This window comes from Benincasa hispida, chromosome 4 (genome assembly GCF_009727055.1).
Source record: "Benincasa hispida cultivar B227 chromosome 4, ASM972705v1, whole genome shotgun sequence".
Lineage (NCBI taxonomy): Eukaryota > Viridiplantae > Streptophyta > Magnoliopsida > Cucurbitales > Cucurbitaceae > Benincasa > Benincasa hispida.
The window spans coordinates 17,237,939-17,308,256 of NC_052352.1; the positions used below are offsets into that span (position 1 = coordinate 17,237,939).

At 36.0% G+C, this 70,318-nt stretch overlaps 4 protein-coding genes across 7 annotated transcripts in view; 2 read left to right on the plus strand and 2 right to left on the minus strand.

Moving 5' to 3' along the window:
- LOC120075281 (pentatricopeptide repeat-containing protein At1g19720-like) overlaps positions 1-1,584 on the plus strand; it is a 2,759-nt gene extending 1,175 nt beyond the window's left edge. The window contains exon 2 of the mRNA XM_039028501.1: positions 1-1,584. This exon is cut by the window's left edge and continues 939 nt beyond it. Within this exon, the coding sequence (XP_038884429.1) occupies positions 1-1,079 (1,079 nt within the window). The 3' untranslated portion in view covers positions 1,080-1,584.
- An 831-nt stretch (positions 1,585-2,415) lies between these two features.
- On the plus strand, positions 2,416-12,921 carry LOC120075282 (phosphopantothenate--cysteine ligase 2-like). Of its 4 annotated transcripts, none has more exons than XM_039028504.1 (10): positions 2,420-2,771; positions 3,184-3,378; positions 3,644-3,767; positions 3,855-3,899; positions 3,995-4,080; positions 4,798-4,850; positions 4,974-5,033; positions 5,615-5,716; positions 11,351-11,470; positions 12,314-12,921. In XM_039028504.1, the coding sequence occupies exons 2-10, from the start codon at positions 3,234-3,236 to the stop codon at positions 12,575-12,577; spliced, it is 999 nt and encodes a 332-aa protein (XP_038884432.1). In that variant the 5' UTR covers positions 2,420-2,771; positions 3,184-3,233; the 3' UTR covers positions 12,578-12,921. The 4 variants fall into 4 exon arrangements, with proteins under 4 accessions (XP_038884434.1, XP_038884432.1, XP_038884433.1 ...); XM_039028502.1 differs by having other exon boundaries at positions 2,423-2,750; XM_039028506.1 differs by lacking the exon at positions 11,351-11,470 and having other exon boundaries at positions 2,416-2,750.
- A 20,031-nt stretch (positions 12,922-32,952) lies between these two features.
- On the minus strand, positions 32,953-35,351 carry LOC120076648 (ER-phagy receptor 1). The gene is made up of 5 exons (XM_039030528.1): positions 34,957-35,351; positions 34,581-34,655; positions 33,856-33,995; positions 33,566-33,703; positions 32,953-33,364 (listed from the first exon to the last, which is right to left on the minus strand). The coding sequence occupies exons 1-5, from the start codon at positions 35,207-35,209 to the stop codon at positions 33,155-33,157; spliced, it is 816 nt and encodes a 271-aa protein (XP_038886456.1). The 5' UTR covers positions 35,210-35,351; the 3' UTR covers positions 32,953-33,154.
- Positions 35,352-42,094: 6,743 nt separating this feature from the next.
- On the minus strand, positions 42,095-58,990 carry LOC120075574 (3'-5' exonuclease eri1-like). The gene is made up of 5 exons (XM_039029101.1): positions 58,916-58,990; positions 58,721-58,803; positions 44,804-45,399; positions 43,429-43,604; positions 42,095-43,023 (listed from the first exon to the last, which is right to left on the minus strand). The coding sequence occupies exons 2-5, from the start codon at positions 58,740-58,742 to the stop codon at positions 42,570-42,572; spliced, it is 1,248 nt and encodes a 415-aa protein (XP_038885029.1). The 5' UTR covers positions 58,743-58,803; positions 58,916-58,990; the 3' UTR covers positions 42,095-42,569.
- Positions 58,991-70,318: the final 11,328 nt, after the last annotated feature.

Genomic DNA, 70,318 nt, shown 5'->3' on the forward strand with positions numbered 1-70,318 from the left:
ATTTCAAAGATGCTTTGGATGTATTTATTAATATGTTGTTGTTTGCTGAGAATCCAAATTCTGTTACTGTTGCGAGTATACTACCAGCTTGTGCAGGGTTGAGAGATCTAGGTTTAGGCAGGGCTATTCATGCATATGCTCTTAAGTGCGAGCTGTGTACAAACATTTACGTCGAAGGATCATTAGTTGATATGTACTCGAAATGCGGACAAGATGATTACGCTGAAGAAGTTTTTGCCAAAGCAGAGAAGAAAAACATTACATTGTGGAATGAAATTATTGCAACTTACGTGAATCAGGAAAAAACTAGCCAGGCATTAGAATGTTTTAGATCACTGCAGCATCATGGACTAAAACCTGATGTTGTAACCTACAACACACTGCTAGCTGGACATGCAAAAAATGGGCAGAAAGTTGAAGCATATAAGTTGCTATCTGAGATGTTACAGAAAGATTTGGCACCCAATGTTGTATCTTTAAATGTTTTAGTATCTGGATTTCAACAATCTGGGTTAAGTTATGAAGCTCTAGAATTATTCCAGACCATGCTATGCAAGGGTTGCCTTCATAATAAGATGATTACTTTCCCGATCAGACCAGATACCGTCACAATAACTGCTGCTCTGGTGGCTTGCGCTAGCTTGAATTTATTGCACAAAGGGAAGGAAATCCATGGATATATGTTCAGGAATTCTTTTGAAGACAACCACTTCATTTCAAGTGCTCTAATTGACATGTACGCAAAGTGTGAGAATATTGATTTGGCAATTCAAGTATTTAGGAGTATAAAGAACAGGAACGTAGTTTGTTGGAATGCCTTGATTGCTGGTCTTATGAGAATAATGCAGCCTAAAATGGCAGTTGAACTCTTCTGTCAAATGCTAGTAGAAGGCTTAAAACCAAGTTCAGTCACCTTTTCAATACTTCTCCCTGCCTTAGCCGAAAAGGCAGATTTGAAAGCGAGAAGACAGCTACATTCCTATATCATCAAGAGTCGGTACCTTGAATCATGCAATGACCTTGCAAATGTCTTAAGTTCAGACAATTTTGATGGAGGAGTTTTGCTTCATGGAATATAATGCCTATTAGCGTATGACTATAAAGGTCATTCCCTAGAATAGAAAATGATTGGATCCTCTTTTCCCTTGCAGAGAACTATTTGAAAATATTAGATGAAAATTAAGGCAGTGAAGGATAATTCTGTACGATGAAGAGTTCAGTTCAGACATGAGACATCTGACCTGCGTTTGTGGCAATCAGCCAAACTTTGGTTTCAATAGATGGGATTTCAGATGATGAAGCACAGCATCCGATCATCACCACGGTTCAAGGGGAACTTTCTTGCAGGATGGAATGATGTTTGAAATATTCACTTGGTGCTAAGGTGCGTGCTATCTGTTTGCATTGCAAGGAAGGCTTTAATTATCCCTAAGAGGCTGGATTGATCGAGGATTATTATGCGTATATCCTCCTAAGAGGAGTACTCGTCTAGACTATAGGTGATGGGTTTTGAAAATGTATAACTTGGCTGTCTGAACCATTGCAACCAATACTTAGGCTTTCCTATTTCAAGATTACATCAAAGATGCAAATCCATGCCATTATTAGGTTTAGTGAGGAGGTGTGTGCTTACTGAAAATAAGTGAATCCTAAGTTTCTACGTTTTTAATTTTTCACAAAGGAAAGAAGTGGAATGGGAATGTAGATGAAGTTGAAAATCCGAGGACGATACACATACAAGAAAAGGTTTACATATAATTATTCTTTGGACATCATTTTTCAATGCTCAAGAGTCGACGGTAGCATCTCAGGTTTTGAATGGACAAGAGACTGAGATTAATCAATTGAGAGATAGAGAGAGTTGATTTTGGATCGTTATATAAATCTGTACTTGTAGATTCTCTCTCTATGATTGTTGCAATTCTTAGCACCGTCATTAATTAATTGAGAGAGAGTCTGAACTTTTCTTGTGGTCGACGGCTTTCGCTTAATAAAAAAAGAAAATATATATATTGCACTTAAAGCATTTGTGAAGTCATTTCAAACAAGTTCCAAGTCCGTGACCTTCAACACTAACTGCATATGCATAGCATCATTTTCTATGCCAACGAATCAAAAAATGAGGATATTGCCATTGATGGGAATGAATGAATATGCTTAGTAAAAGATCTATTGTTTACAGATTTTTAATCCCTAGATCTAACGACAGCTTTCCCATTAATGTTGTACTTTGATCAACGAGATTCTAACATCTAACCCTGAATTATTTGTCACGAAGTTCAAAGACATTGAATTCGATTACGGGTTGAGTTCAATATTTTCATTAGTTGGGTCGTATTCGTTTGGTGCTTTTGCTCTCAAAGTTTGAACTGTTTAAATGGTCAAATCCATATTTAAGAATAGCAATTAAGGATAGAAATGGCAGAAAGAAAGATAAAACACGATAGAGAGAGTAGTGGGTACTGGGAAAGTCTATAAAATAGACAGACAATTAATGAAGGTGGGAGAATGAAAATACAGTAGGGCCAAGCACACCATTATCATTTTGAAAAGGATTACCTTCAAATTCTAGCGTTCGACAGAGAGTACAATCGGTAACTAGAAGAAGAATCAGAACATTCTGGTCAACATCAAATCGAGCGTTTCCTGACCAACAACAGTTAGCAAGATGCATTTCGATTATTGACGAAGATTCGAATAGAGGGGAAAAAAAACCCTAAGATCTGAACTTCTGAAGCAAATTTCTACCGGTATGAGATTGATGAAAGCATGTAATTAGCTTCTTGAATTCTATTTTCTTACCCATATCTCGGATTTTTGGTTGAACTTCTGTGATTTATGTCATTTTTAAATGAAAACAATAGGCAGGTCCGGCAATCATGAGTGGTCGAAGATAAAACTGAGTTCGTAAAACTTGAGGTCGGTCGGTCTAGTTTTGTGTAGCTCGTAAAATAGATTTGCTGATTAAAGCGAAAATTTCGCTTAAAAGTTCGATATTGTAAATTAATGTTCATCTCGGCTTTATTTTATATATTCATTAATGAGGTATAATATTGATTATGGAGAAATGTGCTTGGCTATTTAACCATGTAGGTTTTATTCCTTGAAGCAACTATTTATTTATTATTTTTTGTTATCACTATATAAATATTTGTGCCTAAATTTTGTTCTATGTGAATTCAGACTTCATAGTGAGGTTTTCCGGTTGTGATTTTCTTTGAAGACATTTCCAAATGGATATAAACGGACTGCAAAAAGCTCAACAGGCCCTAGATGCTGAAATCAAATCATTTTTTGATTCAGCTCCCCCTTTGAGGAATATTGAGGATATCAGCAAAGATTTGAGAGAATTTGTTGAAATGAATTCACCACAAGCTGGCAAGTTCTCTCTTCGTTAATCTCTTAAGCATGTCTTTTTTGTTTTGATTAGTTGTTATTCCATAATATTCTTCTGGGGATTACTCTGCTAGTCTGCTAGCGCCTGTTATTTAACACTTACCTGACATGTTGGAAAGTGTAGGGATCTATTACAAACTTTATTTTGAAGTAAATGGATTAAATAATCCGTCCTAATAAATTAAGGAACTAAGCTTGTAATTTTACCTAATTTGTTTCTATGGATCAATTTTGCTTTCAATTATAGGAAATCAAAGTCCCAGGAAAGTTGTTTGTGTGACATCTGGGGGCACCACAGTTCCTTTAGAGCAAAGATGTGTTCGTTATATAGACAACTTCAGCTCAGGTCACAGAGGTGCAGCATCCACAGAGTAAATGACATTACATTTCAACATATGTTCTACTAGAGATTACACATTGAGTTTGGTTTTTTAAATGATTTTGCTAATTTCTCTTAGGTACTTTCTGAAGGCTGGATATTCGGTTATTTTCTTATATCGAAAGTACACACTTATCTTTGGTAGAACTGCATGGTGTAAGAGTCATTCTAAGTTTAGGCTTGATACTCTCCTGAGCTAATTGGTGGTTCTATGATCAGGGGAACCCGTCAACCATATTGCAGTTTGCTTCCTGATGATCCATTTCTGGAGTGTTTTGAGTTCACCCAGGAGTTGGGCATACAAGGTTTGTGATTTTCTTTATCCTTAACTTTATCCATGCCCTTATCTATTCTTAAAAAAAAAAAAAAAAAATGAAACTTTATCCATGCCCTGCTGGTTCAACGGTAACAGTGTCATATGTTCTCGATGGGTAATTAACTGCCTGTGTATTCTGTGGGATACATAATACTTAAAAAGAGCATTTGCTCATAGGTTACAAGGAAACTTTCCGTTGAGGGTTAACCACTTAATTAATAATTCTTCCAAAGTAGAAAAAAAGAAGAATTATTTTAAATGACAAAACTGCTAAAAATATTTACAACTAATAGCAAAATATCTGTGTCTATCAGATGGACACAGATAGTAGTATATAGCTGTCAATCGCGGTCTATCACAGATAGACGGTGATATTTTGCTATTATTCGTTAATATTTTGGTTCATTTTCCTATATTTAAAAACAGAAAGGAAAAAAAAAGTGCTTAGCTTAAAAGCATTATACTCAAAACTCACCCTTAGACCACTTTGGTACATGATATTGTCACTTATAGTAACATCAATGTTCGTTATCAAACACTCTGAATTGGATATTGATATATTATTCGGTGAACTTTATGGAGGAGTTTTTTGTTATCTGGGGCCCAGGGTTAAGTAACCTTTCTCTTCTAGCACTTCAACTTTCATTTTATTGATTAATTGTTAGCATTCATGGTGCTCATGACTTAAATTCATTTCAACATTCAGTGCGCCAGCCTTATTCGGAAGAAGTTAAGAAGGCAATCAGTGAGCATCATGCTGTATGAACTACTCGATAGTATCATCACTCAATTTCTTAATATTTTCTGTATATTAGCCCATATCTAACATGGTTGGTAATGAAATACCACTGATTAGGAAACTTTCAAATTTGATTATTGCAGGCAATAGCAGATGGCACACTTCTGAAACTTCCTTTTACAACGATTTTTGAGTATCTTCAGGTAGTTTTCCTTTATTTTTTTGCACTACCTGCAGGAGCGATCTGTTATTACAGAACATATGCCTTATATTGGTCAAAACTCAGTGTCTTTAAATCTAAACCTCAAAGTTGCATGCAAGTTTTGTTGAAAGCATTATGGGGTTCAAAAGTAAAAACATCACTCTAAATCCACTAAATTTGAAGCTTATCAAGCTCAAGAGCACAAGGGAAGAAAATAGTTCTCTTGAATCACCTTTCATTAGAAAATAAATAAATAAATAAAGTTGTATGTACTCATATTTACAAAGGAGAGAAAGCCCTTTTATATACTGTCCCACAACACAATAAAAGAGACACGATAGTAATTAATATATTGTTTATAGTAATCAATCTAATTTGTGCATCTAGCTTATACTTGCATCAAGCTTATGTAGAAAACATAAGAAGCGCATAAACATAGGTGGCTAAATATTATTTTCGATCCAGAAAAAAACTTTGCTAATATATGACCTTTACTAGCTCGACAAAATTTAGCCACTTAATGCATTATGGTCGTATGTTTTTTTTCCCCCTTTCTTTCTAATCTTATTATTTATCTTGCAGATGTTGCACATGGTTGCAATATCACTGAGGAGTATTGGACCCTATGCACTCTTTTATCTTGCTGCAGCTGTCTCTGACTTTTACGTTCCATGGGAGAGCATGGTAATGGTTTAGCCCAAAACAGATAAAAACGAGATTTTAGTGTTATTTATTCAACGTCATGACTTTACTTGAACAAGATCTGTTCTATAGGTTGTACAACTGTGTCTTTTAAGTTCCAAAAGAAAAATGTGTATTTATTCAACGTTTTTTAAATCCTTCTTCTCATCTCTGAAGTTCCCAGCTGTTTCACAAATTAATATTAGCATTTAAGTAGCATACGTGTGGTATACATCTGGTGGGTGGGTGTGGTAGCTATAACGGTCATATAGAAGCTTGTATCTGTCCAAAAGATCAATAGACTTGGATTGTTGTACTTTCATGGATGGTAGCATTCGTACTTGCATCTCAAATCTTGTTTTGATCAATAACATAGAATATTGAAGTCTTCATATAATTAAATTTATCGTCCTATTATCTTAAACTTCTGGGTATTTGATAATTGAGAATGCATTAGAATAGGAGGTAGTGTTTAGGTTCTTTTTTCTTTCTTTGGTATATCCCTCTCCCATTTGTGTGTTTTTGCCTCGCTGTGGAAGATGAAAATTCCAAGAAGGTTAAGATTTTTATTTGGAAGGTTAGCCATTTAATCATGAACACATTGGATCGGAAATCAAGAAAGATGCCCAATTTGATTGTGCTTTGTGTTGCATTCTTTATAGGAGGGCGGTGGAGGATCTTCACCATATTGTTTTGGAGTTTTGATCTTGCTTATGAAGTTTGGAGTCAGTTTTTTTAGGAGTTTACCTTGTTTTGGCCAAGAATAGAGATGGTAAAGAGATGATTGACAATCCTTCTCCACCCCCTCTCGATAAGGGTCATTTTTTGTGGCAAGTTGTGGTGTCTGTTGTTTTGTGGGGCCTTATGTGATGAGAGGAACAATAGAGTTTTTAGAGGGGTTGATCATTCTCTGAGCGATATTTGGTCTGACGTTAGATTTAATGTTTCTTTGTGAGTTTCAATGACGAAGTTTGGAAGTCATATATTTGAACTCCTAAAATGTTATCCTCTCTATTAAAAGAGAAAAGAGAAAAAGATGAGACACAAGGTTTACGTGGAAAATCTTAGAACAGGAAGAAAAAACCACGATAGAGAGTCTCCGTTTGATTAATTTTTACATAATGTGAGGGATACACGAGGATTCTTATTTTTAGGCTCCAACAAGCCTAAATACAAAAAAGGAAAGAAAAATAGGGTACAATAAATGACTATAATACCCCCGAGACTATATACAATCAACTAAGTCCCTTATTTCCACATTCCTCAAGTTGGGGTGTAGATATCAATCATACCCAACTTGTTAACACAAAAGTCAAAATTTTACCTGAGTAACCCTTTAGTGAGAACATTTGCAACTTGTTGATTTGATGGAATATACGGAATACAGATACTGCCATTATCCAGTTTCTCTTTTATAAACTGTCTATCAATCTTTATATGTTTCGTTCGATCATGTTGTATTGAATTATTGACAATGCTTACAACATCTTTATTATCACAATAGAGTTTCATAGGTAAGACACCATCTTGATGAAGATCAAACAGTACTTTCTTCAACCAGATTTCTTCACAAATTCCCAAACTCATAGCTCTGTATTCAGCCTCTACACTACTTCTAGCAACTATACTTTGCTTCTTACTTCTCCAAGTAACCAGATTACCCCACACAATGGTATAGTACCCTGAGATAGACTTTTTGTCAGTCACTGATCTTGTCCAGTCAGAGTCGGTATAGGCCTCAATGCATCATAATCCCCAGATTTGTCTGACTTCTCATCTACTTTCCCACCTATAGTAGGATTCTGATCACACGTTTCAGGCGGAGGTAGAATTTCACTCTTGTGTTTCTATTGTAGTCTCATCACTGTCTGCCACCCTGTTATTTTCTGGAACTAACACATCAGTCCTGTTATTCTCAGTTACATCCACAATATCATTCTTAACACACAAATCGTTATTATCAGGGACATACTCAGTAGTACCTTGAGCTTGTGATGGTTCAGATTCATGGATCAAAGCCGGTGGAACAGTAGGGATACCATTTCCTTTCTGAGATTCTTCCTGTGGTATGTTAGCCAAGATACCTGTTTAGTAGGTAGAACAGTATCATGGGATGTTGACCAGTTAGTCTCTTCACTATTACTCTCCCCCTGAAGATGAAGATGACTAATAGGGAAGAAGGGCTTATCCTCAAGAAACGTGACATCCATGGAGATAAAGTATTTTCTGGAAGAAGGATGGAAGCATTTATAACCTCGCTGGTGAAAAGGATATCCAAGGAAGACACATTTCTGAGCACGAGGAGTAAACTTAGTTTGGTTATGGCCACGACCATGGACAAGGACAGAACACCCAAAAACCCCGAGAGGAACATTAGGAATGAGTCGTGTGGTGGGGTATGATTTCTTGAGGCATTCAAGAGGGGTTTGGAGTTGGAGAACATGATAAGACATTCAGTTAATGAGATGAGTTGCAGTAAGAATTGCATCTCCCCACAAATAAGATGGAAGAGAGGTAGATAGTATGAGAGACCGGGCAACCTCGAGGAGGTGGCGACTTTTCCTTTCAGCCACTCCATTCTGTTGAGGTGTATAGGCACATGAACTTTGGTAAACAATGAACTTTGGAAGATAAAAATTCAAGAAGAGTATTATTGAGAAATTCACGACCATTATCACTTCGAAGAATAGCAATTTTAGTATTGAACTTAATCTCAATAGTGGTGTAAAATTGTTGAAATATCGACGAAACCTCTGATTTGTCAGTAAGAAGAAAGACCCATGTAAGATGGGTATGATCATTGATAAATCTCACAAACTAACGTTTTCCTGAAGAGGTGGTAACACTAGAGGAACCCCAAACATCAAATGAATAAGATTAAAGGGTTGAGAAGGTTTGTAAGGTTGAGAGGGAAAGGTGACCCTATGTTGTTTTGCAAGAATGCACACATCACAAAAAAGAGAAGAGACACCAATTTTATGGAATAAATGAGAAAATAAAAATTTCATATATTGAAAACTTAGATGATCAAGGCGAAAATGCCACAACATACAAACTTTTTTTGAAGTTGAAAAATATGAAGATAACAAACTAGTCCTATAGCTGTTCCTAGAAGAAGCATCATCATCAAGAAAGTAGAATCCTCTATTGTGTCGAGCAGTGCCAATCGTCTTCCTCGAGCTGAAGTCCTGAAAGAAACATTATCCGGTGAGAAGACAACTCGACAATTTAGATCTCGGGTTATCTGACTAATAGATAGCAAATTGTAAGATATTTTAGGTACGTGCAAGACATTGTGTAAAGTTAAACCATGGAAGGGAGAAATATGACTCTTGCCCGCAATAGGAGCAAAAGATCCATATGCAATTCTGATCGTTTCATTACCAGCACATGGAAGATACGATAGGAAGTTATCGGATGATCCAGTTAAATGATCTGTAGTCCCTGAATCAAGTCTCCATGGTTTATTGTCATTTATACTTAGGAGACTTAACAGTTGTGATGTACTTGATTGAGCAATTGCCCCAAGTGAAGGGACAGTAGAGTCATTTTGACAATTCACTTGAGATTGTGACTGGAAAGCACTCGCAGATTCACTTACAAGTGTGCATGGCCGGGATTGGACTTGTCATTCGGAGGGCGTCTTCTACCATTCGGTGGTCTATCATGTAATTTCCAACATTGTTCCTTTGTATGCTAGGGTTTTTTGCAATGTTCACACACTGGAGTTTGTTTCCCATTGTGCTTGTCACCATCATTATCGGATAATTTCGTACTAAAAGCAGCAAAATCAGTAGGTGACACAGTAGTGATGTTCATAGCACTAAATTTGTCTTCCTCAAGGCGAACCTTAGAGCACACTTCCATAAGAGGATATAGGTCTCTGTCCCAGTATACGGCCTCGCACTGCATCAAATTTGGAGTTCAAACTAGCTAGGAAATATACCTTATCTACTTCCTCAATTTTGGAATATTGAACACCTCCACATGGACAACCCCAAATAATTTCGCGACACAAGTCCATCTCTTGCCAAATTAGGGGCAATTTATTAAAGTACGAGGTAACATCTATCATCCCCTGTTTGCACTCGTGAACTTGTTTGTGCAGAGTGTAAAGACGAGATGCATTTTGCTTTTTGAAATATAATTTCTGAACAACTTCCCAGATATCTTGAGCAGTGGCAACATATAATAGCGGTTTTCCTATTTGAGGCTCCATACTATTAATCGGTAGTGATCTAGCAAGGAGTCCTCTCCTTTCCAAATACGCTCTCGAGGATCCCCCGGTCTAGGTGTGGGTATCTTGCCAGTCAAATAACCGAACTTGTGATGCCTTCAAAGGCCATTTTAATAGACTGAGACCAGGAGAAATAATTCTAGCCGTTTAACTTTTCTCGTGCAATTAAGCCTGTGAAATTTTCCATAAAACCAGACAAATAATTTGCAATAGTTAAAGTAGGGAAATAGATTATCGAATTCTCTGGATACATCGATAAACCGGAAGGAATATCTGAATTCAATACACTTGAATTTAAGTTTGTGGTTGTGGAAGCACCTAGAGCTGCCCCAAGAGTGACGATTTGTTGTTGAAAACTCGCCTAAAGATCAGCTAATTATTGTTGAACCATTGCTAGAGAAAGACCCATGGACCTGTGGTGTTCATAGCTTGGCAGCGGGGGATGGAGGAGCCTAGCTGACAGCAAGCTGTTATAGGCGGCTGGTGGCACATCATTCCCGATTACGGACTTGCCTCGGTGATGCATGGAAGATTTAGTAGCATCGGCTTCAGATTCTAGCGGTTGGATGAAGTGTCTGGTGGCGACGGTGGCAACATTGGGAGTAAAGTTGGTAGCGCTAGGGTTCCCGATTGGTTGCTGTTGAGGATGTATTTGCAGCATTCGAAGATACCAGTCAACGACGGTTTGAATAGTAGGGGCGGTGGTAGCGTGGGCAGTGGTGGCGGCGGTCGAAGGTTCCATCGGCGGTTGTGGCAGAAGCGATGTTGGTACAACACTAAGGTTATCTTGCATCGGTTGGTTTTTGCCGATGGCGGTTAGGGTTTTTTCACCAAGCTTTGATACCATGTTAAAAGAGAAAAGAGAGAAAGATAAAACACAAGATTTACGTGGAAAACCCTAGAACAGGGAGAAAAGACCACGATAGAGAGTCCATTTTATTAAATTTTACATAATGTGAGAGAGATACAACAGGATTCTTATTTATATGCTCCAACAAGCCTAAATACAGAAAAAGGAAAGAAAAATAGGGTAAAGTAAATAACTATAATATCTCGGGACTATAAACAATCAACTAAGTCCCTAATTTCCAACACTCTCCAATTAATGTCATTTTTCATTTCTTGGGCCTTTGACAAATGTTCATGTCCACAAGTGAGGATTGTTGAAAGTATTAATATATCAAATTTACTATAATCTATCAACTTAAGCATTTGAATTAATTGGCGATTTCACATGGGATGAATTCAAAATTTTCCCTTATTTAAGCAAACAGGGAGTTCGATATTGTATTTGTATGATGGTGGATCTCAATTGTCAAATGTTCAGTTCATTGGTTTAGTCATTCATGAAACGACTTCAATTAGTGCTTTCATCCATATTTTTAGTCTTTCCATTGCAGGCAAAGCACAAGATTCAGTCAGGATCAGGGCCTTTAGACATGCGACTTGTTCAGGTGCCAAAGATGCTGTCAGGGCTGAGGAGTGAGTGGGCTCCAACGGCGTACTGTATATCATTCAAGGTACGTTCTGCTGTTGGAAACTACCACCAAATAATTTTTTTAAAAAGAAGATAATAAATAAAGGAGTTGTACAATGAGGGAATACAGATGAAAGCCCCATCTGAAACTTAAAAAAATACTGTCCATTTTGATTCAGTGAACGAAATGAGGAATCAACATAACTCCCCAACTGTCCTCCATAGACCTCCATAGACCTTAGTTTTTAATGACCACACGGTCCATAGGTCCATGGGAGAACTGGAATGGAGTTCCAAAGAACCATTCTTCTTTTAACAAATGATTGCCGCACCTCAATTGCTCAAAAGCCAGTTGAACGGATTTATTTAGGGACATCTTGGTTGTAGTTAAGACAATTAAGAAGCTTACATTGGATAAAAGTCAAGAAAGGGAAATTGAGGAGGTATGTGATTAATCTCTTCATTCTTATCTCCCCAACAGATAATTATTAGATGGAGACGATTTTGGAAGTGTTCATTTGCTGAGTCTTATCCGATACATTATGTCCCATAGAACCATAAAAAGGCCTTATTCTTCTTAGGGTGCTTGGCCGTCCAAACAACCTTTGAATATTGGAGAATTCAATAACCAAATTCCTGAACCAACGGGAGCCTATGAAATGTGAACTAACCAGAAGCCACTTACGTTTACCGACTATCTTTGATCAGATTTCCTGAATAGAATGCCCATTAGGAAATTGCTATTAAAAGTCGAGGATGGGCAATTACTAGTTTCTTTTTGTTTATGTCTGAAACAAGTATGCTTTTGCAACGTTGATGCCATTGCAGCAATTTAGAGCTATTTGGGGTTCTATTCATTTTTCACTAAAATTTCTCCTTTGCACAGCTAGAGACTGATGTAAAAATCCTCTTGGAGAAGGCAAAGGCGGCTCTAAGGAAGTACAAGATGCATATGGTCATTGCAAATGAACTTTTGACCCGGAAAGAGGAGGTGACTCTTGTTACTGAAAATGAGAAGATTCGTGTTCAGCGTGACCCGGAACTGGTTGGTGACGAAGTGGAGAAGCATATCGTCAAACATATCGTCGAGAAGCATTCTGCTTACGTGGACAATTTCAACCACGGAGTCTCAAGGGCCAGTGGCTCATAGGAGTCATCGGGTACAAAATTGAAAATCCGTTATCTTCTGGTTATACTTTCCTTGCCTGGTTTACATGGTTCTGCTCTTCTTCCCGTGGAAGAGCAAATCTTCCTCCTTAGTCCTTTTAAGTTTATTGAACGTAAATTATAGCGTGAAGCTTTACATCGATGCAAAACGTTCTAATTTTTGCAGATATTATTTTGTCCTCAGTTTCTCATGTAAAGCTTGTTATTTTGACCGATCTGTGAAAGTTAAAGCGACTTTAAGAGACATGGAATACATGGTTGCGTTAATTAAATCATGTGCCTTGTGTCCTGTTACTTTTTGTTTTAGTAAAATTAGCTGGTTGGATATTCCATTACCCAATTTTTAACTAAGTTCATCCCCATCTATTTTCAATTACGATTTGCCCAAGGATACACTTGGTAACGATTTTGTTTTCTAATTATTGTTTGAGATTTATGTTGGAAATGTCTTAGAATTTGCGGTTCGTGTTAAACATTCTATTTTATCAATAACAATGACTTGTTGATTTTGTATCTTATTATAAAAATCCAATAAACGCATCCTTGCCTATATCTGAATGCTGTAACTTTATGTAGTGATATAAACAGGATCAAGTTGACAGTATATAGTATAAATGGTCTAATAAGTATGTGGATGAAATTGAGTATCTCAAACATTATTGGATGTGGCCAACTCTGTAGTTACAAGAAGTTGTAAGGTGCTACAAAAGATGTGATCCACAAATTGTTCATGTTGAGACACGAGAGTGGGGGCATCCCATGCAATGCGTTTGCATATAGACTAGACCACGAAAATAGTCACTTTTCTTTATAACGACTGTTTACTGTTAAAACTGACTATTTCATTTATTATATAACCTAGGTTAACTCGATCTTAATCCTGAACTAGCTATGAACTCCTATTTGTTCAGGATTATCCTTTGATCTGCAAACAGTGAGGGTAGTCCAACAACACTGCTCAATAAGCTTATCATTTTGGGGATAAGATCGGCTGAATAGCTGGGGACATAGCCTTGTAAGATGGAATTCACTCTTACTCTATTTATGGTTAGCATAGCTGGGGATATAGCCTTGTAAGATGGAATTCACTCTTACTCTATTTATGGTTAGCAGATAGGTTGTTCTCTTAAGTACTGACTCTAGGTCTTGAACAAACGGGGCCTTGCCTTCTCAGGATAGAGAAAGAATTTGGTTCATAAAGATTATGAATCAGAATTATTTATTAAAGGATCAGTAGGAACTTAAGGAACAAGATGTAGTCACAGGGGTAAAACGATATTTTTGACCTAATTGTGATTATGAATAACCTGTGAAGGATCGACTTACTGATTATGGTTATTAAGTGGACATAATATATCTACAGTGAGGGGAGTTCAACTATGGGCTATAGTGGAGTGTCCCATTAGTTAACGAATGAGGGTTAGATTGGACTACTGAGTTTAGCCGTGTTATAATTCTATAGTTAGGATTTTCCATTCTTGTAAATATTTTGTGATATTTTCCTTTTCTATGCTTTGTACACTTGTATATATTCATATCTTTGGTGAATGAATAGAGCATTCTGATTATTTCTCAAACCTAAGAGTTTTACATGGTATCGGAGCTCTCTAAATAAACTTAAAGGTTTTTGTGAACCTTAGGGTTTGAGAATTTAGAACCCGTTTGTGATACGTTTAGGGTTTTGTGGAGAGGTGAGTTTACACTTTTGCTCACAGTCGCCGTCTTTGGTTTGTTCGCTGTCGTTAGCCGCCGCCGCGCGCAGTTATTAGTCGTCGGAAAAAAAAAAAAACAAAGGAAGCTGTTTTTTCGACATCGCTCAGTCCAACGAGGAGCCCAATCGCCGATCTACAAAACCCCAAGTCCGGTTGCCATCTGACCAGCGCGTGAGGCTCACGCGCCGATTGTTTTTTCTCTGTCGTCCGTCCACACGCCGGTGCGTGTAAGTGCATGCACCGTCATTTTTTGTTCGTTTTCTGTCGATTTCTTCAGTGTGGTTGACTCTTCTTGGTGTGTGTTTTTTTGGGATATATAGATATTCTCACTGCTTGTAAAGACATCTCTTCGGTAAATTAGGGTTTGATTCTCTGCTGTCTGGTGTCTTTTTTTTTTTTTTTTTTTTTTTTTTTTTGAGGTAATGGCTGATAAGAAACCAGTAGTCATGTCTGAGATTGTTCCTATGGTGTCAAAAGTAACTGAACACAAGTTGAATGGATCCAACTACTATTCATAGAGATCAAATGTCCGCCACTTTATTAGGAGCATGGAGATGGATGATCACATCACAGAAGAGCCACCGATTGATGCTAATAAGAAAATTTGGTGGCGGGACGATTCAAGGATGCTTCTACAAATCAAGAATTCTATTGATCGTGAAATGGTTGAACTAGTAAATCACTGTGAATCAGTCAAGGTACTATTGGAATATCTGGATTTCCTTTATTAAGGGAAAGAGAATATTAATAGAGTGTTTGATGTTTGTAAGACTCTATATCAACCTGATCAAGGAGAAAAATCTCATACAAGCTATTTCATGGAGATTAAAAATACATGCGCGAAATTCAATGCCTTGATGCCAATCAGTACGGATCCAAAAGTTTTAATGGCTCAACGTGAAAAGTTGTTTATCATGAGCTTTTTAGTAGGTCTTGCACCTAAATATGAGATGGCCAAAGATCAAGTGTTGTCAAACTTAAATATCTCATCGTTGGAAGAAGCTTACACTTGAATACTTCGTACTGAAAAGACACAAGCAGTTACATCATCTGATTCTAGCAGTGCTTTGATTGGGCGCACAAATGATTATAGAGGTAATAAGGGGGTTGAATCAAATAGCTTCAAAGGTCATCCAAATAACCAAAGATCAAATCTAGGAGGTGTTTGCTATTATTGTCATAAACCTGGCCATACGAAGCGTGAATGCAGAAAATTGCTAAATAAAGGTCAGAGGATGCCATCACCCTCTGCACATGTCGCCTCTACTCTTGATAATCTTGACAAGTCAATTACGATTTCTGCAGAGGAGTTTGCTAAATTTCAGCAGTATCAAGAGTCATTGAGGGCATCATCTTCTACTCCCATTACGACCATCGTAGAGACAGATAACATTTCTAAATGACTTCTTTTCTCCACGTCAAAATGGGTCATTGACTCTGGCGCTACAGATCATATGACAGGTAACCCCAGTTTATTCCTTAACCTTTGTACATCTACCTCTTCACCTAATGTCACTATAGCTGATGGAACCTTCATTCATGTTTTAGGATCAGGAACCGTCCATCTTACTGAATCAATTTCTTTGTCATTAGTTTTAAATTTACCACATTTTTCGTTTAATTTGATTTCGGTCAGTAAACTCACTCGTGATCTTCATTGTTGTGTCTCTTTTTTTTCCTTGTTATTGCTTATTTCAGGATCTTATGACGAAACAGGCTATTGTTAAAGGGCATGAATTTGGAGGTCTTTACATCTTTGAACCACAAACAACTACGGCCATCACGTGCTCAAGTGTGTCGTCTCCTTTTGAAGAGCATTGTCGTTTGGGTTTCGTCTATCTCTGTGTTGAAGAGTCTTCGTCCACAACTTCAACATTTGTCTTCTTTAGATTGTGAGTCATGTTAGTTTGCTAAATTTCATCGTTTGAGTTTGTATCCTCGAGTCAATAAACGAGCTTGTGCTCCTTTTAAATTAGTCCATTATGATGTTTGGGGTCTTTTTCCTATTGAGTCCAAAGGAGGGTTTCAGTATTTTGTTACATTTTTCGATGACTATTCTCGTGTTACGTGGTTATATTTAATGAAAAGTCGTTCTAAGTTACTTTATCATTTTCGTAACTTCCATGCTGAAATTCAAACTCGGTTTAGTGGTGCTCTTAAAATCCTACGGAGTGATAATGCTAAAGAATATTTCTCTCATACACTCAAGTCTTATTTAGATACCCATGGCATTCTTCATCAATCTTCTTGTGTCGATACTCCATCCCAAAATGGGGTTGCAGAACAAAAGAATTATCATCTCCTTGAGACAGCCAGAGCTTTGATGTTTCAGATGCATGTTCCAAAATCCTTTTGGGCTGATGCTATTTCCACAGCTTATTTCTTAATAAATCGCATGCCTTCTTCCATTCTTAAGGGTGAGATACCTTTTCATACTTTATGCCCCAAGCAAAATTTGTTTCCCATTCCACCCAAAATATTTTGTTGTACCTGCTTTGTTCGGGATGTTTAGGATGTTCGGCCTCGGGGTACCAGGCTGGATCCAAAGTCCTTAAAATATATTTTCCTTGGTTATTCCCGTGTCCAAAAGGGGTATCGGTGTTATTGTCCTAGTCTAAATAAATATTTCGTCTCTCCTGATATCATATTTTTTTAACATACCCCCTTTTTTTCATCACCATCATTCTCTCCGAATAAGAGTCAAAGAGAGCATAAGGAAGTAGAGGATGATTTCCTTGTCTACACAGTTACTTCTCCCTCCGATCCTCTTCCTGATTCATCTCTACCTGTGGCTACCTCTACTCTTCCACCCATCGTTAAGGTCTATACTCAACGACAACCTTCTTCAGTTCCATGCCCTGTACCAGAGTCTTCTTCGTCAGTGGATCCAAAAACGAGTGATGATCTCCCTATTGCTCTTCGTAAAGGTAAACGTATATGTGCTCATCCTATTTTCTCTTTTCTTTCATATAACCATTTGTCGCTTTCCACATGTTCATTCATTACATCCTTAAAGTCTGCATCCATCCCTAAAACTGTTCATGAGGCTTTGTCTTATCCTGGTTGGTGTGCCGCAATAGTGGAGAAGATGACTGCCATAGATGATAATTGTACTTGGGATTTAGTTACTCTCCCTGCAGGAAAGAAGGCTATCAGTTGAAAATGGGTGTTTGCAAGTCAATCCTGATGGTTCTGTTGCTCGGTTAAAAGCGCACCTTGTAGCGAAGGTTACGCACAAACTTATGGCGTTGACTATACTGATACTCTTTCTCCTGTAGCAAAAATGATATCTGTGCGGTTGTTTATTTCATTAGCTTCAATCAATCATTGACCTTTACATCAGCTTGATATTAAAAATGCATTTCTTCATGGTGATCTTCAAGAAAATGTGTATATGGAGCAACCACAAGGGTTTATTGCTCAGGGGGAGAATGGAATGGTGTGTCGCCTTCGTAAATCCTTGTATGGATTAAAGCAAAGCCCACGAGCTTGGTTTGGTAAATTTAGTCAGGTGATTGAAAGCTTTGGAATGCGGAAGAGCATGTCAGATCATTCAGTCTTTTTTAAGAGATCTGAGGGTGGTGTCATCTTGTTAGTCGTATATGTGGATAATATTGTGATTACTGGTGATGATGCTTTAGGTATCCAGTCTCTAAAGACCTTTCTTCATAGTCAATTCCATACAAAAGATTTGGGTATGTTGAAATACTTCTTAGGAATTGAGGTAATAAGTGTTGGGATTGGTGTCCTAATTCTTTCGGAGTCTCATTGTTTTGTAAAGATGCACATTGTTTAATGAATAAAATAAGTGTTATTTAATTCTGGCATTTACTTGTATCCAATAAACAAAGCTCTTTGGTTATCTTATGTGAACTTAAGCATGTATATATGATATACAAGTGGATTATGCCTTAAGTGATAATCTAAATCGGTCTGTAATATAAGGAATAAGGTGGGATACCTGATCCTTGTGGGACTACGGATACGAACCTCTTTGTAGAGGTTTGCAAGTGTTGTAAACTACTACATATGGTAGATCCTGATCATTTGTGGAGACGTGGAGCGGGGGTGTCCTATACAAAGTGTTTGTATAAGACCTGGACCACGAGATGACTAGACTCTATATATAACGCCGTTGATACTAGAGACTTGCATCTCACCTAAATGACCATAGGTGACACGACCTCAATCCTGAGTGTTTTGTCAACTCCTGCCTTTGAGGGTGGTCCTTTGATTAGTATGGGTGAGAGTGGCCAGATTGCCAACTCAACATGCCTACCTTTTTGGGGACTTATCTGATATGGGAGTTGGGAACTCAATCTACAATATGGAATTCACTCATTTCCCGAAGTAGGGAAAATTAGAGAGATTGCTCCCTTAAGGACTGATTCCGGGGCTTGAACATAGTGGCCACAGTTTCTCTTTGGAAGAGAAGACTCAGTCATAGTAGGACTATGATTTATGTTCATTAGAGGGATCAGTGGTACTTAAGGAGACATATGTAACTACAGTGGCATAACGGTTATTGGCCCAGCTGTACTTACGAGCGATCTGTGAAGGGTTGTCGCACTGCTCATTGGTTAAGATGGACACATAATATATCTGTAGTGAGGAGAGTTCAGTTGTCGGTCTTTAGTGGAGTGCCTGACAGTTAACGGATGGTGGATCCCGTGACTAAAGAGTTTAGTCAGTTATTCACGTACCGTTGGAGCTTCGGATCTACAAGTCCATGAGGTCCCCTTGGTAGCTTGGATTCATGTTGAAGGATCAGTTCTTAGTGTTGATTTGAAATGTTCAAATTGACAAGAGATATTTTGATTACATGTGATATAATCGGTATGGTGTATGAGATACATCTAGTGGAGGATTGATGTAAATGAGATTTACATTAAGTACCGTGGAATAGAAAAAGAACTATGGTTTATATGTTTCATGAGATAAAATATTAAAACAATAGGTTATAAATATAGTATGATAAGTTGGTTATCATTTATATTTATAATAATATTGATTATTAGATAATTTATACTTTTTCTTTTAAATAACCAAATGTAGTGAGTGGTTATTGATCATGGTAATCGTGAGGTTTTAAAAGGAAATCGGTTTCCTATTTTGAAAAAGAGGGGAAAGGTTTTGAGTTTTCTCTCCGACGAAAAGAAACTCACGGAAGTCGTCAAGTAAATACAGATTTACTAAATGACGGCTGGTCTAGGTAAACGATTGTGCAGGTGCTAGCTAAACGATTGTTCAGTGTTTACTAAGCGATCACATAATTTTGCTAGACGATCGTTGGCCCAAGGTAAACGATCGTGTAGAATCGACCTAGCTAAACGATCGTGTAGAATCGACCTAGCTAAACGATCGCATAGCTTTTGCTAGACGATCACATAGTTTTATCTAAATGATTGGGCATCGACCTATATGATAGGTCTCCGACTTCTCCCACTTGCCCAGTCGTGTACACGATCTGTCTTTCCTCCGTTCGTTTTCCTCACACCAAGTCCTAACAGAACCCACACTCTGAATTCTCACACCGAGAATACCAATGTCGCCTTGTTGGTGGTGTCAGACTCAACTCGACCCATCGAGGTTTTCCAGAGGCCGTTCGTGGTGCTGCGGAGGTCGTTCGCTATTGCGGAGGAGTTCGTGACCGAGGAGATCGTTGAGAACGAGCACGAAGAGTTCGTGCTGTGTTCGTGCGGTGTTGTGGTCGTGTAAATTGAGTGTTTGTGGTCGCTGTTGTTCGATCAGAGTGCGCAATAGAGCGTGGAGACGCTTCTACCGATGTTCGTATAGAGTTTGCCTCTTTGTACATTTATAGTTCATGCTGTAATTTCTCTGTATATTTGCATAACCACTTGTATTGAAGTCGACTGTAAATGTATTGTTGATTCATGATTGTAATTTGGAATAGTCTTGCTTCCGCTGCTCATGGAAATCGCGTTTCCGATTTCCTTCAATAAGAAGCAAGAAAGGAATTCTATTATCACAGAGAAAATATGTACTTGATTTGTTGACTGAAACATAAAAACTGAGGGCTAAGCCATGTAGTACCCCAATGATGCCCAACTTACAGCTCACAAAAGATGGAGAATTACTAAAAGATCCTGAAAGATATAGGAGGTTGTGGGAAAACTTAATTACCTTACAGTGACTCGACCCGACATAGCCTATTCAGTAAGTATTGTGAGTCAGTACATGTCATGCCCTACAGTTGATCATTGGGCTGCATTGGAACAGATTCTTTGTTATTTGAAGGCTACTCCCGGGCGTGGTTTATTATATAAGAATTATGGTTATACTAATATTGAATGTTTCTCAAACGCCGATTGGACAGGATCTAAAGAAGACAGAAGATCAACTTCAGGGCATTGTGTTTTTGTTGGTGGTAATTTGATTTCTTGGAAGAGTAAGAAGCAACATGTGGTGTCACGTTCAAGTGCAGAATCAGAATATAGAGCAATGGCACAATCTGTGTGTGAATTGATTTGGATATATGAACTTCTTGTTGAGTTGGGATTTGAAATCACCACACCGACAAAGTTGTGGTGTGATAATCAAGCAACACTTCATATTGTGTCTAATCCAGTATTTCATGAAAGAACTAAACATATTGAAGTTGATTGCCATTTTGTACGTAAAAAAATTCAACAAAGGTTGGTTTCTACAGGATATGTGAAGACTGGAGAACAATTAGAAGATATCTGCACGAAAGCATTGGATGAAAGACATATAGATTATCTATGTAACAAGTTGAGCATGATTAATATATATGCTCCAGCTTGAGGGGGAGTGTTATAATTCTATAGTTAGGGTTTTCCATTCTTGTAAATATTTTGTGATATTTTCCTTTTCTATGCTTTGTACACTTGTATATATTCATATTTTTGGTGAATGAATAGAGCATTTCGATTCTTTCTCAAACCTAAGAGTTTTACAAGTCGATTAATCTCGGATTGTTGGAGCCTATGATCTGTAGGTCTGCGAGGCCCCCCTACTAACTCGTAAATGGATAAGTTTTAGGGTAGTTTGAGAAATTAATTTGAAACATTCAAATTAAACGGAACAAAAAGAATAAATACTTAAATATGATTTAAATATATAAAGATGATTATTATGCAAAAATTAATTTAATATTTGATATTAAATTAATTGTTTTTTAAAATTAATTTAAGAAAATCAATTTTTGAATTAAAATGATTTAAAATCATTTTTTTAAAAAATAAAATGAAAAATCGTTTTGCATGGTTGCACAAAATAGAAAATGAGTTTTCTCCATTATCATCATCTTTATGCTCACACAAAAGCCATTATCCTCTCTACTTTGATTTTCCAAGCATGAGCTGCAAGCCATGCACTCCATCTATTTGCATGTTCATCTAAAATATATAAGAAAGATTGGAGTTATTGGAGAAGGATGAAGGCAGAATTTTGAGAGAAAAATTTCTGTGAAGAAGAAACTGTCTTCTTCAATCAGCTGCTGTGAGCTCCTCTTGCTTCTTCATATCTTCAAGTTGTTCTTGAGTCCCACAACTCTGCCTAAAGCTCCAAGAGAAGAGTAAGAAAGGCTTTGAGGTGGTTCACGGTGATTTCAAGTGAAGACAACAGCTGTACAAACATTTTCTTGGAGAGTTCTTCAAAGGTATGTTCAGAAAACCCATTTTTTAAAGAGCAGCATGCTTTAGTTTTTGCCAAAATTAGTGAATTAGAATACTTATGGATCCTTGATACTTCCGCTACATGTTGTTTAACTCTTTCAATTGGTATCAGAGCATCTTTCAAGCTTTCAATTTGGTCTAATTTTGGCAAGGTGGGTGTTTTTTCATGAGATATATGAAACTGATGCACTGCTATGGTTTTTTGAGTTTTGGCATTTTAATTCTTTTTAATTTCTCAATTAAATTTATAATTGGCTCTTGTTTGATGAGCATTTATGTGTTAGCAAGAGTCTGTAATTTATTTAAAGTTATTAGAGTTGAAATTAAGATGTAATTGAATAAACAAGCGAAAGAGGTCGAGTTGCTGTTCCAGATTTTTCAACTTCTGCTTAAATTTGTTGCTGAGGTCTAGTTGCTAAACGATCGTTAAGCTCCAGACGTTACACGATGAGAAGAAAAGCTAGACGATCGTTTAGTAATATGCACTGGTCGTTGTGATGATGAACGCTAAACGATCATGTACCTGCGGGAGCTAAGCGATGTGTTCATTTGCTATACGATAGCATTACGCAATTGTTTAGTTTTGTCGTGGGAACTAGACGATACGTTAATTTTGCTAAAGGATAGCACTATACGATCGTTTAGCAATGATGTGCGCTAAGCGATGCGATGAAGTGCTACGCGATAGCAGTAAGCGATCGTTTGGTCGCAGAGTTAAGCGATCGTGTAGATAAATGCTATGCGACGCGATGATGTTCTATACAATGGAGCTATGCGATTGTTTAGCTGCATCGGATACTAAACAATGACTTGAATGCGTTGGGCGATGGTGTTATGTGATCGCTTAGTACTATGCGATGGAGCTAAGTGATTGCACTATGATGGAACTTAACGATAGTCTAGTCCTATGCGATAGAGCTAAACGATCGTCTAACTTTTAGCAAACATTATGCGATCGTGTACTTCCTCTCAACCTAAGGCGATGACACTAGATGATTACCTCACAAGCGTTACACGATCGACCTTAACAGCATATTGAGGTTGGACCGAGAGCAACCGATTCGATCGTTTTACTTAAGGTTCAATTCGGTTCAGCCTCAAATGGTTGTGGTAGGTCCGATTTAGGCTTTGTTGGTTCGATTCATACTCATCCAGCCCGGTTCAAGTTGTTTTGTTGGTTTGGAGCGGTTCGAGCAGTTCAAAGATGATTATGAAGCTGTTAGCTATCTATTTGCTTGTTTATGCCAAAACGAAAACTATAACAGTTAGTATTTAATTGTTTATGCATGAGATGCATGTGATAATTAAATAAATTCATGTATATGCATACAGTAAAAATCCCACCGTAGGAAGTATGTTACATGCATTGACAGTATGTTATAATTGTTATAATATACAGTATGTATGAGTTATGTTTAATATAATAGTTATATTAGATACCTTTGTTGAATGTTGTGGATGTTAAGCATGTCTAAATTTTGTAAGTTGTTATAAAATTGGTTAGAAGTTTAAAATCCATAACAAAGAACAGCTACATGCTCAGTTAGGTTAACAACTAATTTTAAACGTTAAAATAGATTGGTGTCCTATAAAATATGGACAAACTCGTATCGGTTCATAAACCTGTCTAAGGCTGGGGGTACTTAAGTTGAGGGTTTACGGAACACCTCCTACCCGGGGATTATGACCGAACTATTGAGAGTTGTTAACTAATTTTATGAGCTTGTGTGAGCGATGTGAGGTAATAAAATTGTTTATCACCTAGACATTGTAGGTTAAATCCAATTATAAGAGTTATATTTAGATAAATCACTTAGACTTAGGTTGTATGAAATTAGCCGTCATGTCTAAGTAAATTACCCAAACATTTAGAACACTTCAGTGAGAGATTAACAATATATTTGATATATAGTTATTAGCTCTCACATCCTCAAGAGTTCACACCGTGAGATCCATGCTCATCTTCTTGTCGATTTTACCTTGACTGCTCAATACGGAAAGTGTTTGCATGGGTCAATAACAAGGTGAATGAGGGAAGTGGTTCATAGTAAGTGGGTGAAGGAAATGTGTCAACATTGTCCTACGGTTTCTTCCATTAGTTTGAACCGTGAGATTCTTATGTTGCGTCTGCTGTTGTTTTTATGCAGCACTAGCTAGTCGTTAACCACGACGATCCATACGGAGGGTTGTAACATAGGATTCAGAACAATCAAGGCTTCAGTAAAATGAATAGGTTCTTATAGTTCCATCTTGGATATTGTCTTCTCTCTCGAAGGCATATTCATACCGTCCTATAAGATCTGAAAAATGGCGGATCACACTTACAAGAATTACTAAGTGTTAGTAAAGATCTTGACCGAAAACGATAATCAAAAGAACTATTGGGATATGAGTTATTCCAGATAATAGTATTTGGTCAAGAACTGTCTTGCTTCTGTGAAGGAATTCTTGACTGCCCCACGGTAGCACTTGTTCTAAATCACTTAAGTATCGTTGCAAATAAATAAAGATTTATTGGGTACTTTATTAGTTTTTCTAAAATGGATTTAGATGCATATTTAATAGAGTTTGTTTAAAATGTTTCAGCAATGTCGAACTCGATTATACAACTGCTTGCTTCTGAAAAATTTAACGGAGAGGGTTACTTAAATTGGAAATCAAATATTAATACAATATTAGTAGTAGATGATTTGAGGTTTACGTTAACAGAGGAGCGTCCTCCAGTTCCCAGTTCAACGGCGACCCGAAATGTTCGGGATGTTTATGATAGGTGGGTAAGGGTGAATGAAAAAGCCCAAGCCTATATATTGGTGAGTATATCTGATATGCTCAACAAGAAACATGAGGTCATGCCCACAACTCGTGAGATCATAGTATTATTACAGGAGTTGTTCAGGCAACCACCATCCTCTGTTAGACATGAAGCCATCAAATATGTGTATGTAACTCATATGAAGGATGGAACCAACGTAAGAGAACACGTTCTTGACATGATGGTCCATTTTAATATCGCAGAGGCTCACGGGGCTATGATAGACGAAACAAGTCAAGTGAGCATGATACTGGAATCACTTCCTGAAAGCTATCTACCATTCAGGAAAAATGTTGTCATGAACAAAATCACTTATAACTTAACAACGTTGTTGAATGAATTGCAAACTTATCAATTGATGATGAAACTCAAGGAAAAAGAAATAAATGTTATTTCTAAACTGAAAAAGTTTTACAAAGGGTCTACGTCTGGTACGAAACTCGTTGATGATAAGAAAGCTAGTCCTTCTTCTTCTTCTAAAGATAAAACCGTACAGATGAAAAATAAATGAAAAGGAAAAAAGAAAACTGCTGCGAAGAAAAACAAAAACAAAACTCCCAAGGGAAAATGTTTCTATTGTGGAGAAGTTGGGCATTAGAAGCGTAATTGCCCAAAATATCTAGCTGAAAAGAAAGCAGAAAAGAATAAACAAGGTAAATATGATTTACTAGTTGTTGAAACATGTATAGCGGAAAATTCTCACCTTACCTAGATATTAGATTCAGGCGCTGCTAATCATGTTTATACTTTTCTACAGGAAACTAGTTCTTGGAGAAGACTTTCTGAATATGGGATGACTTTCAAGGTGGACACAGGTGAAGTTATTTCAACTGAAGCAGTGGGAGATGTGAAGTTGTTTTTTTGGAGATTCTTTTATCCTACTCAAGAATGTGTTCTTTGTATCTAAGATGAAAAGAAATCTAATATCCATTTCTTGTCTTTTAGAGAATATGTACAGTGTATCTTTTGAATATAATGAAGTGTTTGTTTATTCAAGAGGTGTTCATATTTGTTCTGCTAGACTTGCAAATAACTTATACATATTACAACTAACGAAAGAAAAAGTTATTTTAAATATAGAGATGTTTAAAACGGCTGAAACTCATAATAAAAAGTGGAAAATTTCTCCTAACGCCTATCTTTGGCACCTCAAACTTGGTCATATTAATCTCAACAGGATTGATAGATTGGTAAAAAACGGTCATCTAAATAAGTTAAAAGACAGTTCCCTACCTCCATGTGAATCATGTCTTGAGGGAAAAATGACGAAAAGATCTTTTTCTTACAAAGGTCTTCGTGCCAAAGTACCTTTTGAACTTATACATTCAGATCTTTGTGGTCCGATGAATGTTAAAGCTCGAAGAGGATATCAGTACTTCGTCAGTTTTATTGATGATTAATCTCGATATGGCTATATTTACTTAATCAGTCACAAGTCTGAAACTCTTGAAAAGCTCAAAGAATTTAAGGTGAGACTAAAAATCAGTAAAGTAAAAGAATGAAAACACTTCGATCTGATCGAGGTGGTGAGTATATGGATTTGCAATTCCAGAATTATCTAGTAGATCATGGAACTCAATCCCAACTCACAACACCTGGAACACCACAACAAAACGGTGTTGCAAAAAGGAGAAATCGAACCTTGTTGGACATGGTTCAGTCTATGATGAGTTATGCTTAATTACCTCAATTCTTTTGGGGATATACAGTACAGAAATTATGCCTATTTGTTGGATATCCCATGGAAACAAAAGGAGGATACTTTTATGATCCCCAAGAAGATAAAGTGTTTGTATGGACAAATGCAACTTTCTTGGAGGAAGATCATATTAAAAACCATCTACCTCGCAGTAAACTAATATTGCAAGAGCTGTCTAAAGATACTACAGAAAAATCAACAAGAGTTGTTGATCAAGCAGGTCCATCAACAACGGTTGTTGTCCCGTCACGTCCATCCCAAGAGTTGGGAATGCCACGTTGTAGTGGGAAGCCTGAACGCTACATGAGTTTAACAGAAACTCAAAACATCATACAAGATGATGGTTTAAACGATCCATTAACCTTTAAGAAGGCAATGGAATATGTTGACAGGGAACAATGGATAAAAGCCATGGATGATGAAATGGAGTTTATGTACTTCAACTCAGTCTGGGAACTTGTAGATCAACTATAAGATGTTACACCTATAGGTTGTAAGTGGATCTACAAGAGAAAACGAGACCAAATTGGCAAGGTACAGACCTATAAAGCCAGGCTCGTGGCAAAGAATTTTACCCAAAAAGAAGGAATTGATTATGAAGAAACTTTTTCTTCTGTAGCCATGATTAAATCAATAAGAATACTTCTTGTCATTGCCACATATTATGACTATAAAATATGATAAATGGATGTCAAGACAGCTTTTCTGAATGGCTATCTTGATGAAAGTATTTTTACGTCTCAACCAGAGGGGTTCGTCGAAACAGGACAGGAACAGAAAGTCTGTAAGCTTAATCGATCCATTTATGGATTGAAACAAGCGTCCAGATCCTGGAATATAAGATTTCACTGCGATCAAATCTTATGGCTTTGAACAGAACGTTAACGAGCCTTATGTATACAAGAAGATAGTCAACAAAACTGTAGCATTTTTAGTTCTGTACGTTGATGATATCTTGCTCATTGAGAATGAGACAAGCTTTCTTGTTGACGTAAAGAGATGGTTAGCATCACAGTTCCAAATGAAAGATTTGGGTGATGCTCAACATGTTCTTGGAATATAGATCTTTCGAGACCGAAATAATAGAACATTAGCATTGTCTCAGGCATCTTATATTGATAAGATGTTGTCAAGGTATAATATGCAAAATTCCAAGAAAGGTTTATTACCTTTCAAGCATGGAATTCATTTTTCGAAGGAACAATGTCCTAAAACACCTCAAGAGGTTGAGGAGATGAACACAATTCCATATGCTTCTGCAGTTGGGAGTTTGATGTATGTTATGTTGTGTACACATCCCGACATATGTTTTGCAGTTAGAATCATCAGCAGGTTCCAATCTAATCCTGGACACGGTCATTGGACCGCTGTCAAAAATATCCTCAAGTACCTTAGAAGAACGAGGAACTATATGCTTGTATATGGACCTAAGGATTTGATCCTTACGAGATACACTGATTCTGATTTTCAGACTGACGTAGATTCCAGGAAATCTACTTTAGGATCAATTTTCACTCTTAACGAAGGAGCTATAGTTTAGAGAAGTATCAAGCAAAGTTGTATCACTGACTCCACTATGGAAGCGGAATACGTGGCTGCATGCGAAGCTGCTAAGGAAGCAGTATGGCTACGCAAATTCTTAGTTGATTTGGAAGTCGTTCCAAATATCTACCTCCCTATCACACTGTATTGTGACTACAGTGGTGCAGTTGTTAACTCAACGGAACCCAGGAATCACGAGCGTGGAAAACACATTGAACGAAAGTACCATCTCATCCGGGAGATTGTACACAGAAGAGATGTGCTCGTCACAAAGATGGCCTCTGAAGACAACCTTGCTGATCCATTCACCAAGGCCCTCTCGGCTATAGTTTTCAAGGGCCACCTAGTTGGACTAGGACTCCGAGTAGTGTAATCTAGGGCAAGTGGAAGAATGTCTATGGTATTTTAGATGCCCTAGTTTATTGTATTTTTCCCATTATGTATCTCAACATTATACTGTATATATTTGTTCTCACTGGAATTTTAGTCCAAGTGGGAGATTGTTGGGAATGTCTTAGAACTTGCAGTTCGTGTTAAACATTCTATTTTATCAATAACAATGACTTGTTGATTTTGCATCTTATTATGAAAATCCAATAAACGCATCCTTGCCTATAGTCTGAATGTTGTAACTTTATGTAGTGACATAAACAGAATCAAGTTGACAGTATATGGACTAAATAGTCTAATAAGTATATGGATGAAATTGAGTATCTCATCCTGGTAACACTATTGGATGCAGTCCATTCTGTAGTTGTTACCAGAAGTTGTAAGGTGCTACAAAAGATGTGATCCCCAAATCGTTCATGTTGAGACATAAGAGTGGGGGTATCCTATCTATGCAATGCGTTTGCATATAGACTAGACTACGAAAATAGTCACTTTTCTTTATAACGATCGTTTACTGTTAAAACCGACTATTTCATTTTTTATGGTGTACGCCAAGGGAAAGCGGAACCTTAGTTGCGTCCTTAACACAATTGACAAACTTGCGATATTTTTACTCTTTACTCTTTCTCTTTTTGCCTCATTCATAAGACTTGACATCGCATCCATAGATTCTTTTGTACAACTTCACAGCCAGTCCTCGACCCCTGTATCATGTATCATGTATCATAGTAGTTTAGGAATTTACTTTATCAACGCATTTTATTTACAACGTATTTTACTTTATCAACGCATTTTTACTTTTAGCGCAATTTATATTTTTGTACAAACCAAAATTCTTTATTCATTATTGTAACCGGTCGCATGTATCACATAAGTATCGCATTTAACGACAACAATCCCCGTGTTCGACCTCAGATCACTCTGAGAACTTGTGTTGGAATTATACTTGGTTTCAGCACAAGGAAACTTGTGACACACACTACTTCATCGCATACTACGAGCATATCACTATCAATGCATATACTTAGAACATAGTATCGCATAAAATGTCTTTATCGCAAATCACTTGAGCGCATATAGATCATCATTCATTCATTCATCAGCGCAATAGATAAAGATAACATTCCATTTTTACAGTCAACAAGTTTATGGCAACATGAGCTTGTATTACATTCATCCATCAGTAGTGTGTATAAGCGATACAAAACATAACACAGAAAAACACTTCATTTGTATCCTTACAAGTTTATGGCACCGTTGTCGGGGGCATGAGCTTGTATGATTCATATTCACATTGTCCATATGCTGAAAGATTAATTTTTACCGTTACAAGTTTATGGCGCCGTTGCCAGGAACATGAGCTTGTATGATTCATATTCATATTGTCCACATGCTAAAAGATTAATTTTCACCCTTACATCGATCCTTCACAGGTTGTTCATAATCACAGTTAGGTCAAAAGTACCGTTTTATTCTTGTGACTACATCTTATTCCTTATGTTTCTACTGATCCTCTAATGAACAATTCCGATTCATAATTTTTATGAATCAAATCTTTTCTCTATCATGAGAAGGCAGGGCCCCATTTGTTCAAGACTTGGAGTCAGTACTTAAGAGAACAACCTATCTGCTAACCCTAAATAGGATAGGAGTGAATTTCATCTTGCAAGGCTATGTCTCTAGCTATTCATCCGGTCGTATCCCCAAAATGGTAAGCTTATTGAGCAGTGCTGTTGGACTACTCTCACCGTTTGCAGATCAAAGGATAATCCCGAATAAACAGAAGTTCATAGCTAGCTCAGAATTAAGATCGAGTTAACCTAGGTTGAGTGATCGGTCGTGTTCCCATATGTCTATGGTGAAACAGAGATAAACGTGATGAACACAAGGTTGTTTCCATCTCTGGAAATACTTCCCGCTTTAGTTAATGCATTCTTCCAACCTTCTCTCGATAGGCGGAATAATATCTTCACTTCTGCTCTCACAAGTGAAGATGCCATCAACATGCTTTAGCTAAACTTAATTGATTCTTTGACACAGATTAACTCACTCGCTTAATTCTCACTATTTACCCCGGGATTAAGAACACATCATGGAGAAAATGGATGATAAATGTATGGAAAGAGACAGAGAGATGATAACGATGACGATGATAACATTTAATTCTAAAATTAAGCGTTTGATACATGCTTGTGAATGAGGGATTAAAGAAGATGAACACAGAAGATGAATTAGAGAATAGAAACAAATACGGAAAGAGTGTCAACGTCTTGATACAGATCCCAATCGGAGACTTGTGCTTGCCAACATATGGATGTGGTGGAGAGGAAAGCTTCCCTCTCAGGTTTGCTTTCCCGGTAGAATTGATCTTTTGCACAGAGCTTCAGCTTCGGAAATCGGAAGAATTCTTTGCTCGGAGACTCACCTTTCGACCTTGTCTCGTAGTTCTCCCGGATTTACTCTGTAAGTCTCTTCAGACCAGCCTCTCTCCCCGTATCAATATATCTTTGTATGAGTATCTCAGTCTATATTTATGTCTATTTCAGCGAATTTGAGGAAGCTATTTATAGGCAAGACCTTGGCTCTTTAAAATTGTGGTCCCCACTGTCTAATTATGGTAATTCCTACAATGGCATAATGGAAAATTCCTTTCTGTTCCATGGTCAATTCGTTAGAATTGCACAATAAAAGTTGTACACTTGTCAGAATCGCCCGCGAATGCGTTGCTCTTCACATCTTCAATCTATCGCCGCATTCGGTGTTGTTTTTTATTACCGCATGCGGTTGAAATGCATTGATCGCTAAAGCTCTTGATTGATTGTCGCATGCGCCGTTATTGCGTTGATCATCTCTTCGTTATTGATTGATGGGCGCATGCAAAGTAGATGCGTTGTACATTTTGTCTTCGAGCCATTAACGCATGCAGCGACCTATTTTCTGCAAAATAGAGACTGGAATATTTTATTTCGCCATCGCAGTGGTGTTAGTGGGTGTGTTTACGACATTTCATAATTTTCGTATTTCTTAGCCAATTTTTATACTATCGACGCAACTTTCCTCTCTTTTTGCCGCAATATCTACATAAAACAGCATAAATAACTTGTATTTCTGGAGTTCAACTATGGGCTATAGTGGAGTGTCCCATTAGTTAACGAATGGGGGTTAGATCGGACTAATGAGTTTAGCCGATTAATCTCGAATCGTTGGAGCCCATGGTCTGTAGGTTCGCGAGGTCCCCCTACTAGCTCGTAAATGGATAATTTAGGGTAGCTTGAGAAATTAATTTGAAACCTTCAAATTAAAAGGAACAAGAAAATAAATATTTAAATATGATTTAAATATAATACGGTGATTATTGTGCAAAAATTAATTTAATATTTGATATTAAATTAATAGCTTTTTAAATTAATTTAAGAAAATCAATTTTTGAATTAAAATGATTTAAAATCATTTTTTTGTTTTAAAAGAAAATGGAAAATTGTTTTGCATGGTTGCACTAAATGGAAATTGAGTTTTCTCCATTATCATAATCTTTATGCTCACACAAAAGCCATTATCCTCTCTACTTTGATTCTCCAAACATGAGCTGCAAGTCATGCACTCCATCTCTTTGCATGTTCATCTAATATATATAAGAAAGATTGGAGTTATTGGAGAAGGATTAAGGCAGAATTTTGAGAGAAAAATTTCTGTGAAGAAGAAACTATCTTCTTCAATCTATTGCTGTGAGCTCATCTTGCTTCTTCATATCTTCAAGCTGTTCTTGAGTCCCATAACTCTGCCTAAAGTGTACAAACGTTTTCTTGGAGAGTTCTTCAAAGGTATGTTCAGAAAACTCATTTTTTAAAAAAGAGCATGCTTTAGTTTTTGCCAAAATTAGTGAATTAGAATGCTTATGGATCCTTGATATTTCCGCTGCATGTTGTTTAACCCTTTCAATTTAGACTTTTTCCTTCTAAAATTTTATACTGTGGGTCTCACATTTCTTGAGATAACACTTCAAGTTTTTGTCAAAATTCTATATTTTTATTTTTTATTTTTCAAAATTTGGCTTGGTTTAGTAAAAAGTGGATAACAAACAAAGAAACTTATTAAGTAAAAATAGTGTTTATAAGCTTCATTTTCAAAACAAAAAATCATGTGGTTATTAAATGTAGTGATAATAATCCACACCATTCTAATTTTTTTTTACTGAAGCTGACTTTTTATGTTATCAAGTATTTTCTAAGATTAAAATTAATACCCTAAAATAGAGCAAGTATTTCTTTGGGAACCATACATTGATGGTTGGATTGAGTTCATCATATGTCCTTACAATGAAAAGTAGGATCCTTCAACATGTATTATATCATGCTAACAAGAATTTCATACTCAAAATCATCACGTTGAAAATGTTTTATAAATGTTTTTTTTAAAAAAAAAAAAATCCAAAGTCCTTGAAGCTTACAAAGTAGTTTCGCAAAAGTAACTTAAAATAAAAATTCTTATCCATTAAGCACATTCTACTTATAATTGTAAGTTTTTTCGTAGGGGAGAGGGTGGATATTTTCATGTGCAAGAATCAATTTTCTTTCTTTTAGACTGTAAACTAAATAGTATATATACAATTCTTCTGTACAATAAATACTAAAGGTAATTTAGAGGGAATTATATGCAGAAACTTTTCTCTGTTCCTCTTTCTGTTTCTTCTAATGATATTGGCTATTTGCAGCATTTTTCTTTGAGGCCAATAAATTCAATTTATTATCTACATGTTGTCATCCTCATCTGTAACGAGCTCGAGGCCCTCCTCAGCTAAAAGCCGGCTTATTACCTTCTTCTTTTCCTCCTCTGCTTTTTTTCGCATTAAATCTCTCTTCTTCAAGACAAGTGTGTGTCGTTTAAGTGTGCTGTTAAAATACTCTATTGACGCCTTCTTTTCTTTTGCCAGTAATCTTCTCTCTTCATCTGGATCAACCTGCAATAACATCCACTTCAGAAATAAGGTGTGTTCCATAACGAAATTCCAACTTCAGTTCTTTTTTCTTTTCAAATATCAAATGTACAGATAGATAAGGTGAGGGGAAAAAATAACTCCCGAGTTCCTTTTCCAAAATTGGTTTCAAAATGTAAAGAGGATATAATCAAGTGCATTTCTGAGCACCAAAGGTCTGTTCACCTTTGATCGAGAAAGGCGCCGAGCCCGTAGATTCATCTCACGCTGCTGTTGCTCAGCCCAAGCTGCTATTGCCATATCACCCCGTTGATCAAAAGCTTTGCGCTTTTTGATAAGCCACTCCATCCATGCTTGAGATGCCTAATAATCAGCAGAATAAGCTATTTGTAAGCAACTGAGATGAGAATTTGTTCGACAACCAAATACTCTCTACAAAATGAAATTCAAATATGAAGCTACTCTCTATCCATTGAAAATTATAATTCACTTAATAACATAAAGTGAAATCAAACCTTCATTGGATTAACTCGGTTATCTACATCATACTGCCTCCGCTTCTCATCATCTATGAGCAACTCATAAGCAGCTTGAATCTTAATGAACCTAACTTCTGCTGTTTCTCCCTCTTCAAGAGTTCCTCTACCATCATAAACTTTGAAGAAAGAAGGAACCCAGTTTACAGTGAAATAAGTTCTTTAACCAAACACATGCACTAAACACAGACAAAAAAGGCAAGTTTTCTCTAGTTTTTTGGTGTGGGGGTAGTATGAAAGGCAATACTGATTGCCACAAAGCATGGCACCGGCAAGAAGTTGCAAAAAATAATCTCAGTACTTCAATAAAACAAAATAAAACTTGAAAAGTCATGATCCTTCTATATAAATTCAGACATAGGTCTAAATAAATAACAATCTTTGTTTCATTTTATTTCATTTTGGGAGAGGGAGCTGATAACCCCCTCATCACTCTCGTGCATAACTCCAATAAATTTAGTAACTGGAAGTGATTATATATCAACGGCAAAGGAATATATAGCTCACCATTCAGTTTAGAAATGGTTTAATATGTGATTAACTTAGATGGTGTAGTATTTTAATTGCAGAGTTGTCTTTCCTTCCTTCTCAGAATTGATGAACAACTCAGGATTTTTCTTTTTTTCAAGATGTGAAGAACTTCATGAATTTAATCATGCGAAATTTTAAGCTACATTATTGTTTCACTTGAGCAAGGAGCAAACCATCCGGATGATAAAATTTGGCCAAGCGCCTATAGGAACTCTTTATCTGTTCTTCATCAGCATCCCTCTCTAACTCTGTTTTTATTGGACCAAAGAACAAATGAAAAAGTTCCGAATCAGTCAACAGACATTATCCTTGAAATCATAAAAGCAAAAGCATTCCATGACATAAATTTAAACGATCGAGAACAATATCCTTGAAATCATCAAAACATTTTATCACAAAATCAAAAGTGTCCAGATTCAGTGACGGCATAATTTCTTCCATTTACCCAATCGGCCAATCCAACTTCTTCACCCAGTACTAACCGAAGATTTCCATGATGAAAACCACAGAGCTAGAAAAGAACCAAAAGAGAGAGAAAAAGGAAGTTACCGAGAGTTTCATAGGGAGATTTTTCGTTGGCCCAATTGGAAGCCATGGCCAGCGTCCTCCGCTGATTGATACGGAACCACTTCTCGGTCCGAGAAAAGCCTGACGAAGAATTGAAGGTGGGAGAGAAAAGTGAAAAGCGACGCTTGTTATTAGGGTTCCGAAACGAAACACTGGGCATAGACTGGCATCTGCTGCTAAACAGGAAGGAAGAAAACATGGCATGAGGCCTACACACCGTCCTCAAACTGCCCATCTTTTCGCTCCACGCCTTCGAATTCTGAAACAGACTGATATTGAAGAAGAAGAAGAAGAAGAAAAAACCCAATAAGTTTGGGGCATTAACTGTTAACAGAAATGGCCACAGAAATGGCCAGTTTTTCTTTCTACAATCAATTGTTTTTTCCCCTGTTATTTAAATATCTTTTTTTATTTTATTTTTTATTTTTCTAATTTTTTCAGAAATAATTTATATCAACGTCTTAAATCATTGTACATGTACTCTAGGTGTTGGGTGAGGAGATGAGCTGAGATTAGTTGATATATGAACTTATTGGTTAGAAGACCAACTTTATATGTCACTAGACATTTTATACCATGTCTACTAATAGTACATTTAGCCCTCATCACCACCAATGCCTCATTGCCTATGAAGCACAAACACAGATACGGATACGATCGGATACAACGATTCGTCAATTTCTAAAAAACTAAGATACGGATACGTCTAAGGGTACGCCATTTTTTTAATATATATATTTTTAAAAAACGAGGATACTGATACATTGAAGTTACATTTCCTTTTCTTAAAAAAATCTAAGATATAGATAAATGTATCATACAAGTTAATAACAATGACATAAAATAGAATACAAACACTAAAATACAGTAAAAATGCAACATCTAAGATGTTGAAGTACAATCGTTAATAAAATGCAATAGAAAACTAACTCATATTACAAAGAAGAAGAAGAAGATTAGAGGGAGAAGTATGAAGATAAACGAAAAACTTCCTCATTTAATTATTGAAGATATCCAAATGGTTTATATTTTGGTGGATTTTGTGGGTAATCAAATGTGAAGATGAAGATTGGATGATTTTAGGGTTTGATCTTTTATTTATTTTTTTCCTTTTAGTTTTGGACTCTAGTAGTTAGCTTTTTAAATAGGTTGCCTAGTTTTAGATTGGGAAAGATTGGATGAGTTGTTTGTCTTTTTTTTTTTTTCTAAAAAAAAAGGTATGTGTAGAAATAGATATGTCAAATAGCGTGTCAGATACGTATCTAGGAAGTATCTAGAAGTATCGGTATTCGATACGTGTCTGATACGGATTTGTTGCCTCACATGAAGTATCTGTGCTTCATAGCTCATTGCTCAACTTCAGTGACCACCTCCGACGACTAACTTCGGCAACCACTGTCTGCTGCCAACTCCGACAACATCCAACCACTACTATTGATGGCCAACATCGTCGACCTCCGAGGGCAACCACTCTGACGATCATTATTTTAAATTATGACTATTATAAATTGAGTTTTGTTGACGCTCGTGACATAAAACCATCAATAAAACCTTAAGCTGAAGCTTAAAATACATATAAAACATCAATAAATGTTTATATTTAAGTTGACATGTAATATCCACGAATCTTAGTTTATTTTTGTAGGTATCGAGCAGCCATGAGTAGAATTGGCAATTTGGAGTTGAACAGGGTTAATTTGAAGCAATTTGGAGGTGATTTGAGCATCCAGGCTTCAAATGAGTCAAAAAGACCAAAATGCCCTTGCTTTAGCATCGCATTTGCATTGTCTTGACGCTCGCCTAACGTTGTAAGATAGAATGGGTAGCGTTGCAATACTCACTGGTGCGTTAAAATTGTGATATGTTATGGTGTGAGTTTGCGGTGATGTGTGTTATACGGTGAACATGCAAGTTTCCCTAATAATACCCAAGTATAAGCCTTTTTAGGTTTTCTGGTAAGTCCAGGGTCGAAGACAGGGACTACTAAGTAAATATGCAACGGTCACTTTGATTCTCTTGCAGTAGTAAAAACAAATGAAGTGGATGGTGTTTTGATTAAGGTTTTTCCTATGCGATGGAGTTTAAACGCAGAGTGATGAACGCGTAGAGTTACAATGAGTATGCGATGAAGGGGTTTAGCTAACATTTCCTAAGATTGTGCACAAGCTATGCAATCATGCTAAACACAAATATTAGTACTACATTTCTCAATGCAGAATGCCATTATTCCTATTTCTAGGACGCATGCGATATGTATACGAAAGAGTCGATAGGACTTATTTCTAAGTCTCTACTCTTGTCTATGCGATGATGAATGATGCAAACATAAAACAAAGTGACCACATATAATCATTCATATTTCTAGGGTGCATGCGATGTGTAGATAGCAATAGAGCTTATGTCTAAGTCTCTATTTCTTGCTTATGCGATTCTAATCCGACTCTCTCAAGCCTAGATTCTAATCTGACTTTTTCAAGCCTAGATTCTATCTTTCGACTACTCTCTCAAGTATGTCCAAATGATGAATGACACATACATAAGACAAGATGATCGCATAAAATGTAAATCTTAAGTCATGCTAGCTAAGTATTTCTTAACCCATTCAGAAGTTTAGCTACTCATGCGTGGTATGGAGAGATTGAACATAGATTGAAATGAGATTTCCATTTTTTGTAAATAAAGTACTGAATACGAAATATCAAATGGATTTGAGAGATAAGAAGCCCGGTAAGCAATGTCTTGCTTCCCGTGGCCTTTTACACTGCTCTTGTTCACTCAAACTCTGTTCAAAATGTGTATTCTTGCTCTCGCAAGTGTTGGCCCTCTCTCCTTTGTAACGCTTTCCGGTAGTCTCTCGATCTGTCCAGGAATAATCTCTTGACTTCCTCGTCTCTTTGCTCTTCTTTGTCTTCTAAGTATATGTATGAGTATATGCGTGAACAGACTAACTGATTCTCTACTCCTAAGCTCGTTAACCCTTTTACACTAGTGGCCTTCAGTATTTATAGAGCTCAAAGTGAAACAGCCTTTCTTGCTAATGATTGCAATGATGGGCGGCATTAATTCCCCTGTTCTGATGTGTCGATTCATGGTCACCGAAAGTTGAGTGTACTTGCTACAGTGTGGCTTTTAACAGCTTGTCAACTAAATTCGGATTTAACCATTATCAGCTTTCCGTCCCATCATGATTTATTATGTTGTCACCTTTTTAAGAAGCTTCCCACGATCGCATGACTTGCGGTCGCATTGTTCCTTGCCAACGCATATGCGCCATCGCATTGTTCCTTGATATGCAATCATTATGCAGCCGCCTTTTTAAGAAACTTCTCACGATCGCAATCTTCAAGCGCATTGATGCCTTGTTCCTTTGGATCGTACTTTTATATGCGCCATCGTATTGTTCCTGCACAAAATAAGTAAATTAACTATTTTTATGCGATGGGTGCCTGTGATCGCAATTCCTTTCAGTTTAGTGCTTTCGGACATGATATTACTTATTTTATCGTCACATTCTCTCATTGTTTTACTTATTTGAGTTGTAATAACGTGTATTTCTACCAGTTATCACTCACCCTCAGCGTTGCAACGCTACGATTTTGAAAACGGAGAAACCCTCACACGTGCAAATGAACGTCAGCCCAATGTTGGACTTTTGTGCCTGATGCTCGAGACCAGCCGCATCACCGTTGCAACGCTCCGCATAGCATTGCGACGCTGTCCCTTTTTCTATAAATATAATTCTTCCAATTTAGGTCAGAGTGTGCCGAAAATCAATGAGGACATGCTGAATTTCAATGGAGGTCGAGGAGAGGCCCTATTTCTTCCTTTCCCTATTTATTTTTAGTATCATTAGGATATTTTTTAGTTTGATTTTGGATAATGAACGTGTATTAGATTGTTGATTTGTCTATAATTGATAAGGTAATTCTTTTATTTAGTTCTTGGATCAAGCATTAATATTAATCATTGAGTTTTCTGCCCAACTTTATGTTTTAATTCGGAATTGTGTTTTTTTTAATCTTGCTTGATTTCGAATTTCATTTGTGTGTTGGATTGACGCCCCTATCATGATTGTAATTCTATCGCTAGTTAATCTCAAGCTCGCATGTATCCTAGTAGTTCGTCTATGCTTTGAGTTTACCCCCGTAGCATCGGTTGCACGTATATGTTTAGGTTTATAACCTGACCTTGAATCTTTGCATTGCATGTTTAATTTAGGTTTGAAGAATATTTGGTTAGTTGAATATAGCTTTTCCTGACAATTAATCAACATAGTTGAATCTTAAATCTTAATGCATGTGTTTCTAGTTCTTTATGGCCACTAAGAACCCAATTGAATTTAGGAGCATGTTGGTTAGTTAGGGCACAGTCTTTCTGGCCTTAATTTTTAATTAGGATGCTTGATTGGTTTCAAATTAATTGATTGTCGACCTTTGTAGAGATTAATTAATTCACATCAATTAGGTAGCTACGCATGCATAATTCGGTGACCTGATTCATTGATAGAAAACGATGATTTAAATTACATTGAATTGTTACTTGATTCGAGAACTAGATAAACCAATTACCGTTTCATCTATCATTTGCAATTTATTTTTCTTGCATGTTTCAATTTCAACCAAAAACCAAAATCTCGTTTTTACTGTTTTTCCACAGTCAAAATTAATTCGAAAAAAATTAATTCTTCGCTTCTCTGTGGTTCGACCCCGCACTTACCACTATTACTACGTTTTAGTAGTAATAGAAGTAGTTCGATGTATACAAATTTTCTTTTGATCAAGTTTGAGGCTTATTAACGAGCAAGTTTCGGGCCTGTCATATTTCAACCCGAAAACATATATTTTGTGGATTTGTTTTTTGGAACGGCCAAATGTTTGGCCATTTGATATAATTTTTGTGATGTTCAGAACAATGTAAATGTAGTACACTATCACATCCTCACCATTATGAAATAGAAGGTAACAATTCTATGTGTAATTTCAGTTCCACGTATACGATTCAGTTATTCAACGTTTATGTGTACAATATGTTAAATAATAGTGTTAAGTTAGCAAGATTTAATAGACATACATACAATATTCCAATTTATAGGTAATTGAGCAACAATATGACATGTATTTTGGTGGTACGTTTTATAGATTAAAGAGAATTAAAATTTTTACAGTTTTTAAAAAGAACTTGTTATGTTTTACAAATTAAGAAAAAAGAATTGAGATTTTCCCGTTTATGTCATAAAAGAGTTGAGAAAATAGGTGTATAGTTGAAAATTGATCAACAACAACAAAGCAAATAATAATAATAAAACAAAAACAAAATAAAATAAAAAGAAGAAAAAAAGAACCAATCTCATTTACAAAAACTGCATCAGACAATAATTATCAGCTCAACTTAACTTTGCACAACAAACACAGATAATTTAACTCTCCAATTATTAATTACCAACTTAACTCAACTCTCTCTTTTATCACGTACCAAACACCCCCTAATAGGTAATAATTAATGGCTTTGTTCTCAGTTCTAGATTCCTTCTTAATTTTTATGTTATTTTCTTTTTGTATGCTAAAAAACAAGCAGATATTCTAATCCAAATTGTAATCTCGTTTACTAGGATTGATAATTAAGTGTATAGTATTTTAGGATTAATTATTAAGTTTATAGCAATATTTTAAAAAATTTGCAAGTATAACAAAATCTAAGAATTGGATCTAAATTTTGCTATATTTACAATGTTTTTGTATTGTGTTATATTTGTTAATACTTTGAGTCTACTTGTTATATTCACAATTGTCCCCTTAACAAATAACACCTAATAACACCTATATTTATCTTTTAAAAAATATAATCTAAATATGGGAGAAAATCATAACTAACTTTTTTGTCATCATCAATCACTTGTGTGTTTGACCCAAGAAGTTGGAAAGTATGAGTTGTGAACTCTACTCCTTATTTTGGTCCAAGTAGTTTGTGGGTCTCACAACTAAAAAAAAATCAATTTTATACCTTATCAACTACTTAAATTGTGGACCCCAGGAGTTCACAATTCTGAACTCTCTAAGCTTCATAATTCCTTCGAACTCACTATTCCACTCATTGTCCCAAATATCCCCTTACAAAATCAACCATTTATATCATATAATCATTAATTTACCAAAGTTCTATTTGATGTCTCTTATAATTATTTTTTAAGAATATAATTATTATTCTAAGAACTATATTTTCTTTTCAACTAATGTGAAGATATAGAGATTTGAAACTACAATCTCAAATAAAGGATTATTATTCTTATTAATGAGAGAATTAGGAAAGCGTATTTTTTTATTCAATCACTTCCCACTATAAATACAAATCTACATGCTAAAACAACATACAACATCAAATCAAAAAACTAGCGACTAACACCGAATATAATTAAACTAACTCTTTATTACCGAATATACTTAAATTTCCCTAGAAACTAGGACTTGAACTAAATCAAAACTACTAAAAATAGACTTGCAGTTTGAACTAGGGTTATACTTATTTTGATTAATTATTATTGTAATTTTAAAATTTTATTGTGCAATACCCTTGCTAATTTACATGGAAAGATAACCAAACACAATATTATTCACATAACCTATGAAAGGAGACATCACTCACGAGCACAATAAAACACGAACATTATTGTTTTTTTTTTTCTTTTTTTGTTTACCGGAAACAACTTTTCACTGGTATATGATTACAAATAAATGTTCAGAGTACAAACCCCAGAATGAAAATATGAAGAAATAATAAAAATAAGAACTTCCAGTTAAATGGAGATCAATCCAGAGAACCATGAATCTTTCAATACCCTCACCTTCCTTGACCCACCCAAAACCCAAAAAAAAAAAACCTAAAACTATGAAGGTCCCCACAAACCATAGAAAAAGCGACACAGCCGAAAATTTAACGTTATTGTTGTCAATACTCTCTCCAACTGAAGTAAAAGAACATGTGAAATCCACCACAAATCCATCATAAGATCATTACTTGAAAAATAAAAGCTACTATCTTTGTTGTAATTAGTAACCTAAACATGCAAGAAAAAGATGTATATATAAATCTAAGAGGCAACTAACATTAGAACCAACTAAGAATATTGGGGGGAATGATATTAGCAATTCTACTGATTGCCATTAGATTACGATTAAAAATAAAAAGAGAAGCAAAGCATACCTATCCAAAAGATTATTCAGATAATTTAGCATGCCTGATTGATCTTTATAAAAGCACCATCCTAACTACCCATAATCTCTCACAACTCACACCCCAATAGGTTCTCCAGTCAATAAGTCAGACTTTACATGTTGGAAGCTCCCAAAAGCTTGCACCACTTTTTTTTTTTCTTTTTTTCTTTTTTAGGAGCATAATTTCACAGTTCAACCACCAACTCATCTAATTCTGTATGACTCAGAAACCTCACCAAGCATCCAAGCACCTTCTACCATGAGACAGAAATCAAACTTCATATCTTTTTTTTTTTTAACTCTTGTTTATTTTATTTTTTTTTCTTTCTTTACATAAATTCATTTAGTGAACGCTTCAATAAGAAGATTCATAAACCATTCCATGCATCAGGGAGAGGCCCACTCGAAGTACTGGCAACGTGCCCCTTTTGTAGCAGTCCAGTTCCCACAGCCAAAGAAGAAACTCCCTTGCTTTGGTCCTGGCTTACGAACCATACCTCTGCTACTTCTGACCCCACAGAAACAGTATGGGAAGTATTGGATAATGGGAACTTGCAGAGGTTTTGGTTTCATCGGCGGTTGCAGAGGGAGTGTTACGGTTTCTGGGAATTGTTTCCATTGCAATGGACAGTCAGTAGTCTGCCACATCAATGAATTGGTGATGGAGAATCTGAAGCCTCTATGCATTAGAAGGGCAAGTAAACGAGCAGTGTTCTTGGCATCATCAAGACCACAATGAGCACGACCTTCCCAAGATAAGCCTGCCATCTCAACAGCTTCCTTTAGATTGCATCGTGCTCCCCCGAAAACCTCACGAAATGGAACTTTTAAGTTGATCCATCTAACAATTGAATCAGAAGAGAGAAGTAAGAACTACATTGCAGTATTAAGAACTACATAGCAGTATTAAATAGAAAGTGATTCTTTTGTAAATACGCCTGTGTTTATCTACAAGTGAAGTTTAGGCGCCAACATGCAGAATTAGACTTGGCTGATTGCTAGGGGGTGAAGGTATCAATTATTAACTGATTGGTTCGTTTTTCTCCGAGATTTTAAGCTCTAAATGTGCAGATACTCCTACCTTGATTATATTACTTACAGCACACAATCGATAGCATTAAAATAAATTTGATCCCTGGATTTTGTGTACTTCTAGTGCACTTCCCAATTTGAGATTGCAAAGGTGATATAATTTTAATTATTATTTGTACGATATGTCGATAGAATTTCTATAAGGATCATTTACCGGTTGAAATATGGAGGCTTCCGAATCTTCTTGAAACGGCATTCCGACTCTAACATGACTCGGCAATCCCAGTTTGACCAAGTTACCACTGCAAAATTTGTATTTTTGATCCCCCTCTTTTCAAGCCATTTATCATGCCTGAGGAGAGCTTCATTGAGAGTAACACCTCTGTCCACCTATAGACACCAATGAGATAAGAAAAAATCAGAATGTGTCCTAAACCAGATAATCAACGAGCAAATATAATTATAAAAGAAACAGAATGAGACTCGCAACACTCCAAAGGTCCAGTTTCATGGAACTAGATATTTCCCTTGGATGTTCCATCCAAGAAAATATTTATGAGAAAACATAGCAATCAATATGGAAGAAAGGGAAATAAAGTCTTGCCATTCCAATATCAAGGGAAAAGCAAAGCACCTTTAAGGGAATCAATATCCACCAACGCCTATTTTCAACAAGCTCCAAGGAGGAAGATTTCATCTTTCTAGATGAAATCGATGACAACGTCCCAAAGGAAACAAGCCAAAAGAAAAAACTAGCATACTTCAGAATACTGATTACTGAACTTTCGAAGCTGGGATACAAGAACTTTTTTAAAAAAAAAAAAAAAAAGGAGAGAAAACGGCACTAAAAAGGGCATTATCAATCCAACAATCACCCCAAAAGTCCCACACCGCTACAATAAATCAGAACATTAGGGAGGAATTGATGTAAGCCCCTAGAAGTAGCTTTCCGTTTGTGTTTCCATATCATAGTTTTAAAATGGAGTAAATTTGAACCAAACGGCCTCTTGAAACATCGGAATGTTGTTTCTGCCTTCTTCTAAATAATTTAATATTACCTTTAAACAACACGTCATGTCAAATACCAAGGAGATCAGGACATGTCAACAATGTAAGAAAACTTTTATAACTTTCATTCACGTGAACATGCTTTTACCCAAAAATATTGTGGTAAAAAATTACTTATTATACTCGGGTCTACTACATTTGTTAATATACTTAGAGCTACTAGGGTGTGTTTTATTTGCCCATCGTCATTTTACTGGTTCTCGCCCACACAATAAGCCCTCAAACTGCTACTGCTAAACTGAACCAACCGAACTATTAGTTGGCAATTGAGTCAACTCAATTTTTAGCCTCCCAAGGATTCAGCAAGATTTCAATTCTACTCAATATCATAGTTGAACCAACCCATGAAGGCCCCTATAATAATGGTAGGCCACGTGGTTGAGTAAGATAAGCCATTACAAGGATCTTATAAGCTTGATAACAGTCAATAACACCACCATGTTTGTTCCATGCCAACAAGATGCAACCTCCAAGCATAATTATTTAATTCGAAGAAACAGCAAGCAAAGCTTTGAACGAACCTGAATTTGCTGAATGCCAGTTAGATCCCTGCAGAAATCACTCAAGTGCTGATTGCAAGTTGGGCGCACATATGTCTGAAAGCAAGCTTCCAGTTGGCCGGTCACACTACTTACAATGACAGATGGGAACTCAATTATCTCCTGTGGATGGGGATTTCTATCTTTATCACACGTTGCTTCAAAGTCTATAACCACAAAATATTGAAACTCTTGCAACCGAACTTCGCAATGGTAATTCTGTTCAAACATTTTGAAAGGGACGTATTGGACGCGGTTCTCCACCGGCAAAGAGTATAATTGACAATCAGAAGTATTCATCTGGCACTGTTGCACCTTTTGAGAGTCAAAATGGAAGGCTGGCCATGATCCAGAATTGTGCTGATAAGCAGGTTTATTGTGAAATTCATTAGGACGTTCAATGAAATTGTTAAGCAATGGGTGGTTTGTTTCAGGAATATCATTGTTGGCACGACAACTGATTTCATCTGTAAGTTCTTGGAAACCATCAGCAGAATTTCCACTATGTTGCAAACTGAATGGCATTCCATTATTCTGGAGGCATTTTATAGAGGCCTCACAGTTCCTCTGCATACTTTCTGAAAACAAAGAAGCAAAAGAAATCACAATGAGATTGAATTTAATATTGTCTTGAGAACATAAAAGGTTAGGCCAGTCAATATGGCTAAAATTATCCAATAAAAATAAAAAAAATAAATATATTTTTTTTAATGGAAACAACTAATTTCAATGAGAAAAAAAAATGAAAGAATACAATGCATACAAAAAACGGGCCCCTCAGAGGAAGGGGCTCCAATTAACAGAAATGTTACCTAAGGAATAGTTACAAAAGGTCTTCAAAATCAAAGCCCAAAAAGAAACACGATATCTCACCAAAGATCAAACCTCACTACGGTCTCCCTCCACACCTCTTAAAACTCTATTGTTCTTTTCACCCCACAAATCCCACAAAAACACGTATATCCAGCAAGCCATAGGAGATATCCCTTCTCCTTAAAAGGCATATGGAGAAAGAACTCCCCGATCATATCCCTAATGTCCTTATGGTGAACACACGAGTAGCCAAACTTCTAAAAGAAAAATAACCACATAGATCTCCTAAACTCGCAACTCCAAAAGAGATGATCTAGGTCTTCCTCCGCCTTCCAACAAAGAATACAACAAAAAGGTTCAACTAATGAGGGTATCTTTCTCAAGAGCCGATATAAAGTGTTCACACGGCAATGTAAACCTTACTAGGTAAAGAACTTAATCTTCTTTGATATCTTAATCCTCCAAAGAGAATCAAACACAAATTCACTACTGGGAATAGGGTTCAATAAAATATGAAAGAGGGATTTACACAAGGACCCTCCAACAGAAGACTCCAAACACGCACATCCCTCCTTACAAGCCTAAAGTTAAACTCCCTAGTGAACAACAAGAGAGAGACAACCTTTGTCATTTTCCCATTGGGCAACAAATGACAGAAACCAAAAGAGAAATAAAAATGAGAAGATCATTGGTGTTTCTTGAGGAAAACAAGAATAGATATCACACTAAATTCAGAAGGTTATGGCTCTATCATCATTGAGAGTGTTGCATAATTTTTTTCATAAACAATAGGAAGAGATGTGTTTAACCTGGCCAACCAAAACATCTTAACGGCCAAGGCATGTCCCATCATCTAAGAGGACGAGTCAAATAAAATGGGCTCCAATCTAGATTAATAAAAATATCTAAAGATGTTAAAAAAAGATTTGTGTGAAGCACTCCATTTTGGAAGGATAAGTACCCGAGAATTCGATCTGGGCCAAGCTGACTGTAGCCAGTGGAAGTCCGGGAAACTCTTGTCGACGCCAATTGCAAGGGAGCTCGTGAATTGTACTCGTTGCCAAACAACACATACCTAACTAGGGGAAACCTTTAAATTCAAGAAAATTGAGAAGAAGCTTGAAGAATCATCCAAGAATGGAATTTTATAAAAGATCTAATGCATTTTGGGATAGAAATTACTATTCGTGTTATGAAGAACGACCAAGAAGGTTCAGAAAATGTTCGAGAAAATTCAAGAATCGGCCCTATAACAATTTTGATGAAGAAACTTATTCAAGAACACCCAATTTGTACATCAATCCCGAAGTATTGGAGGAAATGAAGAAGGGAGCCAAGAAAATCCAACGTTTGTTGGGAGAAATGACTCAAAACATGGAGTAGCTTTTTGAACATTGGCAATAACTTAAAAAAGAAATAATGCAAGAAAATCAAGAATCCATCCAACGGAGTTGTGAAATTGGGCAAAAACGAATGGAAAAAAAATCCATTGCAAAGATGCAGACTAACCGCACAAAAAGAAAATTGAAGAAACTGTCGATAGTAAGGTTAAAAGATCAATGAGATTAACTCTAAGATTGCACAACATGAACCGAATGAGGAGGAACAATCGATTAATAAAATGATGTTGGGGACGTTGAAAGCAAAGGCACGACAGAAGCAGAAGAAAACAATACCCATGGATGTCCCACTTCGAAAAGGTTCGAAACCCTGATTGCAGTCAATCACGAAACAACGTGGAAGATGATATGTTCAAAATTGAAAAAAAATGGGTTTCCAAGTGGAATAGACGACAACATAAAAGAGGTCGAATTGAAAGTTGATGAAGGTTGACTCATGTGAGGAAGAAGGTGAGATTGACCTATCCATTGCACTACACAATTAAAAAGATTTGACTCATTACCCAGTTGACTTGACCCACATGTGTCGCCAAAGCATACCAAAAGAATTACATAATGAATTTGCAATCTTCCATTTTCTGCCCACACCTAAAGATAAACAATTTTCAAATTTTCGATAAGGGTTTCACATTGTCAAAGGATTTATTTTCACTAATCGATTGAGGATCATATTACCGGAAGATTATTGTTGGAGATCTTACAAAGAATTTACAAGGAAAAAATAAATATACCACCTGTTAATTGGATTTGCAGGAAAAAGATAAACATTCCACCTATTAATTGGGCTCAAGAAATTTGGATGTTATTGACATTGGCTATTCAAAGGTGTTTCCTTTTGTGTGGCTTACTTTTTTATTTTTACTTTCGTTTTCGTTTTAAAACTCGAGGAAGAATTTCTTTTGGGAGGGATAGAATATGATGTAATAGGATAGGGATATTTTGGTAAAATCAAGTTAATCTTGGTTAATCCTTGATTAATTACATTTTAGTTACCAAATTAGTTTGTAACCGTTTTTAGTTATCCTTTTAGGATTCTTATAATTCCCTATAAATAGAAAGTCCCCCCCTTATATTGGAGATATATTCTCATTAATAAAAGACTCTTGATCTGATTGTCGGAGATTTTCTCTGCTCTTAGTACTTAGGCTACATCACTTTGTGATAAAATGATTAAATTTACCGTAACACGTCAAGTTGAACTTTTAGATCTAGTAGTGATTTAATATGGTATGAGAATAGAAGATTTTGTGTTTGAAACTATGTAATATCATTTTCTCCCAATTTATGTTGACTTCCATTTGTTAAGCCGTCAAAAAAAATCCTATAGCACATAAGTGAAGGGAATGTTAAAGTAATAATGCAAAAGACTAACCATCATGGGTTGGCCTAGTGGTAAGAATCCATGACACTCAAATGTTCAATCCATGATGGCTACTTAGGAATTAATATCCCACAAGTTTCCTTGACACTCAAATGTTGTAAGGTCAAGCAAGTTGTCCATGAGATTAATCGAGATGCGCGTAAGCTAGCTCAGACACTCACAAGTATTTTTTTAAAAAAAAAAATAGTAATGAAAGAATTAAATTTTTTTGTAACTTATCTACGTAAGTTTTTGTGTCTAGTGATGATTTAACAGCTGTACAAACTTTCAATATTATCAATTGGAATAAAAATTATCAGAGTGCAACCTACCAAAGAAGAAAAGAAGAGATAAAAACAATTAGAATCGCTTGCAACTGGCAACATCAAACTGAAATTGAAATGGTGCCGATTCAGCAACATAAAGACAAGGAAGTCCTAACTCGACAAATTGTTTTCCTCTTCTCAGTTATTCTTTCTTGAATAATGAAAATTCTGACATTAATCATCTAAAAGATCTATATGAGAGAAAAGAATGGTTCTCGTCTAGAAAATCAGAAGCTTCGCTTTATTGTTGCTCAACCACAGCACAAGAAGGTAAAGAAATGTAATTTTGGTCCCTATACTTTGGATTCCATTCCATTTTAGTCTCATGTACTTTAAATTGTCCAAATTTAGTCCTTAAACGGTGAATAAATCTTAAATCTAGTCCTTGTATTTTCAATAAATATAAAATTTAGTCCTTTAAATTAATTTTATTCGAAATGAGTAAAATAATAATTATCATTTTCAAGTAATAAAAGACAAATACGTTTCTAAAATTTATAAAAGGAATACTAATAGAGATTACTTCTAAAAAAGAAACAATAATAAACCAGCAGCAGGGAATATTTTTAAGATTTATTTAAAATATAGGAACTAAAATTGGATATCTGAAAATACAAAGAATGAAACCCAAACTACAGGACTAAAATTATATTTTAGCCTTCATCTTTAAATGCAAAGGAAGGAATTTAAATCAAAAGAAATTCTTGAAAACGGTGGCTGACAATGAGTAAATCAGGAGGACAGGGAAGAAAATACAGGAATAGAGAAAAGGAGACGGAAATTGAATTTGGGGACAATAACGGCATGGAAGGAACAAGAAACATGGAAATTGCCGGATGCCAATAGAGAAAGAGGGTAAATGAGGAAAAACTGAAACCCAAAGGCCAAAGCTATTTGTCTAATAGGATACTGAACATTTTCTTAAAATAATAAAATATTCAAAATGGAAAATCTCAAACCAAGGGTGTTGGAAAAATGCCCTCAAAATTGCACAAACGAGAGGGAGGGAGTTTTTTTCTAAAGATGGAAACTAATTGTATATATGAGAACAAGAAAGCACCCAAAAACCCAGCAATCTATGGAGGTTATAGAAGTACTTGAATTTGGCAAAAATCAAGAAAGTCGTAGCCATACAAGAGATATGAAAGTTCCAATCAGAGAACTCGCGCAACTCAAAAGTTCAAAAACACCAAAGGTCATCCACCTTTCTAATCGGAGCTTCAATGACCATGTTACACCGAAGAATGCCAGCTTTCTTTTTAGTTGAATGTCACAATGGCAAAGCCAAACTTTGCTAATGTGAAGAAAACGTTGCCCGACTTTTTTTTTTTTTTTAAAGGAAACAGAACTTTTCATTGATAGAATGAAAAGAGACTAATGCTCAAATTACAAGGAAACAAAATGTTGCCCGACTTTGCCGGTGGAAAAATGGTTGATATCATCCGTACTCTTATAACAAAATATACCACCAAGGAAAGGCTTTTACGAGGGACCTATTTTTTTTTATTGTTTCTGATGCCTAAGAAAAACATTATCCTCCTTAAGGAACTTTCTCTTCCATAGCCTCTTAGGCAAGTTTGATATTGTAGTAGCTAAAATAATTGCTAATGATTGTGCTTTTAAAAAAATCAGCTGCAATATGAAGCATATTAGTGTTCAGTAAATTTCAACTTTAGACTTGAAAAAGTTGTTTATCGTATTGGTAAATAAATACTAAATTATTGTGTTATAGATATACTTTTGGAAGGGAAATAAAACTTTTCATTGAAAAAATGAAAAGAGACTAATGCTAAAAAAATACATTAACCATCAAGAGATTAGAGAAACTGAGGAAAACAGTTACTAAAAAACAAACTCGTAAAACTATTGAGATACAATGAAAAGAACACCAAAAAAAAACTCTTAAACCCTAACAAACCAACTCTAGAAAAGAAACCCAAAGCTAGAAAACTCATAAACTTTAAAGATAAATCCATCCGAAGACCATCGGGGAAACGAGAAAAGAAATCCTTTAAGACCAAAAGTGAAAGGACCAAACCACAAAGAAAACCAACTTCTAAATCATCACTTTCAAGCTTGCAACTACTAGGAAAAAAAATGCAACTTTTTAAGGGCAAAACAGGAAAATTTAGTCGTAAAACACGAGAGTTCCACAATAATAGTTCTAGTTCTGGACCAAACCACCTAGGCATACTTAACTGAAGGAGAATGAGGTGGAATTAATTTCAGTCTAAAGTGCTATTGTGTTTTAGATATAATAACTAAAATAAAACTAGCATTTTTTTTTATAATTTACAAATTTTTAAAATGTTATATCTTCTTTATCTAGATTAATAGTTAAATATTAATGGAAATAACTTTAATTAAAAAAATCAATATGGTATGATTTAAAAAAGTGGCCACATTCAACATGATAATTGAAATTTATTTAAAAAATGAAATCTGATTCTACAAGAATCTAAAAGCTAGTGGGTAACTGACTTTGAAAACAACTTGAAATGGAAGTGAGTTTTAAAAGTGATTCTAATGGATTTAATTCCTATCTGTTTTACCAACAAAAAAAGGTTAAGATTCTTTAAAAATCACTTTTAACCCTCTCAAAATCAATCCCAAACGCACCATTAGTCAGGTAGTTGGACAGAAGTACAAACTCTCTCACCTTGTTAGATGACTAACCAAAACTGTATAAGATTGCCGAAGAATTCCAAGGAACATCCCTGTTAGCTAACTATGAAGATTAGTCGTAAGGGAAATCCATTCAAAGGTCTCTAATTTGCTAATAACAACCATTTGAGACCCAATACCTCGATACTAATGGTTTTTTTCCCTTTGAACAAAAAAGGACACTTTCCATTGATTTAATGAATTGAAACTATTGCTCAAAGGATACAAACTTCACAAAGGAGTGCGAGAAAAAGCACTAAAGTAAATTTAAATAAACTACTAGAGAGAATTACAAATGATATAGGAAAACATTTTAATTTGAATCAATATCCTGAAGAGAAAAGCCATCAAAGGATTTTGAGAGAACACTAAAGAGATGCATTGAGGTGAGCTGAATCAAACCGAGCAAACCAAGAACTATATCTTTCCTCGAAAATCTGCAAATTTTTCTTCCATCCATATTTATGAAAGTAAAGCCTTGACCGCATTGATCCAAAGCAAATGGAGTGCACGGATGGAGGAGGACCAAAGATGAGCTGAAGAACATTGTCCTTGGCAATTGAACAAAAAACTCCATGCATATTGAAAATTCTAAACAAACTAAATCAACAAGCAAGGGAGAAGCAACAGTCAAAAAATAAACCGGTATACGTGTCTTTTTATAAAATAAGAAATCGTGCTTTTAGGGACAAAAATGAAAGATTATACGAGGGCATAAAAAAAAAATTTTAAAAATAAAGAAGAAGAGGACGAAGAAGAAGGGGAGGAAGAAGAAGAAGAGGACAAAGAAGAAGGGGAAGAAGAAGAAGAAGACTATAGAAAAGGAGTCTAAACTCAAACACTAACTATAGAACAGGATTCCAGTCCAGAAGAAACAAGACTAAGCTCATAATCACAAAAAGGTTCAATGACCGATGCACACAAGGAGGCATTAAACCTAGCCACCTTGATGCCTCCCATGGTTCTTCAAAATCACCCTGGAGGTTCATTAGTTTAGCCACTGCTCTTATTGTTGAATGAATTCAAGGACAGATTTGAAATGGTCCTCATACAGGTTTTTAGTTCGATTCGTAGCTTAATGGGGAATCCATACTACAGCCTTTTCACATTTATATTGTTTGACTACTTGGCCAAATCACTATCGCTTCTATGTAGAATTCTTCTCAAAAGCTTTGGACTTGGGCCTTGTGAGGACTTTAAATGAGTTTGAATTATAGAATGGACTAACCTCCTTTCATCTTCGGTAACTTTGAGAGCTGCAGTTACTCCTTGTATTGATTTTTTGATCCTTTCATGATTCGCTCTTTAATGGAGGATTAGATTCACTCGAAAGGCCAAATACAAACAATCTCTATTTTGTGATTTGGAAGAATGCTTACCCCCCAAAAAGAAAAAAATCAAGACCTTTTTATGAGAAATTAGTCACGGACAGTCAATCGCCTACAACGAAGATAAAAATGCCTTACTTTTCTCTTTCTCCATCCTCGTATGTCATATGTGAATTTGATGTTGAATGTGCACGCCATCTATTTGCATCATGCACCATTTTTCTCACCATTATTGGATTTTCATTTTTTATGCGTTCGACTAGTAATGTCATGCCATTTATACTTTTTTTTTTTTTTTTTTTTTGATAAGAGACAGATTTCATTGATGTATGAAATTTACAAAAAAAGGCAAAATGCCAAAGCCAATGGATTACATAAGACTTCTACAACGGGCCAAAATAGAGGAAAGACTATAAGAGCTATAGAACGATGTACATTTGCACCAAGTCCTAGCAAGAAAGATAACATGATGAAAAAATATATCAAAACTGCTTGCTTTTTCATTGAAGAGGTGGTTGTTCCTTTCCATTCAAATGCTCCACAAAAAGGCCCTAATCAAATGCATCCACATGGATCTTGTGCCATCAGTGAAGGGATGACCCATGAGAGTGTCTGAGAGGAGGGTGATGACATCGTTAGGGAGAGCGGTAGACCATCCAAAGGACTGAGTAATATCCTTCCAAAATCTACTTGCATATTGACAGTTGATAAATAAATGGGAAGGAGTTTCATGAGATGGCTTACAGAAAGCATAGCAATGTGGGGAGAGAACCATATAAGGGAAACGTCGTTGGATTTTGTCACAAGTGTTAATGGTCCGATGACAAACTGCCCGTAGAAAAAACTTGACTTTTTTGGGTAGAAATAGCCCCTCATTAAGAGGGGTATCACTGTCAATGGGGGACGAGATTAAGTCATTTGCAAGAGACTTTATTGTAAACTCCCCTCAATGTTTCAAAAGGCTAAAGGCGGCCTTGAGGTGTTTTCTCATAGAGAGGCAAGGCATAAGCCTCAAGGCGGTATGAGGCGTAAGCCTCATTTTAAATTAAGAAAACATATTTAAATCATAAAACATAAAACCTCATATATTTTTAACATTATAATATTCCTTAAAAGTACATAAGATACCAAAAAAAAAAAAAATCAAGATACAGGAAGAAAAAATCTCAATATTCCACCAATATTTTGTTACTGAAAATCTAAAGCTCATCCCCAATATCATTATCAACGTCACTACTAGAATCTTCCACAAAGTCATCATCATATCAAATAGTTCATTTTCACTTTCATTGTCACTTTGAATATCTACTCATTCCTCTTCATCTAATATCGTGGAAAAGAATGGTAAAACACACTATGAAAAAATTTCAAAAAAAGAAAAAGAAAAAGAAAAACCAAGAGCAAAGAAAGGAAAAAAATATAATAAAGCTCACCACTTGCTGTGTTGCTTAAAAATTTTACAGTTTCACTTGCAACTTTTTTCCATGGCTAATGCAGATTGCAGGTAGCCACTTATAATCAACTTTGTAAATATAACACAAAGAGCCTTCTGACTTTATTCAACCGATTCAACTTCTAATTTTCAATGAATTTTATATGTATTGTTGGACCCACAGTGGTGGCCCACCACCAAATTGAATTAGAAGACATGCAGATTGCTGGCACCGCTTGAAGTTAATTCACTTCAGCATTATCCACCACGTGGGTCAATGGCCCACCAACATTATAAACAAGGCGTACGCCTTAACGCCTCAAAGGCATTCACACAAAGGCTTACACCTCTCTCAACAGAGGCGTAGGCCTCTTTAGATACCTTCAAGACATAAGCCTTAAGGCATCATACTGCAGCCTCGCCTCAAGGCTTACGCCCTGACCGCTTTTTGAAACATTGACTCCCCTTTTGAGTCCAGTTTCCACACCCAACGATCTTTGTGGGCAGTTAATTGAACCCCACTAATGTTGTCCACAAAGGAGATCCAGTCCTCAACCTCGTCATCATTAAAGTTTCTTCTAAAACAGTGTAACCAACCTTGTTGGTTGTTCCATGAGTTCTGTAAGGATGCATTTTTGTTGACTGCCAAGGCATAAAGACGAGGGAATTGTTTAGCAGGAGTAGCCTCACCCAACAAACGGTCGTTCCAAAAAGAAATGTGGGCTCCGTTACCCCTTTGTAAGAAACTCTGTCGTGAATAAGCCTCATATATGTCAAAATAGCCCTCTGACATTATTGGGAAAGGTGCAACTCGGCCAAGCTTTCAACTATGAAAGACCATATTTGGCATCAATAACCTGCCTACATAGGGCATTCTCTTCATGGTAATATATCCATACCCACTTAGCAAGATGAGCACGATTTTTGTCATCCACAGCTTGTGTACAATATGAGATCCTTGCTTCTGTTTTTGTGGGTCATTCGTTTCAAGGTCCCAAGAAGGCCTTGTGGCTCGCGAAACAGGGTGTTTATTTGGGACTCTTTGGTGTGATCGTAATGGACCTATATTTAGGGACACTTCTTCTACCTTAGAGGGTTTCCTCGATTTGACTGTTTGTAATGCTCTTTAATGGTGTAAATGCAAACCCTATTTTTGCAATTATGTTGTTCTTCTTCAATTCCCAATTTGAAATTTTTCATGTACCTCATCTTTTGATGTTTGGAAACTTTAACACCCTGTATTTCATTTATGAATACAATTATTTTTCTCTAGAAAAAAGACCAGCCACCTTCCTATACCTCCTTGCTCGATCTTTCCACGTCTCTAAAGATTCTATTATTTCTCTCCAGTCAAATGAGAAACTATATCAGCTAGCAACGACTTTTCTCGGAATGGAACTTTCCTCATTCATGAATTTCCAACTCCCTCTTCGCAAAGAGACTAATATTCTTACCCTTTAAATTTCCAATGTCAAGACCTCCTTTACTCATGGGAAATGAGATAATCTTCCAATTGACCATATTTTTTTCATTCTCATCAGCACCACCTCTCCACAAGAAGTCTCTAATTTTCACCCATCAACTTAATCTTTTGGGCCGATGATTTACCATGTTAGCATGTATGATGTCATATGTTCAAACCATTGCAATATTATTTTCTCTCAAATTAATATTGAATTCCACTTGTTGGGTCTTCTACAAATTTCAAGCCTACGGTGAAAGGGAGTATTAGAGTATTGATATAATATTAAATTTAACTTTCACCCATTAACTTAAGTTTTTGGGTCAATCAATGATCTAAGAAAATATCTCCAACTTCTCGATAACTTTGATAGGACAATCAAATATGGAAAGGTAGCGTGAAAGAGTTATGTACTTATGACAATATTTCAATCCCAATTAATTCCCCCCTTTAAAATATCAACTAAATATTAAATTTACTGCAATCCACCAATTTAAGTTTTTGAATTGATGGGTGATTTAATACCCTCAACTTGGGAAAATTAATGGTGAGATTGCTTTCTTTCAAGAAACAAAATTCTTCATTGATATAATGAAAAGTGATTAATTCTGAAAGATACAAAGTCTAAAAGGGAGTGAAAAAGATATAAACCGAAAACAAAATCAAGAGGGAGCTATAAAAGCCTCCCAATTCATACGATGTCTTGCAAGAAAAAGTCCAAAAAAGTTCAGAGATAAACCACCACTGTGACGTTACAATTGATGGCATGGGGAAGGAGAATAACTCTAAATCATATAAATTTATAATTCTTTCTGCATAGGAGAAGAAACAGTAAGGTGTGCAGTTAGAGATTAAACTGAGAATGCCCTAAGGTTCAATGACCTATTTTCTCATTGTCATGGTCTCTAGTTTTGCAAGAATAGAACTCAATCTAGTGATCTCCTCATCCTTCAATAATCATCTATAAGTAATCTTTCAAGATATGAAGCATTTCAAAAACTCAAAATCATTTGGGAGAAGAGCTACTTTAAAAAGACATGGTAAGAAAACCATAATGCTGAGCCTTTGCTTCTACCATTACCTGCTTTCATTACTTCCACCAAGCAATTAAACACTTTTTTTTCAGCCATAAGAGACCAATGGATCAGGGTCTTGTAAAAGCTATAAATCTTTCGCCAAGAGAGGATGGTGAAAAAACTTTTCAGTAGTTTTTGTGTATGCCAAATTCAGTGATGGAGTAGCTTCTCAAAGTTTCAAATGGGTGAGCCTCAGAGAAAGTCAAAGGATTCGTAGAGAATTGCAGTTTGACCTTGTTTTTGGAACTATGGAAGAAAGAAACCAGACGGTGTTGGAAGATAAAATGCATACATTTAAGTTCTTTTTTCATTACTGTACAATCTAACTCTTTTTATGGTGTAGCCACAAAACACTCTTGAATCTATGGAAAATTCTGAAAGAACTTACTCTATATCATTTAAGGAACCCTATTGCCTCTACTCTATCAAAATTATCATAGAAAGGTTTGCTTTAGATAGCACGTATGGGCAATTGCTAGTCTTCATGAAAAGTAACAAGACAATTTATGAGTAGAAAGTACGTGACAGAGAATGGGGATAAGAAAAAAATTACTTTTGTTCTTGATATTCTTTGTAAGTCAAAAAGTAAGTCGATATTGGAACTTGGGAATTAATAAGTATGCTGCCCCTTTAGGAGTATGATAGAAAATATGAACTCTATACAACCATTAAAGAAATAGAAATGGCAGAGGACTCATTGATCCACCCAAAAGTGAACAATTAACATGACCCCAGTAAAAGAGCAATGTGAATTTCCAAGGACAATGGTAGTGACAAGTTTTGCCCCATCCCCCTTCACTATGACCCCCTGGCCCCTAAACATATAAATAAAAACTCTGCAACAATCAAGTCCCAAATGATTCTAAAATGAGATCACTGATATTACTTATCCAAAGAGAAATGAGCCTGACGCATTTCAACTTTAATTGATCCAAAGGCTACAACACCTGAAAAGAGGAGAACCAGCACACTTATCCACCCTTCTGTGACCAGAGAGATCTTGACAGTCTCGGAAATATTTTAAAGGAGATGGTGGCAAATGGTACTTCGTACATGTATAATCTATTTTAAACTAGAGTTCAAGGACCCTTCCTTCATTCCCAGTGAATAAAGATTCAAGAAGCTGCTAGAAGTAAGGTGAATGGATGGTCGGGAGACAGCGAGGGGATCATGTTCCTTGAGGTACCTAAGTTTAAAACCTAAGATCCTCGCCATTTCCTATCAAAAGAAAAAAAAAGAAAAAAAAAAGAAAAAAAAAAACCCAAAGATCTTCAGCATTTAACTCAATAATTACTAATTGTTTCATATTAATCCTCTTGAAAATATTACACTGGCGAGAATTAGCTACTTACAAAGTGCCCGTTAGTTAGATGGTTAGAATTACATTCCACACCTCTTTCAACACCGAATATTCAATTCCAAGCTAGTTAATAAAACCTCAGTTCAAATTTTCCTTCTAAGATTCAAAGTACCCAAAAAAAAGACGGAAGAAAAATCCAGATGATCATTCTCTGTTAGCGCAATCCTTAATTAACCTTCTAATTTTCATACTTTAAACGTTAAAGAAGTATTGAAGTAAAAGAGTTCTGAGTGCTGGGTCTTGGTACTTAAACTCTTCGCTGCTTATGAAGTATTGTGCTCACAAAACCCAATCTGGAAATATTTCTGTTACTGTTTCAAACCGTCCCTCTGATCTCAAGACTCCATTACAATAAAGCGACAAGAACTGACGCTAACTCAAAAGGGCAATGCCCATATCAATTCTTCACTTGACTTCTCGATTTCCAATTATAAACTACCCTCAGCTCAAAAAATTAAAAATTAAAAATAACAATAACGCTTTACAGAATTAGAGATTACTAGTACTGGGTATCGCTTAAGACAAAGTCGAACAATCCCCCTTGAACTGGAGGATGAGGAGAAGGGGAATGCGACTAAATCAGCACAAAATTCTACTGGTTGGATCATAAACGAAACTAATACCAGTTGAGATAAAACTTAAAAGAGTTCAAATAACGAGAAAGAAGCAAAGACACACCTTTGCGTTCAAGGGCCATCATGATCTTCAGAGTAATTGAGATCGACCACCAAGTACATCAGATCTACCTCTGAAATTCCCTCCTAAAGAACGCCGATAATAAGAACAAATATACCGAAGAGTTGCCATATATACTCACGCAATAAATGAAAAAAATTAAAGGAAAAATTAACAACAGAGAAGAGAGAGAGAGACCTGGTGTGATCTGGAAGGTGAGCCGGGAGAGAGGAGGGAAGCAGTTTGGAAAAGAAGAAAAACGAAAAAAGTATATATGTACGTGTTTTGACGATGAAATATCGTATAAAAATCAAATTATGGTAAAAAAAAAATTCGAATTCTAGTCACAAAATAAAATCATAAATCAAAATATCAAATGTTTAAACCCGGTTGGGGATAACTACTGTTTTTTTTTACGCTTTTTTTTTAAAAAAAAATTAAAAATAAAAAAATCGATGCATGTTTTTTTATTATTGCGTCCCGATTTATTAATTTTTTATTTTTTATTTGTTTATTTTTAAATATAAAGTTTATAAACTATATTTTCATCTTTATTGTTTTTATTTATAAAATTTGGTTAGAAATTCAATTAATGTAACAAATACCAATCATTAGTTTAATTTCAAAAAAATAAAAATTGAAATGGTGGAGTTTTAATTGCTAATATATATATATATTAGTTGAACTATTTTAGCTTCTGTAGTTCAACAATATGACACTTTTTAGTCAACAATATAGTAGTTTGCATTTTATACAATAAAACCGGTATTTAAGGTCTTGTTTGATCAATTTCAATTTAAATTATTTTTTTCATTTATATTTACTTTTCTGTAATTTTCATAGTGTGGTTTTTACATTTTTCTTGAATAAACATATTTGATTTCTTAATTAAATTCGAAGAAAACAAGTTATTCAAAATTATTTTAAAATTTTTAAATTTGACTTATTTTTTTTGGAAGATATAGGTAAAAATTGGACAATAAACAAACTTCAGAAAACGATAATAAAAAGGGAATTTTTAAAAATAGAAAAATAAAAGAAATTGTTTACACAAAATAGTAAAATTTAATCGTCTTCTCCCTTCTCCATCTTCCCCCTTTTCCTTCTCCTTCTCCTTCTTCTTATTCTTTAGTCCGATCTCGGTCTCTCTCTCTAACCCACCCATTTTCTTCTTTTTCTTCCGTCTGATCTCGGTCTCTCTCTTTAACCCACGCACTCTAACATTCAACGGTCATTTATCTCCCCCCTTCAATCTTTATCTGCTTTCCTCTCCTCCCTCGGCATTGTCATCATTCCCTTTCAATAACAACAAAACACCAAAAACCCATTAAGCCATTATACTCAAAAAAATAGAGTAGCAAGATTTTCATACATTGTCTGATTTCTTTATTTGTCTTCTTTCTTTCGAACATGTTTTATAAAATATTTCTAATTTACAATAATCCATCGAGCTTCTTTTAGTGGATTGAGTCAGAACTGGAGACCCATTGAAGGCTTTTCCCATTGTGGCCCACTTTTGGTTTCTAATTGATCTTTAGAAGGGGGATTTTATTATTGCTCTCATAATTTCTCAATATTTTAATAAAAATTGAAATTTTCTTAGTTACTTGCATCACCCAATTGTTTCTTTGGGACTCTTTTTCCTAAATGTTGTATGAGATTTGTTTGAATGAGATTGTATGGATCGTTGTCAAGCTCTATTTGTGATTTTGATATCAATTTTTTTTTGTTGGGTTTACTAAGGGATGTCTAGTCTTTTTTCAAAGGTCGGTGAGCCGATTTTTCTCTCTCTACCCAATTCACTCTCTCTTCCTCTAACTCTTAGATTCGTGCAATCCAATCCTTATCGCCGCCAGGACTAGTGTTTGTCGGATTTTTGGTCGTTGGGGATAAGATATTAGACATTTTGGGTTAATTTTGCTTTGTTCTTGAACATCCATTAAGTTTTGGTGTTAAAATTGATTAGGTTTGAGTTTTGTTACTTTTAGATAGTTGTGATAGACATAGTTATCAATGTCTATCACATATAGATATTGTTATCAATGTCTATCACAGATAGACATTGGAAGTCTATCATTGATAGAGACTGATAAAAGTCTATCGAATTGATTGAAGTCTATCAGTGATATTATCAGTGATAAAAACTGATACAAGTCTAGGTCTATCACTGATAGATGCCGATAGAAGTTCATCAATGACTATAAGTGATAGAAACTGATAAAAGTCTATCATTAATAGAGATTGATAGAAGTCTATCATTGATAGAGGTTAATAGAAGTCTATCAACTATGAAGCACAAATACTTCGTGTGAGGCAAAAAATTCGTATCAGACACGTCTCAGATATTGATACTTTCATATACTTCCCAGATACGTATTTGACATGCGATTTGATGTATCTATTTCTACGCGTACCTTTTTTTAGAGAAAAAAGACAAACAACTCATCTAATCTTTCCCAATCTAAAACTAGGCAACATATTTAAAAAGTTCACTACTTGAGTCCACAACTAAAAGGAAAAAAACAAATAAAAGACCAAACCCTATAATCATCTAATCCTCATCTTCACATTTGAGTCCCCACAAAGTCCACCAAAATACAAACCATTTGAATATCTTCAACAATTAAATGAAGAAGTTATTCGTTTATCTTCATATTTATCCCTCTAATCTTCTTATTCCTTGTAATACGAGTCAATTTTTTATTGCATTTTATTAATTATTGTACTTCAAAATCTTAGATGTTGTTTTTTATTATTTTTTTTGTATTATATTTTGTACTATTGTTATTAACTTGTATGCTAAATTTATCTATATCCTAGATTTTTCTAAGAAAAAGAAAATGAATCTTCAACATATTAGTATCTTCGTTTTTAGAAATATATATATATTAAAAAAATATATAAAAAATGACGTATCCTTAGACGTATATGTATCTTAGTTTTTTAGAAATTGACGAATTGTCGTATTCGATCGTATCCGTATCGTGTAACAGTATCTATGTCTGTATTTCATAGTCTATCAATGTCCATAAGTGAGAAACTGATAGAAGTCTATCATTGATATTATACCAATAGAAACTGATAGAAATTTATCATTTTTTTTATTTTTGTAAATAGTTTGACATTTTTTTTCTATATGTAAAAATTTCCCTAATCAAAACATAGAAGTTCTAAAAACACGATGATATAATAATTTTAAATATTTTTGCAGAGATTTTTTTACTACATATATAAAAAACCATCACAAGAAGTTTTAGAATATACTTTTAAGTTTTATTTAATAAAAAAATAATTCTACAAAAATCTAAAAAGTAAATTAAAGTGGTACCTATAATCCCAATTTTAAAAATTTTAAAACCAAGAGTTAAATAGTTATCTTAAAGAATGTCATTTTTGGACAACATGTGGTGGAGAGATCGAAACTCGAACATGAAGATTGATACAAATTCATGTTATGTGCATTAGAAAAATTATAGTACTATTGAAGTATATAGTACTTTTATTCATTATTTGACATGTCATCAATTGATTTATTAATTTACTATTCCTTTATTTCGTAGATCTTACATAGTTTTTACATGTTACTTTTGTGGCTAGCAATAAATGGAATAGTATGAAATTTTGTTTGCACTATAAATTTTCTCGACATACTTGGCATTTAAAATTTATCAAATGTGACTTTAAGTCATTGAATGTATAAAATTTACTTTAATTATATTTATAATTTGTTAAAAGAAATAAATCAAACAAGATTTCAACTCAGGTACGGAAATAACTTCCTCATCACGTCTTAGTTTTTTCCTTTTTTTCTTCCAAGTGATATTTTTACAACATATATAACATTTATTTCCTTAGAAAATACAAATATATAACAATTAACAAAACATCCTAAGAATTTTTTAAATGCTTTTAATTAATAAAAATAATCTATGGCGAATTCTTCAGAAAAAAAGTCATTTAAGCTATAAATGTTACTTAAATTATATTTATTTAATTTGTTAAAAAAACATAGAAAAGAAAATTTTAAATCGCATATGGAAATAACTTCTTCATCACGTCTTAGTTTTGTTTTGTTTTGTTTTTTTTAAATGTCTTTCATTTAATGAATTATCTTTGTGAATATTGTCCTTTAATTGGGAAAAAAAAGGTTATTTGTGAGTATAGATGTGGATTGCTATTGCTATTAAATAGATTTTTCAAGGAGGAATGATCTAAAACGGTCTCTTTTAAAATTGGTTAACATAAAAACACGATCACTCTCAATAATTCATATTTTATATCTGTTGAATTTATGGTTAACAATCCATATTTTATACATGTTGACTATCGATCATAAGGTGAAACTCCAACTCTCATATTATTGAACTACAAAAAATAGTCTTTCAATTACAATACCCAATATATGTAGTGAATGTTGTACAAGATTATAACCAAACAATCAGGATCTCCTCAAATTTTGTGATTAAGGATAAATGAAATAAGAATTAATGGATGTGGGTTATGCTTTGGAGAGCAAATAGATAAGGAAAAAGATAAAGTAAATACTATAAAAAGATTATGAGAAAAAAAAATTCAAAACCATTTCAGCATTTGAGGAAATAACACATGCAAACAGCCGACTCAACTAAACTCATGCACAACCCAGTGGTGTGGCTCATATGCATACACATCCTGCATTTTCAACCACATAAAGGTTAAGTTGTGCGATCAAGCTATGATCACAATTTACCCTAATCAACAGTTGGCAATATGAGTGGAATTCAACGACTATTCAATCCTCTTTAATTTTAGGAATTTGAGCAATTAAATATATATTTCTATGACTAATTTATAACCACTCTTCAAGGAACTTAAACAAAACAATTTGGAAGTGACAATTTTTCAAAAATTCCTCCAAGAGATTGAAGCTTGATAATTTGAGGAGTATTGGCTGCCTTTTATAAATTACATCACAGGGCTAGAATTTTATCCCAAATCTAATTGGAAATCGTTTTCAACCGGGAGATTTGATTTGCAAACCAATGATTTATGCAATTTCTATCGGTTAGGCCCAAATTATTTTTTATGGGTACATGCAACTAGCTGATATATGTATATTTTTTTTACCATTTATAGAAAAACATATAAGTTTCCTTTGTTTTTATGAATAAACACATGAATTCGCCACAATAAACTTATGTTTTAAACCTAAATAACTAACACATAAATATGAAAATTATCCAATATTTTAAAAAGTTTTAAACACTCGGGGTTATTTGGGACTCCGCTACAGTGACATTACTTTACAACTAGAGATTGTTTAGCTCACCAACTTTGATGAATTTGTAGAAGACAAACAACTGACATAATAGCTCAAAATAGAGATTAAAAGAGAGAGAAGATGGCACAAAGTTTTATAATGGTTCGACATAGAGTCTACATCCACTTTGGATCAGATAGATATTTTTATTATTCTGTTGAATATCAATTATTTCAGATTACATTCAAAATGAGAATGAGAAGCTAATATATGTAGAGAAGCTCTGGAGTCTTCATGCCAAGTTGACCAATCGGTCGTTAGCTAAAATAAAAAAGATAACAACTAAAATGGTTGAGCATAAAACAAATGCACATGCTAATGGCATGCTCATAAAAAACTAAGGCCCAAATCAAACGTGAGTCAAAGATTAGTGAGTCACAATGAAGGAATAAATCCAACAAATCACCTTTTTGATAAACTTTCCATCATAATGAAAGAAAAAAACAGAACAACTCTGATTCACCAAAATTCCAAATTCTGAAAACAACTTCAGCAGTCTCTGAAAAAGCTATAGAGATAATCAAACATGTCATTAGCAACAACCTTAGTCATCACATCTGTGGGATTATGTGAAGCATTAACCTTTAACAAACCTAACTTCCCATCTTGAACCACTTCTCTAACGTAATGGAACCTCACATCAATGTGCTTTTTTCTATCATGGAAAGTGAGATTTTCAGAGATGGCAAGTGCACTTTGATTATCACAAAACAATTTGACAAAACATAATGTGTGAGATATTTTGGAAATTAAGCCCTTAACAACATAGATTCTTTGACAGCTTATGCCAAAGCCATATATTCTGCCTCAGTGGAAGACAAGGTTACCACTATTTGAAGAGTAGATTTCTAGTACACAATATTGCCGAACAACATAAAAACATAACCTGTGAGGGATTGTCTCTTATCAAGACCAACAACATAATCAAAATCAACATATGTTGCACTCTTGAATGATGTAATGATATGATAGCCTTATGTCGTGCTTTGAATTCTAAATGAGATGAATAATTTACTTTGAATGTAATGTTTTCCTATTTAAGCCTAAGTACAATAAATAAGGTAGTCTCGATAAGGTCCGAGGTCGAACTCAAGGACATATGATTAAAATGCGATGAAATGATTGTTTGATCTTAATGCAGTGGGCTGTTTTCAAGTATGTGATGAAAATGTTGTTTCCTAACTAATGAGTTACTTACAAGTACAGTGGAGTGGATGATGATGAGTGTATGAATGGTGATACGCCAAATGATGATGAATGTGTGATGACAATTACATTCACTATATGAAGTAATGTGCATTAAAAATGGAGAAAAAGTCAATAACTAGATAGGATTTGAGGAAGATCCACTAACATTTTCCTAAGCAGCGCATAAGTCATGCATTTGTGTTATAAACTCATAACGTAATGAACTTCATCTCTCAGTGTTTTGAGCCACGATGTCATATATCTATGATGCATTCGATGAGTTTTAATTGCAATATATTAACTTTATCTCTAAAGTTACTTCTATCCTCGTTTAACGAGTTCCACAATCACATAATCTCTCAATTAATTTGAACAATTCAAATTAATCCAAAAATTGATTCTCATTAATTCCCGTTGAGCTACAGAGGGGACCTCATAGACTTATAGCTTGAAGCTCCAACGGTACGTGAATATTAATTAAACTTCTTTAATTAAATTATTCACCATCCATTAACTGTCGAGCACTCCACTAAAGACTAACAGCTGCACTTTTCACACTATAGATATATTTTCGTGTCTATTGGATATAACCAGTCAACAGTACGATGACTCTTCACAAATTGCTCGTAAGTACAACTAGGTCAAAATTACCGTTTTGCCTCTGTAGTTACATCTAACTCTTTAAGTTTCACTGATCCCTTTAATGAATAGTAAATCATAGTCCAATTATGACCAAACCCCTCCCGGCTCAGGAGAGGGTATAGCGCCATATTGTTCAAGCCCCGAAATCAGCCCTTAAGGGGGCAATTTATCTACTTACCCCGATGTTGGGGAAGGAGCGAATTCCTTCTTGTGTAGCTGTGTTCTTAGCTCCCCAATCAAAGGAATCCCAAAAAATGGTATGCTTATTGAATTGGCGATCTGACCACTCTCATCCATACACATCAAAGGACCGCCTTTATAGGCAGGAGTTCACAATTCACTCAGGAATCAGGTCATGTTATCCATGGTCATCTTGGTGAAATGTAAGTCTCTATTATAAACAACGTTATATAATGAGACTAGTCATTTCATGGCCCAGTCTCATACAAACTCCTTTGTATAGAATACCCCCGCTTACATGACTTCATAAAAACGATCAAAATTAGATCACTTGTGTACTTTTACAACAATTGTAACATCTACAAAGTGGGTCGCACTCGTAGTGTCACTAGGATAAGGTATCTATCCTTATCCATCTACTACAGACCATTTAGGTTATCACTTAAACGTGATCCACCTGTATATCTCTACATACATGTTTAAGCTACAAGATAACCTTGAATGTTAGTTTATTGGTTTGTGGATTAATGCAACTAAATGTCAAATAAAACATCACATATTTCATTAGATAAATAAAATGTTTGTACAATACAATTGCAAACTATAGAACTCTAAGAGATTTAGGGCACCAACCCCAACAATCTCCCACTTGTCCTAAAGCTAGTGGGGTGTACAATAGAAAAGTCAAACTAATATACAAGTACACAAAATAATAAACTAGGGCATAACATGTGCCCATTACAAAATCTCCCACTTGCCCTAGATTATATATGGCCTGTCTCATAGACCCATACTCTTTAGATGATCCTTAAACACCTTAGTCATGAAGGCCTTTGTAAACAAATTAGCAACGTTGTGCTCCGAAACTATTTGTGTGACGATCACATCCCCTGATGCACAATCTCTCGGATGAGATGATACTTCCACTCTATGTACTTCCCGTGTTTATGACTTCAAGGCTCTTGAGAATTAGCCATAGCATCATTATTATTATAATAAAGGGTGATGGGCTTTGACATGTCTGGAACCACTTCCAGATTAGTCAAGAATTTCTTGAGCCATATAGCTTCCTTAGTAGCTTCATAAGCTGCTATGTGTCACGGTCATGCTTGTCCAGGGCCTGTTGCCCATGGCCGCATGCCCGATCCAACCCCCTTCTAGCATACTTTCATATCTTGTATTGATAAACAGTTGAGTCCATTAAAGAGGAGATCCCCCAAGACGTTCTATTTGTCTTGGAAGAGTATCGGGATGTCATGCCGAAAGCTTGCCCAAGTCCTTACCCCCACGAAGGGGGATTGGCCATGAGATTGAGTTGTTACCAGGGGCGAAGCCGCCTGCCAAGAATGCATATCGGATGGCTCGCCAGAATTGGCCGATACTCCAGAAACAGTTAAGATGATGTTGTAAGATGCAGGATTATCAGACCGGCGAGGCCCCTTACGGAGCCCCAGTACTGTCCAGAAGAAAGAAGGATGGGAAGCCTCCGGTTGTGCATTGATTATCGGGCCTTAAATAAGCTCACAGTTCGCAACAAATACCCCCTTCCTATCATTACTGACTTATTTGATCAGCTTCACGGTGCTAAGTATTTCTCAAAGCTGGACCTACGTCTGGATATTATCAGGTCCGAATTTGCTGAAAGAGACGAACCCAAGACGACCTATGTCACGTGGAGCCTTCGAATTGCTCGTGATGCCCTTTGGCCTCACCAATGCTCCAGCAACTTCCGTAACCTTAATGAACCAAGTGTTTCACGAATACCTCGACAAAATTCGTCGTAGTGTATCTTGATGACATTGTGGTCTATAGTGCCTCGCTGGAGGACCATCGACATCACCCTCCAACTAGTCTTCGAAAGCTGAGGAAAAATCAGTTGTATGTAAAGAGAGAGAAGTGCTCCTTTGCCCAAGAGCGCATAAATTTTCCTCGGCCACATGATTGAGTGTGGTCGGATTGGTATGGAAGGAGGAAAAGTCGTCGCGATTAGAGACTGGAGGGTACCATCATCTGTGACGAACTACGATCCTTCCTCGGACTAGTCAACTACTATAGGCGGTTCGTAGAAGGATTTCGAGAAGAACAGGGCCATTAACCGAACTGTTGAAGAAAGATAGCCAATGGAGCTGGACTCCTGAATGTCAAGCCGCCTTTGAGGGCTATGAAGAAAGTGATGATTGAGGGTCGGTCCTCGGAATTGCCGACGTGACCAATCCATTTGAAGTAGAGACTGATGCTTCTGGCTTCGCGTTGGGCGGTGTGCTCCTCCAAGACGGACACCCCATCGCGTATGAGAGTAGGAAACTAAATGATGTCGAACGGAGGTATGCCGCCTCCGAGAAAGAGATGTTAGCAGTAGTTCACTGCTTGAGGGCCTGGAGACAGTATTCTCTTGGGGGCCAAGTTCGTGGTCAAGACCGACAACAACTCCATTTGTCACTTCTTCAACCAACCGAAGTTGTCGTCGAACAGGCATGGTGGCATGAGTTCTAGCAGAGTTTGACTTCCAATTCGAACATAGACCGGGGAAAAGTAACCAACGCGGCCGATGCTCTTAGCCGAAAGAGCGAACATGCGGCCCTGTGCATGTTTGCCCACCTACAAGCAAGTACGTTGAGTGCAACAGTACGAGAAACTGTCAAAACTCACTGACAAACGACACAGCGGCGCAGGCCATCCTACAGTTGGCCAAAGAGGGAAGACACGCCAGTTCTAGGTGGAAGACGATCTACTATACACCTAGGGCAATTGCCTCTACATCCCCAGATCTAGGGAGTTACGAAAGGTCGCTGATGAAGGAGTGTCACGACACACCGTGGGCAGGACATAATGGTTGGCAGAGGACTTATGCCCTTCTGAAACAAGGCTACTATTGCCCAAGCCTTAAGAATTATGTCATGCAATTTACCAAGACTTGCCTTGTCTGCCAACAAGATAAGGTCGAAAGGGCGAAAATTAGCGGGTTCTGCTGGAACCCTTACCTATGCCCTTAGACCCATGGGAGAGCGTGTCTCTCGACTTCATCACCCATTTGCCCAAGGTGGGAGAGTTCGAATCGATCCTCGTTATCATCGACTGGTTCTCAAAATATGCCACTTTCATCCCAACGCCGAAAATGTGCAGCCGTGATGACTGCCAGCTATTCTTCAAACACATCGTGAAATTATGGGGCGTCCCCGCGAGCATTGTTAGCGATCGGAATGGAAGATTCACTGGGACATTCTGGACAATTGTTCAAAATATTGGGTCAACACTGAATATCTCCTCTAGCTATCATCCCCAAACTGGACGGCCAGACGGAACGCTTCAACAGTATGCTCGAGGAATATCTGCGTCACTTTATCGACGCTAGGCAGAAAAACTGGGTTCCAGTTGTTAGATTGGCTCAATTCAGCTTCAATAGCCAGCATGAGTTCCGAATCGCGACTGGGAAAATGCCCTTCGAAGTGGTGTGCGGTAGACAGCCACTCATGCCACACTTGGTGGACCACCCTTATGCAGGCAAAAGTCCTCAGGCACATAACTTCACTAAAGAGTGGAGCAAACCTCTGAGATAGCTCGCGCCTACCTAGAAAGAGCATGAAGAAGGATGAAGAAGTGGCTGCATAAAGAAGCGAAGGGCCCTCGAGTTTCAAGCCAGGGACAAGGTCCTGATCAAGCTACGACCGGAACAGTTTGGTTTCCGAGGCCAGAGAGACCAACGACTAGTAAGGAAATATGAAGGTCCAGTGAAGGTAATTGAGAAGGTCGGGAGAACCTCATATAAGGTTCAGTTACCCTCATGGATGAAGATTCATCCTGTCATCCATGTGAGTATCCTGAAGCCCTATCATCCCGATCCAGAGGATGAAACACAAAAACATGCTAAGGCGCCCACCGATCACGATGAAGAGTTCTGTTGAGAAGAAGTTGAACAAATCCTGGATAAACGTACGCGCCGTATTGGAAGACCCAGATGAGAACTGACGGAGTTGAAATGGAAGGATCTCCCCGACGAAGAGATCAGTTGGGAGCAGGCCGAAGATTTGAAGAATGCAGCTCCAGCCATCCGCAGATTTTGAACAAGGTCAGTTGACAGGGACGTCAACCAATTAAGTGGGGAGAATGTCACGGTCATGCTTGTCCAGGGCCTGTTGCCCATGGCCGCATGCCCGATCCAACCCATTCTAGCATACTTTCATATCTTGTATTGTATTAGCTTAGTTAGCTTGCTTCTTTACATTTTCGTTGTAAGTGACCACTCGCCCTCTTGCATATGCAAGAGCGCCCGTTGGCTTTTTGTTCAAAAGCCG

What these genes read in the sequence shown, in the direction of transcription:
- LOC120075282 (XM_039028504.1), top strand. Translation starts at nt 3,234, where the DNA reads ATGGATATAAACGGACTGCAAAAAGCTCAACAGGCCCTAGATGCTGAA. An exon ending in CGATTTTTGAGTATCTTCAG is followed by an intron (nt 5,034 to 5,614) that starts GTAGTTTTCCTT and finishes TTTATCTTGCAG; the next exon opens with ATGTTGCACATGGTTGCAAT. An exon ending in ACGTTCCATGGGAGAGCATG is followed by an intron (nt 5,717 to 11,350) that starts GTAATGGTTTAG and finishes TTTCCATTGCAG; the next exon opens with GCAAAGCACAAGATTCAGTC.
- LOC120075574 (XM_039029101.1), bottom strand. Translation starts at nt 58,742, where the DNA reads ATGATGGCCCTTGAACGCAAAG. An exon ending in GATGGCCCTTGAACGCAAAG is followed by an intron (nt 45,400 to 58,720) that starts GTGTGTCTTTGC and finishes CTTTGTTTTCAG; the next exon opens with AAAGTATGCAGAGGAACTGT. An exon ending in CTGGCATTCAGCAAATTCAG is followed by an intron (nt 43,605 to 44,803) that starts GTTCGTTCAAAG and finishes TGGTGTCTATAG; the next exon opens with GTGGACAGAGGTGTTACTCT.
- LOC120076648 (XM_039030528.1), bottom strand. Translation starts at nt 35,209, where the DNA reads ATGGGCAGTTTGAGGACGGTGTGTAGGCCTCATGCCATGTTTTCTTCC. An exon ending in CAAATTTTATCATCCGGATG is followed by an intron (nt 33,996 to 34,580) that starts GTTTGCTCCTTG and finishes CTTTCTTCAAAG; the next exon opens with TTTATGATGGTAGAGGAACT. An exon ending in ACCGAGTTAATCCAATGAAG is followed by an intron (nt 33,704 to 33,855) that starts GTTTGATTTCAC and finishes GCTGATTATTAG; the next exon opens with GCATCTCAAGCATGGATGGA.